The sequence below is a fragment of the Urtica dioica genome, chromosome 6, assembly GCF_054948205.1.
Source record: "Urtica dioica subsp. dioica isolate 48M chromosome 6, U.dioica_male_clone48M_v1_H2, whole genome shotgun sequence".
NCBI classification, from domain to species: Eukaryota; Viridiplantae; Streptophyta; class Magnoliopsida; order Rosales; family Urticaceae; genus Urtica; species Urtica dioica.
Window position 1 is genome coordinate 41,185,090 of NC_142761.1, and position 57,370 is coordinate 41,242,459.

General features: G+C 38.9%; 5 protein-coding genes, 1 long non-coding RNA gene and 2 pseudogenes across 10 annotated transcripts; 6 read left to right on the forward strand and 2 right to left on the reverse strand.

Annotated features, from left to right (window-relative positions):
- The first annotated feature begins 12,648 nt into the window (after positions 1–12,648).
- Positions 12,649–15,334, forward strand: LOC149394204 (uncharacterized). Of its 4 annotated transcripts, none has more exons than XR_016299785.1 (5): positions 12,649–12,860; positions 12,959–13,026; positions 13,106–13,243; positions 13,324–14,621; positions 14,945–15,334. It is a non-coding gene; the product is annotated as an uncharacterized LOC149394204 (long non-coding RNA). The 4 variants fall into 4 exon arrangements; XR_016299784.1 differs by having other exon boundaries at positions 13,141–13,243; XR_016299782.1 differs by having other exon boundaries at positions 12,959–13,243.
- A 1,635-nt stretch (positions 15,335–16,969) lies between these two features.
- Positions 16,970–19,454, forward strand: LOC149394205 (G-type lectin S-receptor-like serine/threonine-protein kinase LECRK2; annotated as a pseudogene).
- Positions 19,455–25,447: 5,993 nt separating this feature from the next.
- LOC149394206 (uncharacterized) lies at positions 25,448–25,960 on the reverse strand. Its single transcript, XM_089618285.1, has one exon. The coding sequence runs from the start codon at positions 25,958–25,960 to the stop codon at positions 25,448–25,450; it is 513 nt and encodes a 170-aa protein (XP_089474411.1).
- Positions 25,961–27,881: 1,921 nt separating this feature from the next.
- Positions 27,882–30,360, forward strand: LOC149394207 (G-type lectin S-receptor-like serine/threonine-protein kinase LECRK1). The gene has a single exon (XM_089617377.1). It carries the CDS (start codon positions 27,914–27,916, stop codon positions 30,218–30,220), a length of 2,307 nt encoding a protein of 768 aa, XP_089473503.1. The 5' UTR covers positions 27,882–27,913; the 3' UTR covers positions 30,221–30,360.
- A 795-nt stretch (positions 30,361–31,155) lies between these two features.
- Positions 31,156–33,728, forward strand: LOC149394208 (G-type lectin S-receptor-like serine/threonine-protein kinase LECRK1). Its single transcript, XM_089616329.1, has one exon. The coding sequence runs from the start codon at positions 31,163–31,165 to the stop codon at positions 33,473–33,475; it is 2,313 nt and encodes a 770-aa protein (XP_089472455.1). The 5' UTR covers positions 31,156–31,162; the 3' UTR covers positions 33,476–33,728.
- Positions 33,729–34,541: 813 nt separating this feature from the next.
- On the forward strand, positions 34,542–36,505 carry LOC149394209 (G-type lectin S-receptor-like serine/threonine-protein kinase LECRK4; annotated as a pseudogene).
- On the reverse strand, positions 36,290–37,328 carry LOC149394210 (uncharacterized). 2 transcript variants are annotated; one of them, XM_089616510.1, is made up of 4 exons: positions 37,047–37,328; positions 36,888–36,976; positions 36,679–36,792; positions 36,290–36,584 (listed from the first exon to the last, which is right to left on the reverse strand). In XM_089616510.1, exons 1-4 carry the CDS (start codon positions 37,207–37,209, stop codon positions 36,561–36,563), a joined length of 390 nt encoding a protein of 129 aa, XP_089472636.1. In that variant the 5' UTR covers positions 37,210–37,328; the 3' UTR covers positions 36,290–36,560. The 2 variants fall into 2 exon arrangements, with proteins under 2 accessions (XP_089472636.1, XP_089472637.1); XM_089616511.1 differs by lacking the exon at positions 36,290–36,584 and having other exon boundaries at positions 36,592–36,792; positions 37,047–37,325.
- Positions 37,329–43,074: 5,746 nt separating this feature from the next.
- LOC149394211 (G-type lectin S-receptor-like serine/threonine-protein kinase LECRK1) lies at positions 43,075–45,468 on the forward strand. Its single transcript, XM_089618286.1, has one exon. The coding sequence runs from the start codon at positions 43,075–43,077 to the stop codon at positions 45,466–45,468; it is 2,394 nt and encodes a 797-aa protein (XP_089474412.1).
- Positions 45,469–57,370: the final 11,902 nt, after the last annotated feature.

The following is a 57,370-nucleotide window of genomic DNA, read 5'->3' on the forward strand; positions in this document are numbered from 1 at the left end:
TATTTGATTTGTCAAAGGACCCCTAAAATCATCTTTCACACATTTGCTAATAAGAACAGACGAGACATGTTTATTCTTGTGTATAATTGACTGTCTGTAGCACGTGTGTTCTTTAACAAATGACCTTATAACCCACAATCCAGAGTTCCTGCAAACCGACGCATTCATCTTCCAAGAACACTGAACATTAGCACATCCAATGCAATATCGGGTTTTACTTGATCTAAACACCTTGAATTCGAAATTATTGCGAACAACAGTCATTCCAATAGCCGTCTGTAGAACATCTTTGCGTCTAAAAACATTATTAACATTGATTTCAAAATTCATTGGAAAATTCCTCAAATCAGGTTCATCATACATAATAATTTCTGGAGCCGTCAATTCTTCACTACAATTAGCCAACAATTCTGAGTTTGATTGATGACATTGTTGCTCAAATAATTTAACTGAAAATAAATAAACAAATGATCAGCAAAAATATCTGTTGAAGCGACAAAAATGAGAGCTTCATTATAACAAAATTACCATACTTGATTGATGACATTGTTGCTCAAATAATTTAACTGAAAATAAATAAACAAATGATCAGCAAAAATATCTCTTGAAGCGACAAAAATGAGAGCTTCATTATAACAAAATTACCAGACTTCATGAGCAAAAAAGACACTCCTCCATGCTGTATAATCAAATATAGTGATAGATAAAAAAACTGGACGTTCAATTTCAGTTTTTAAAACATCTTTGTATACAAAAATTTAAAATGAATTAGGCGGCCAAATGACAGTATATTATCGCCAATAATGAATGAAAATAAAGATAATAAATGCTAATTATATTGAAATATGGTGCATATATTATTCTGCTACAAAAATAGAAACAAATTTTCTAAAACCAACCGCTATATATTTCAAATACACACGTCCAACGTATCAGGAAATGCAATAACTGCTTTCCAAAACAGTTTATTCCGAATATAAAAAAATGAGAATAAAATATTAAAAACCGATATTAAATGAGCCTACACACGTCCATATAACTACTTACCCTTTCGGTTTATTTCAAATTTTTTAAAAAAACTGCCTCTAATTAATATAATGAAAGCAAAATTAATAAGGGCAAATAATTAAGTAAAAAAAATTCAGTTAATATTATGCCACGTAAGTGTATTGGCTATTAACGAAAAATTAACCAAATGTTGGCTAAAACACAATTGCCAACGTTTGTAAGGCTTATATGGCCAATTTTTTGTAGATAAAATTTACATAAAAAAGTTATGTATATACACCCTTACCCTTTAAAAACAGAGCATGTATTTACTTCTAAAGACCTCCGGTAAATTCAAGGAAAAAAAAAACTCTTCATTCACCTATAAACACTCATTCGCCCAATAAATACTTTTGAGCAAAGGATGAATATTAAGATAATGGAGTACATTTTGCTAAAAGTTTGGAGCTTTTCGGTAATGGTTCTAACAAAATCGCTAGATTTTGGGGAAATTCAGGGTAAACTGGTCGGTTTTTGTCTTGATCCCGTTACTTTCGAATACCGAGATTTTCAGACACTTTTCGATTCTGCACGTTTATTTTCTCATGTTTACCGTGGAAAATCGCGATTCAAGATTTACAGACCTTTAATGGTGACTTCAATGGAGTTTTGTTCTATTTTTATTTTTATTGAAGTTTAAGAAGAAGAAGAGAAAAGAGAAGAATATGTGAGCTCGCGATTTTATTAAAAGTTAATGTAGTCACAATTCTACATACATAAGGAAAAATAACACATTTATATAATGTGTTTTAGTGAAATGTCGACTTTAACCTTTGATTTTCAAAAATATCGAGATCATACTTTTGTTTAACTAACGTGACGAAATTATACCCTGAAATAGATAATAGTGTCACAAATCTCCCTTTCATTGATATTAACTCTTATATAAGAAAAATAGAATAAAATCCAAAACAGTATCCTAACTTTCAAATTTCCAATTTTGAAATAAAAATAGCCTTAAATTGAAATTAAATAATAAAATTCATATATCTCAAGAGATGACTTCATTCTGTGTTCGAATTGCAACTCTGAATCATGAGTTCTCTATTCGAATCTGTAATTTTGATGACTATCAACTGTCGATTTTTACCCTTTTGCCTCTTTTTGCGTTCTTCACGATTAAGACTGTTGTTTTTTTTTTTTGGTTTTTAAATAAATTACATATATGACGCGAATGAATAAAGATAATTGATGTTTACATATAAATATTATAGTCAACGTCAATGAAAAGTCAATAAAAAGAAGATTTGTGGCACTGTTGTCTATTTCAGGGTATAATTTCGTCATGTTAGTTAAACAGAGGGTATGATCTCGAATTTTTTGAAAACCAAAGGTTAAACTCGATATTTCGCTAAAATTCAAGGTATATATGCGTCATTTTCCCTATACATAATGATGTGGCCCACTTGTTACTTTCTTGTTTTTATTTGTAATGCCTCCTCCCCTCTCTCTCTCTCTCTTTGATTATTTTTAGTCTAGTACAACAATTTTTTTGCTCAGAAGTCTATACAACAATTGCACCATACACATACATATTATATGTGGCCGATTACTTTTAGGTAAAATATCAAGAATATCAATCGTGTTTAATCGAAACGTGAGATTTATCTCTTCGATTTTTAGAAATATCATATATATCCATTCAGTTTGATATAAATGACATATATCTCCCCTAAAAATGTTATATTACAAATATCACCATTTTCATTTATTTTTTACAAAAAAATAAATTGAACTCCTCAAAATACCTTTAATAAAATAGATATTTATTTACTATTTTATTAAAAAAAAATCAAAATCTCTCTTTATAAAAAATCCTTAACTTTTTTATAAAGAAATTTTTTAATTTATTTTTTTGTATATAGAATATAAAATATAAAATTATTTCATTAAGGGTATTTTGGGGAGTTCAAAATTATTTTTTTTGTAAAAAATAAACGAAAAGTAATATAATATTTTTTTAGGGGAGGTATATGTCATTTATATTAAACTGAAGGGATATGTCTGATATTTCTCGAAATAGAAGGGATAAATCTCGCATTTCGATTAAACAGGAGGGATACTCTTGATATTTTCCCTTATTTTATCATTAATATTTAATACTAACAAAATAATAATAGATAATTATCTACTATAATCGTTTAATTATTGTAAATTCTTATATATATATATATATATATATATATATATATATATAGGTTTTTTTGGATATTTATTTTTTCTCCAAAAACCTTTAGGTAAATTCGGAATTTTTCATTTTATTAATTTCTCCGAAAACACGATAAATTTATCGATGCATTATACCTCTCTCTCTCTCTCTCTCTCTCTCTCTCTCTCTCTCTCTCTCTCTCTCTCTCTCTCTCTCTCTCTCTGATGAGTCTAGTACAACAATTAGTTTGCTCAAATGTCTATACCACAACAAACAATTGCACCATACAAATAAACATTATAGGTGACCCACCGATTACATTAGTTTACTCTTTATTATTTATTTTTTTAATTTATTTTGTTTAGTACCATATTATCAGCAACATTCAATACTAACAAAATAATAATAAAATATAATCATCTACTATAATCGTTTAAGTATTTTAAATTCTTATATATATACAATTTTTTTGGATATTTATTTTTTCGCCGAAAATCTCTCGGTAAATTCAAAATTTTTCGGTTTATTAATTTCTCTGAAAACGATAAACTTATCGGTACTGTATACCTCTCTCTCTCTCTCTCTCTCTCTCTCTCTCTCTCTATCTCTCCTACTTATCCGTCCTACTCCTTCATTAAAATCTATTCTAATCAATATTAGAAAATTTCAACTCGATTAACCTTTATAAGAGCAATAAATCCACAAAAGAATCTCAAAGTTTAGAAGCTTAGATGCATAAATAAATAAAACGCGCTCTAGATATATAACCATATGAACTGAAGTGCATATATAGCCAACCTTTGATAAATTTTCAGACATAGCCACAAGATTTTATTGAAAAAACCAAAAAGAGATTAATATTTGTAAATATTAATTTATAATTGTATACTCCAAAGATAAATGGAATGCTATAAACATCCAAACAATGTCATATAATCATATATAATTGCTATTTACTTAAACTTTAGTTACTTATAAATTTGATAAATAAATCATGCATAATTAGTTTTCAGATCAACCTCTGAAGCAGAATACAGAGCAATTGCCGATGTCACGTCTGAGGTGGTTTGGATTCAAAGTTTTCATTGTGAGCTTGCTCTCAAACCCTCTTCTCTGCATGTCCTATGGTGTGACAATGTTGGAGCGGCTTCTTTGGCTTCCAATCAAGTGTTCCATGTGATGAATGCGTTTTATTCGTACAAATCCCTCGTTCCTGAACGTGAATCTAGCGAATTCTCAAGTGTATTTGAGGTTATTTGGGATTTTTATAAAGAATTTCAAGTTTTGGGTGCATAATCGAGTATCGGGATATCTTTGGAATCATTTGTAAAGAATCAGAAATAAAAACGGAGCAAAATGATGATTTTTGGATAAAGTCAACGCCATCAACGCTACGCGTAGAGTCTCGGCGCACCGCTCTAAATCATATGAGACAGAGTGCACTGTAACCAGACCATCAGCACGCTGTGGTGCAGCTCAGCGCGCCGTGCTGACCCTTCTGTGCGGCACGCTGACCCTCAAACAACAAGTTTTGTTTCCTGATTTTTCATGTTTTTTAGCCTTTGGATCCAATGCAAAGGCCCATATTGCTCCGAAAACACCTTAAACCTATTTAAAGAATCCTTGTAACCTTAAAACACATCTTTCCCTTTATATTAGTTTTTATTTTAGTGTTTGGTTTTTTAGAGAGTCTGAAGAGGAAAAAGCGTTCTTCGGTAGAATTGACAATCCGACGAGTTTTTCTTTTCCGAATTCATTCGTTCTTCTTTCTTCTCTTCTTATATTTCTTTTGTTACTTTAGATTATTGTTGAGCATCTTTTTTATTCAATATGAATTCGTTTTTAGTGTTATTTTTTGTTCTTTTGTTTTTAATTATTATTTTGTGCTTAGTTTTATTTATGAATTCGTTTAGCGACTAAAATTTTATGAGGCTACAATCTAGCCCATGCCGAAATTATAGCCTTGATGATTCTCTCATATTTTTCTATTACTCGTTCCCGAATATGTTTGCTTGATTATTAGTCATGCTTAATGTTACTTCATTGATTAACTACCTTTGAATTATTGTTTTAGGATTGTTTGCTTTTGCTATAATCATCATCATCGACCTAGGTTAGTAGAAAATTTTAGGCAAGAGTGCAATCGTTTGAATTCTTGTTCTTGATGCTTGTAATTGTTTTATTAGGATTAGACACCGGGAGGATAACAATACGTCAATTGTATAGGTTTACTAAAACACTCGAGAGAGACTAGTGATGTTAAAAAGAGTAAGATTGGTAACATAAGAATGAGGCAACAATAAGCAAATAGGGATAGTCAACGTAGTTGGTTCGTGGTGAAGTTGTGGCCATGCTTTTTCTTATTATTTAAACTCATTTGATTTATTGTTTCTTGTCTTTGTTTAATTTTTAGTTTATTCATAGCAATCGCTTATCAATACTTTGGAATCAAAACGCATCAAGTTAGATTAAATCGTTAAAATTACTAGTCATCGTGCGGGATCGATACTCGTACTTCACATACAATATATTATCTAGGCGACACGTGCACTTGCGTGTGTGATTTATTTATAACACCATGCCAAAAAAAAAGCACATATATAGAGATCGATGTGCGTTTAATTTGTTTGTGATAACGTTCTGGCCAAGGAATTCGAAGTTTGCTTTGTGCCTTCTGAAAGAAAAACTGCGGACATCTTTACGAAGGCACTCTTCATTCCTCACTTCTGTGCTCTCTGCGACAATCTGACCTCGTCGGCATTGATTCTTCGTACCGTGCTCAGCATGAGAGGGGCTATTAGAATAAGCATTGTGTTGTTTATATTAGTGTTTTAAATGTCGGTGAATATCGGCAGCGGTGCCGCTGCCAGAGGGAAAATGGCCGGTGAAAGAGCATTTTATAGTTTCTTCGTTTTATGTCGCTGAAAATTCGTCGAAACGATATGTTGTTTGGCTCATTAAACGCCGGTCGTTTTCGTTTCATTTAAAGAGTAAAAGCACATTGTAATCGACGACATTCATGGAAAATCAAAGAAAACGGCAGGGCTCTGGCGAAACTCGGGCGAAACTCAGGCAATCCATTCCAGCGTCGGAGACCACCCAGAAGTTGGCGAATTTTGGCGGCATTCGGTGACTTCGTTTCGTTTTTGATACGGCTCAGTACATTTTCTGCAATATTTCTTGCGTTATTCATGAGTTTTCGGCGACATTCAAGGTCGTTTCGCTTGAGTCGTGTTCAGCTTGTTGCGACGTTTTTCTTTGTTTGATGGTTTTTGTTGCGCTAGTATATTTGTTACTTGAGTCATGCCTTGGAGAAGGAGGTTATTAAAAGCCCCAGTGGGCGAACAAATGCCCAAGTGGGCTTAATGAGAAAAGAAAGGGGTATAAGCCCACAAAATATCCATAAACGTTTTAAAAAAAATAGTTATCAACTTGTAAGCGTTTAGAGATATCTGGTTAAATATCTATGTGTATTAAACAATGCGTTAAAAAATTTTAACAATATAGATTTGACTTTTAACCAACTTAGATATTTGACCAAGTCAATATAGAACTATATATATATATATATATATATATATATATATGCATATTTAAACAATATGTGTATTGAGTAGACATTATTTTGATATACATATCTAAGTTTACAGATTGTAAAATATATGTATGTATAAATGAATATATCTTTAAGATAAGTATATATTTATAGTATGAGTATATATTTTTAATATAATCTGCAACATTATTTCCATTCGGTTTTCCATGGAAAACGGTATTTGAAAATGACATATCAATTGCCATTTTTCACATTTTTCCCGTTCTGTTTTCTATCGGCGCGTCGATTTTTCATAAATCATGAGGCTCGAAACAACGTCGAAAACGGATTTCGAACCTTTTCTCATATATCTGTATCGTTGTTTCGTATGTAATGACATCTTCTGTTGTTGTCGATCGTTTATCAACATTTACAAGCTTGCGTTAGCTGTGCCACGTGGTTGATGAGCGCATTTCATATGCGTTTGTTAGAGCTCACAACGTCGAAATGTCGTAAGTTCTGAGTGTTTTGATGTCGTTTTTAGTTTTTCCTTAATTTTTATAATTCTGGACCAAATGGAGGCGCAATCTGAGCACATGGGAGACACGGGGCAGCATTGAGGAACATAAAAAATTTCTCAGAAAAATATTCCTATAACCGAGGCTAAAAATTGGTGTGCAGTGTTAGGAATATTGCCCACTGAAGATAATAAAATAAACATGAATGATTAGTGAATTCGATAAGAAGTTTACTTTATTAGCATTTATGATTAGTGTGTTGTTCTCTAAACTTAATCAATAACAACTATCATCCACAATCTTCGTATTAAACTGAATACATGTTGGGCATCTAAGTTCGGGCGGTGAGCTAAAACATGGTCGATGATTGATACATGCCTGGATAGCTGTATCTAAAATCATATATGTTGAACACAAGTGAAGGTTGATCACTTCGTGTGAGCATTCTACACTTTGGTAAGTGTACGGCCGGACAAACTTTAGTTGTTGATGTGTCGTTTAAGTACCGTTACGATACACTAACCAGGGTCGCTATGATGATCACAGTGAGACTTAACCTAAATCCTGAAATGATCACGAACTTCTAGGTTATATTACTGGGTTCTTTGGCTCATTCGTTAATGGCTACTATCATACAAAAAATACTTATGTCTTGGGAATTCAGGATATGATCTGAGCGGAAAGTGATTCACAGAAACCGAATCCAGCCTTCCTATAACAAGGTCAATGTTCACTCACCTAAGGGTTGATTTCATAACCTGATTGATTGTGCACACTTTTGTAGTAAGTACATACGCAAGAATCTTTCGTCGGGGAAGCAATGGTGCTTCGGAAATATATGCATCAAGAAAGGTATAACATAATAATTGACCTTTTTCTCGATGCGGGTTGAACCTGGAGGATTTTGATCATGTACTGACTATATCAGTGGACACTTTTACGATGAGTAAAATATAATTCTAGTAATAAGAATAGTGCAGTCTTGGATTATTTTGTAGAGTATTTTCAAGATTGACGAATCGATTAAAAAAGAGAAAGAATTGTTTCCTCTTTTTAATCGGATTGTGTGAGCTTCTGTTACTAGGTACATAGTCCCCGATTTGACTCTAATAAAGATGGATAAGAACTCTCTAGTAATAATAAATATGTATTATTATTACAATCTCATAGCTATAAATTGTCTAGCAGCATTTATTCAAAAAATTTCCTATTTGCCGAATTAAATATTTATTGTGGAATTAATTATTTATTGTTGGATCAAGTAAATAATTAATTGAATTTTAAGTTGGGCTTATGGACACTCTAAAATTCGAAAATTTCTTGGCCCATGACCCTATGGTAGGCGTCTACTATGGGTATTAATTACCCAATATTCTCTCTTTAATTAGTTGCTAGATTTGTGGAAAAGAAATCAGGTAACTAAATAAATAAGAGAGAAAATAATAATAGTTGATATGTTCTCTCTCAATTAAATAAGGAAATAAGATATTGTCATTTATTCTCTCTCATAATCAATTTCCTAATAACTAGGAGAATAATAATGGTAGAGATATTCTCTTCGTTAAATAAGGAAATAAGATATTGTCATCATTCTTCTCAAATATCTAGATTCCTTAAATATATGAGAAAAATAAGTCATAGATTCTGATATGATGGATGAGAGAATAAGTCTGATTTACAGTCAAGATCCAATGGTTCATGTTTAACTACAAAATATGAACGAATATAGGAAAATAAAATATCTCTAGGAGCTTCCTAGAATATCTCATTTCTATCACTATAAATAGGGGTTAAGGAGAACACAATAGACACACAAGAGAAGAAGCCAAAAATTCTCCCAACATCACTGAGGTGTAGACGAATTTCTTCTCTTTCACTCTCCCTCGAAATTCGTGATTCCATTCCAAAAAACACGACACGACCTGAATCTCTAAATCAGAGTGGTTGTGAGATAACGAGTGAGACTTTCTTCTTATTCCATCCAAAGATTACGTTTCAGAATATTACGGTATCATCTATGGAGATCCAAACGACGAGAGTCATGTCGTCATTCCCGATGTGAAGATCGGAGCTAAAGCTAGAAGATCGAGTTATTGGAGCTCAAAACGGGATCTTGAAGAACTCGATTGAAGTGTCAGCATCAGATTTCCAAACATGTAAGTAACTGAAAACTGGTCTTTTAATCGGTTGCTTGAATCGCTCTCTCAAATTTAGCTCTATTCAAATTTGCAAATCTAGATATAGTTTATATAATCGTATAAATAATTAGCCCGTTAGCGTAATTATTTATTTTCCACAACGGTTATACGGATATCTAATTCCCAGCATGCATCCCACAACACTTTTGGTGCGTCGCACAAAACTTCCAGATAGGCTTATGCACTGGCTGTAAGGTGGTGTTGCGGCGCAGCAGCCTGCCCAGAAAACTAGCGCACCACACAGGCTTGGGTGTGTGGAGCAAAGCTAGGCCGAAATTCTGCACTTCGGATTTAACGATTTAATTGTAATTAGAGCCGTCAGATCTCATTTAATTGCGCATAAAGCCCCCAAAAGACCTAGAAAAACTACAAAAAAAAAAAAAGATTTAGACTTCTTAAAAACACATCTTTTGTATTATTTTAGTTTTTACTTCTTGTTTAGTTTGGAAAAAAGCTTGGAAGAGAAAGAGAATTCAGAGAAGACCCGCGTCACCATCGTCATGCCATCATCGATCACAGTATTTCTTATTTTCATTTATCTTTGGAACTCCCGTTGAATTTATGCATATTAGTTTAAATTTTATTTTCATGAATCCTCGTTCGTCATCGCTTTCATTTATTTTTCGTTTCACCATGAACTAGTCCCATTAAGAGCCATGGTGTGACGAGTCTTGAATATGGTTATTGGTTCTAGTTTATGCAATTGAAATATTTATTCACTCCATCTTGCTTTGTTTATTTTAATCCCGTTCTTAATGCTTGAATGTGATTAGCTACCTCGTTCGTGATTATTGGAATGATTTGATGCTTGATGAAGATTAAGTTGATCGTGCAATTGTATTAATTTACTCTAATAAATTCATAGGACTGAAGATAGCTAAGTTGTTATGGAATCATATGTGCGTTCTTAATATTAATGCTAGCCGTTTTGTTAAGAGTTGAGATCGAGAGATAATATCCTAGATTGTTAGATGCTCGAGAGAGATTTAACGATATGATTAACGTGAGCGTGATTAGAAAAGTAGGAGTGTTTGAATTGAACGTTAGTTCTAGGAATCTTGACCATAGGATAGACTTGTGAAGCCGTCTCATTACATGAATTCCATGTTTATTTGCTTTTTGTATTTTCTTTGTTTATTTTAGTCATAATCATCTTCATCGTTCTTTTGGGTTCAATCCTTCACTGGTTATTTTATATATGTATTAGGTTTAGTCCTCGTGGGATCGACTAGTTCGTATGATTATACTGTTGAAGATATGTGTAATTCCAATTGTCTAATTATTGGATTTATATTATTAATTATAATTATCTTAGCTATTTATATTTGTGGGCTATTTTTTGTGATCTAATTTGGAATCCCAATTAAACTATTATGTGGAATATGGGTCGAATAGGTAGACACTGGAATTTTCCCACAGCGGGACAGTCCCGTTGTGGAATCATGGACATTTTCACAACGGGACAAGTCCCGTTGTGGAATCAGTACTTTTCCAAAACGAGACGAGTACCGTTGTTGAAACATTCCACATCGGAGGATTCCACAACGGTACACAACCGTTGTGGAAGCCTTCCACAACGGTTCTGTGCCATTGTGAAATCCTCAGTTTGTAGTAGTGAGATCCTTTTAGGGTTTTATGGTAACCCTAATTAGAACTCTATATGCGGTTATGGTCCCCAATACACTGTATCAAAAAAGTCATTCTCCTCTCCGAGAGAGCACATCCGGTTTAAGGAGATACGGTTGAGAAAGACCACAATACCACTAGTCAACGCTCATCAAATTACGATTCCGCTCACGCTCCCGCTCGACGCGATGAATCCACGTTTATTTTGAAACTTTGATAATCTAAAAGGTGATTGATGCGAGATATTGCTTAGTATAGCTTTATTATTATTCGGATCTTGAATAATAAATCTAACATGCATATACTATTTGAGCGATTACGTCCGTTTGTATACGAAAATTTCGCAACAATTGTCAATACTGGCTACCGAACTCAGCCTCATAAATATTGTTCCATTGCGTAAGCTTGAGATTCCAATTCAAAACTCCTATATTTACCCTCTTCCTCTCAAGTTCAATCCACCAAAAAATAAGTTGATCAAACATATTTTGTGAAATGTTTAACCCAATGATAATTTATTATTTTCATTACATTAACAGTTTCACCCGGTCCCTTACATCACGATTATAGACCAATCTTTCATCATATAAGTATCAGTACATTTCATCTGGTGGTGGAGAAGGCCACGCCGGTGGGTAACGTGGACCACAATCGCACTTTCCATTAATACATATCATTTTCTGGTCTGGATACGATGGAGTACGAAGGCACGAAATCCGTCTACATTCCCAGTCTCCTTTGCAGCTCTTCGCTTCAACTTGCCGGGTCATCATGGAAAACTCGGCACCTGCGTTTGCTCGTAGTAGAAGTCATGGGTATACTTGTAATTTATCGTTAATCCTATGCCGTTGCGTTTTTTTTTTAATTGTATGTAAGATATTTACGATCGGATCTCAAATATATAATGCAATAATCTCATGTTGGTGCCTGAGACTGAAAAGTGGATTCTCTTCTCAATCGTGATTATTGCTGTATAGAGCGAAATAAAGTTTCTATTTAACATATGCAAAACGAATATATATACATACATATATATATATATATATACAAGCGAAATAGCCCGCACGTTGTTGCGGGATGCTTAATGTGTTATTAATAATTAATTATCTAAATAAAGGAGATGGATTAGTCATAATAATGGAGGCTGGAGATTTGATTTTTTTTTTTGGTAATATTGATTATTCTTTCTATCTTTAAAATTCCTAAACTTCTTACTCCTTTCCGTCAATTTTTTCAGTGAATGGAAATTCGACTGCCAATAGATTTTTATATATATATTTTTTATGTAGATTCAGTTGGAGTTGATGAGCTTCGTTGAGAAATACTTTCCAAACGGGTTTTGAATTGTCGCCGTTTTCTTTTTATCATTTTGCTGTGGAAAATAAATTATTTATGTGAATAATTGTAGAAGTCCATATATAAAGCAATTTCCGAAATCAGCCCAATATATTATATTATTTACTTCATGAAATTAAACGGAATTGAAAGCCCGAATTGAAAGCCCAATATTAAGCAAAAAATAGAAGCCCAAATTATAAAGCCCGTATATATATACTTCCTTAGGGTTTCATCATTGAGTAGAGCCGCATAAAACTTCTCATCGCTATCTCTCTCTCTCTCTCAATGCCGATTAGGTTTTCTTGGCTTTTTTTTCAGTTTCCGTTCTTAGAGTTTCATAAGAGTCGCATAAAGTATCTCTCTATCTCTCTCTCTCTCTCTCTCTCGCTGGTTAGGTTTTATTATGGGCTTTTTCAGTTGACGCGTTTATGTTCGGTTGATTGGAAAAGGTAAGATTTTCTTTCTCTCATTTATTTGCTCTCTCTCTGCGTACTTGTTATCGTCTCTAAATCGAGTTTGTTTTCATTTCTGTGCGATTTCGTTACAGATCACACCGATCTCTCCAACCAATTTTATTTTCGATCCAGATTTGATTTTTATCAGAATACGATTGAGGTTAGAAATTAATTGAAAAATTGCTCTGCTGTTCTCCGAGTTCTTTATTTTTTTTTATTATCAAAGCAAAATAAAGTAGATTTTTTGGTTTCCATGGGACTTGCCGATCCGAAGAAGATCGCTGTTGTTGGTGGTTCCCATGGTGGTTTTCTTACAACCCACTTGACTGGCCAGGTTACATCTTTTCTCTACTATCTATATCAGATTTTATATTAATGTATTCTGTCTTAAATTATGTATGAATTCGTTAGACCGGTTTAGGATGATTTTAGGTGATTTGTATATCTTCTTATTAAGCAGAGAGATATTAGCGATACTTATTACTATTATTATTAGATAAATTTTGTCGGTCTATTCTCTCTTTATCTGTCCCTCTGTTGTTTAATCAAGGGTTTGGTTTAAATTACCTTTAGTTTTGTATTAAATTTGAAAACTTTTGATCAAAGATTTTTTAGACATTTTTCGTGAAGCTCGCCTGATTTTCTCTGTGAATCTATTTAGTTGTGATCTTGAGAGCGCGCATTGTTTGAGATTTTAGACAGAATGATGATGATGCTTTACCTGTACTGTATCTGTAATATGTATGGAATTTTTATTAGTAGTTCAGTTCAGCTTTTTCCAATCTGTGTAGTTAGCTAGTGTGTGTGCGCGCAAGAATATGTAAAGAAAATAAAAAAAGAAGCTGTTGAAATCGGTTTCGTTTTTTGCTCTGATCATCTTTTCGTCAAATGTTTTATTCTTTCATTAAAGGCAGAAGAAGAGAAAAAGAGTGGATATATTTATTTGAGCTTATGATTCTTGAACCTTGATTGACCGGGTAACAATATTTAATGATCTTTCAGATATCATGTAATGTTATAATCTGTAGAGAAATACTCTCTGTTTTTCTTTGGAATTTAATGATCAACTAATTGGATTTTTATTGTTCAATTAGTTAGGCTAACTGTTTATTTATGTATCACAGATGTACATTTAAGAGTTGTTATTAGACACCTAAAATCTTGGGTATGTTATTAGGCACTTGGTTATTTACTGTTGTTGCTTATGTCAATAATTTTCGAGCTTTGTCCAATAATGACAACGCTAGTGAAAAACACTAAGGATCATGTGAAGAAAACGGGGAAGGAGAACTCAAAAGAGAAATCTAAGCCAGGCGATAGAAGGAAATGGACATGATTATCATTAAATGCAACGTTTTTTTTTTCTAGTGATAGTGGTTAAAAAAAGCCATATTCAAGCTCGTTATCAGCTTATAGTTTGAAAATTTCAGTAAATATTTTATAAATTGGTTATCATTAATAAACTATTTTTCGTGTGCCTGATGATGGAAATATACTAATATTGAGCATCCATTTCATTCTTCTTTTCTATATGACATCGTTGTTTGATTGGTTAATTAAGATGATAGATTAACTTTTTTATAACCATTTATTGGAGTCTGTTTGTTTCCTGGAAAAGTATAATGCAATTTTCTTAATGGTTTGGTATGTTTGGTTTTCTTTGCTGATTGATAAACCACCGAGAGTAAGAGAAGAAAATAATCCAGACTCATAGGTGAATTGAGAATGAGGGGAAAAGAATAACAAACATCAAAGGTAAACAAATTTAAACTTTGTACTCTAGTTCTATTTTGAAATTGTCATCTGATGAAGATATGAACTTTTTTTTCTTTTTCATCAATGTCATCATGAAATTATATATGTTCATAGTGTGATCATGTTAATACGATGGACATATGAACTTTAAGAGATCTGTGAAACAGAGGCATAGAGAAGTGAATCTTTTTTCTACTATGACTGCATAATATATATGTATATTTAAGAGATGAGTTTAAAGTAAAACACTTACCCAGATGTCTAGATGTATGCTCCTTTTCTTGTGTATGTGTATGCTCTGTAACGGTTTGGTCTGCCAACAGGTGGGAATTAGCTAACATGATTGAAGTGCTGAATGTGGGAAATGCAGGTGGGATTTAGCTGAGATGCTGTTTTTTGGAATGAATGTGGGAATTCGAGAATTTTTTATCTTGAAGATTTTACGGAAGACTTGTGAATGAAGCTGCATATTTATAGTTGGTCTAGGTAATTGTCAATTTTGTGTCGTTTTTTCCAGAAGAATCTCGGATCTCTGAGAATAAGTCTAGATCAGTGTCAATTTTGTGTCGTTTTATTATTCCAGAATAGTCTAGAGTGGCATTTTCGTGATTTTTAGTTCTTTTCAGGAATAATTGTAAAAGTTTAATTAAAATGGCACATCATGTAAATTATAAAGCTCTTAAAGGGCATTTACGTCAATTTTTTTACGGCTACTGTAGACTTAACAGTAATCACTGTCTGTGTGAACAGTGAATCGGGATTCTCCTTTATATATATATAATAATATATATAGAGAGAGAGAGAGAGAGAGAGAGAGATTACTAACAAGCAATGATGGCTAGAAACAAGACAACTGAAGTGAACGAGAGACTCTTCATTTTAGCGTGACTTCGGTTTCGTGAACTCTTTAGACTGTTGAGGGTTTGATTTCTGGTTGAAAAAAGTTCTTATGTACGTTTCTATATACTAGAGGACACGTATGCTAGTTGTGAATAAGGATCATTCTAATATTAGTATGGTATAATAAGTTTCAAATAATGTAAGTAAAATTAGTCAGAAGAGATCAGGGTCAGTTAATTATGTTCATAAAGATACTAAATATTAAGTTCAGAGGATCAGTCTGTTATCTATGTATTAAAATAAGGTGATTTTCTCATCATTATCTTGATTACGTGGATACATGATGTTTTCGATTGCATTTCTATAATTAAAATTTAAAATGAAAAAATATGCACACATCTACTTCCTGTTTAAGCATAACTACATAACTCTTCCCCAACATGAGAATATATCACAAAAAATTCCTCTAGTATATAAATGAGTTCTGAATCTCAATCATTTGCATATTCATGCATCTATTTCTCTTCACAAATTTTGATATTTTTTCAGCACATTTTAAGTATTAACTTCTCATTTATCTTAACTTCGATTTTTGACAACTAATTGATTGATTTTATACCTCTCGCTAGGAACAATTTGATTGATTTTTTACCTCTATATTTTATATATAATAAATGGACCCGACTTAACTATTTTCCATAAATAAGCCAAACAATGAATATTAGATACATACTTTTTTTTTTTTATAACCGTGGTGTCCGGGTTAGACCCGACTAATATCCACGAGGCCCTGGCATATTATCGAATTTAATACCCATTTTTTCCCAACATCTACTTAATTTACTTTCAACATATATTATACCATATTAATTTGCAGCTTAAAAGTTTACATTTTAAATGAATAAGTGCTATATTGATGCGGTGAATTGTGGAGTTTATAAAACTGCCTTTAATTTTATTCAAAAATTATTTTGAGATATCTTACGTTTATTATATTAATCGTGTTTTCAGATTAAAGTCGAGACTCTACAAAATTTGATTTGTAACTCAAGCTTTTAGTAATTGTAATTGATCTCCTAAACAGCACACATAATGTCACTTAAAATGGGTATTCGATAATCATTATGAACTCAGTCTTATCAAACAATTTTTTTATTTTTTTATTTTTATTACAAACAAGTAGCTCATTATGAATTCTGGAAACAACGGTCATTCAACTTCGCAATCTCTTCCAAGAAAAAAAAAAAAAAAAAACAAAACAAAACAAAACAAAAACAAAAACAAAAAACAAACCGCCGAACTTCTAGTAGTACCATATTTTAATTAGTCAGTGATACTCATTTCCCCGAAGTTGCAAAAGTCAAATTCGTTGACGTTTGAGTTCTCAAAAGTCCAGTGGTACCTGATTCAAAAATCTCTTTGAACACAGACCCTCATTTTCAAGTCGTCCCACAAATCACGCTTCAACACACTAAAAAGAGACAATGCCTTATAATGCACGAAACGAAACCCATCTTGATAGTCTTGACTCTGAAACTACATAAACCAGCCCGGATAGAATAAAATAATGCAGCAGAGCAAAATGAGTGCTTTTCTCAAACTAGCAAGCCTCGTAGTAACACTCTCATTATTAGTACTGACTTGTTCGAAAGCTCAACCACAAAGACCATCAAACATCACACACGGCTCTTCACTTACGCCGACCCAAACCTCTTCATGGCCATCGAGATCCGGTATGTACGCCTTCGGGTTCTACAAACAAGGCAACGGCTTCTCCGTCGGAATATTCCTCGCCGGAATCCCAGACAAGACCGTCGTCTGGACGTTCAACCGGGACAACCCTCCGGTCGGTGCGAACGCCACGCTGCAATTCACGTCCGAAGGAAGGCTCGTCCTCCGATCAGCGGAGGGTCAAGAATTCATCGGAGACCGAGCTCGGGCCGCTTCGTCGGCCTCGATGCTCAACTCGGGAAACTTCGTTTTGTACAGCTCCGACGGAGATGTGATATGGGAGAGCTTCGACCACCCGACCGACACCCTCTTGCGGGGCCAGAGCCTCAAGCACGGAAACGAGCTCGTTTCCAGCGCATCGCCGGACGATCACTCTTCCGGAATGTTCCGGCTGAAGATGCAAGACGACGGTCACCTCGTTCAGTACCCGGTCAACACTCCGGACAGCTCGCTTCACGCTTACTGGTCGACGGGCCCTACTAGATTCGGACGGAATGTGACCCTGGTTTTCGACGACGAGGCCAGGCTGTTCTTGGTGAACTATAGCGGAGCAGCTATCTACAACATCTCCGCCACGGGATATTCCGGTGCATCCCTTCTCGCGAGGATCGACGTGGACGGGATATTCCGTGTGCACTCGTACACGAACGATGTTTGGTCGGTCGAGTGGTCGTCGACGGACGATAAGTGCGCTCCCAAGGGGTTGTGCGGGTTGAACGGATTTTGCACAGTGAGTGGCGGGGAAGCGAATTGCAAGTGTATTAGTGGGTTCGATTTTGTCCAAAAAGGGAATTGGACCGCCGGCTGCGAGAGGATTTCTGTGAGGCATAGCTGCGGGAACGATTCAGCGATGATGGACGAGCTAAGCAACACGGTTTGGGCGAGCAACGCGTACTCCAATCTCATAGTCGCCGACGCGGATAGTTGCGCTCAAGCTTGCTTAACAGATTGCAACTGCGAAGCCGCGCTTTACAAAGGTGGATATTGTCAGAAGGATAGGCTTCCTTTGAAATACGGCCACCCAGAGGATTCGTATATGGCCTTCATCAAGGTATACACTCCTTTACCTGCCCGATCCGGAAGAAAGATCCAAAAGGGCATCTTGATCATCAGCGTCTTTCTTGTTTCCTTAGGCTTCGTCATGATGGCCGTTTCAGTGACTGTGTTCTACTGCAAAAACAAGATGCGATGCCACACGAGGCCAGAACGTCCACGCCGCAACGTGGAATTCCTCGGAGAAGAGGTCGCTCTCAAGTCTTTTACTTTCAGAGAGCTAAAGAGGATTACGGGTGAATTCAAGGAAGAAATCGGCAGAGGGTCATTCGGGACGGTTTATAGAGGGAAGATCACGATTGGGGTCAATGAGAGGGAAGTCGCGGTGAAGAAGCTAGAGAAAGTGTTGGAAGAAGGCGATAGGGAATTCCACAACGAGGTCAGAGCCATAGCGAGAAGCCATCACAGGAATCTAGTGCAATTGCTAGGCTATTGCCGCGAAGGATGGTCAACGGATCGCTCGCAGACGTTCTCTTCAAGCAAGATAGCCGTCCAAGCTGGAGCGAGAGGCTCGGAATGGCTCGTGGCATCGCGAGAGGTATTCTATACCTCCACGAGGAGTGCGAGTCGCAGATCATCCACTGCGACATAAAGCCTCAGAACATTCTGATCGACCACAAAGGTGTAGCAAAGATATCGGATTTTGGGTTGACCAAGTTTTTGATGCAAGATCAGAGTAAGACCGACACGGGGATCAGAGGGACCAGAGGGTACGTGGCACCCGAGTGGCACAAAAGACAACCCGTCACAGTCAAAGCCGATGTCTACAGCTACGGGATTGTTTTGCTCGAGATCATATGCTGCCGAAAAAGCGTGGTTTTGGATATTCCGGTGGAGGAGGCGATCTTGGAAGATTGGGTTTACAGTTGCTATCAGAGCGGAGCGCTGAGGAAGTTGGTGGGCGTTGAAGAGGTCGACATGGATGAACTCGAGAAGATGATCAAAGTCGCTCTTTGGTGCACTCAAGAAGACCCGTCTCTGCGTCCAATGATCAAGAGCATTTTGTTGATGATGGAAGGAATAACACACACACCAAACCCTCCAGCGCCAAATTCATTCTCTCTTACCAACACATGATTTTTAAAAATTTGATCATATGATGTAATAAAACCAAAGCCAAGGGATGTGACGATCTTCACCATTATTTGATTTTGTCTATAATGAGATTGATGAAATATTAAATGATGGTATGTGAAAAACATTTGTAAATTTCAACGAGGAAGAATGTCATATAATGCCTATGTGGAAAACGCTGGCTCGTGAACCATCAAGTAATTAAACATATATTCTTTTTCTTACAGCCTTGTAAGAAGAAAAAAAAATGACAATGATGTACATATATGATTTGATGGGTCGCCGGTGATTGCGAGGAAAGCTCGAGCAATCTTATTTTCGGTGAGCTCTTTTAAATTTATGTTATAATACAATGATCTTAGAGTTATACGAAAAATATTCAAAATATTTGTTTGGAGATAAATTTGTTTTTGTAGTTATTTGTTTTTACAATTATTTGTTTCATCAATTATTGGTCGCATTAATTTAACAAAATTTGATGCACCATTGTCAGTCATCCTTAAAAAAGCGCATCAAATGTTTATTACCGTTGTTCTGCACAAGCTATGATCAACGCTATGCTAACACTTTTAAACAAATAGGATTATTACATTTTAGAAATATTAATTATGTAAATTCAAACCTCGTCAAGTTCCAGGAGATTGATGAAATATTAAATGATGGTATGTGAAAAACATTTGTAAATTTTAACGAGGAAGAATGTCATATAGTGCCTATATGGAAAACGCTGGCTCGTGAACCATCAGGTAATTAAACATATATTCTTTTTCTTACAGCCTTGTAAGAAGAAATAAAAATGACAATGGTGTACATATATTATTTGATGGTTCGTTCGCCGATGATTGCGAGGAAAGCTCTAACAATCTTCTTATTTTCGGTGAGCTCTTTTTCATTTATGTTATATAATAAATACAATGATCTTAGAGTTATACGAAAAAAACTAAAAATATTTGTTTGGAGATAAATTTGTTTTCGTAGTTATTTGTTTTTACAATTATTGGTCTCATTAATTTAACAAAATTTGATGCACCATTATCAGTCATCCTTAAAAAATTTGTGGCGCATCAAATTTTTATTACCGTTCTTCTGCACAAGCTATGATCAACGCTATGCTAACACTTTTAAACAAATAGGATTATTACATTTTCGAAATATTAATTATGTATATCCAAAACCTCGTCAAGTTCCAGGAAGAGAAAAAAAAAACCTACAAAAATTGATAATAAAAAAAAAAAAAAACAAAACATCGTTCTAGAAATAATAGATGGCCTGAACTCAGTTTTAAAAAGTCAATTTTCCATGGGTCACAGAAGTCACATTTATTAACGTGTTTGACAAACTTTCACACAAGTGGTCAGAAATTCACCCACGACCTCTATTCACTGCTACAAATTTGGTTTTCTGATGCGCATGATTATCGGGTGCGACAAATCGCATCCAAAAGGCGCATCTAAATGACTTTCAGATGCGACTAGTCGCACCTGATTTCAGCGACATCGTTCGAGCGCCAGCGCACCAGGCCGCCAAGGCGCACGAGGAAGATCTGGCGGAAGAGGAGGCCGTGCATTCCAGAATTGGAAAACTTCGAGTGAAAAAGGGAAACAAAAAGAATAGATTGTAATTTTTTTAATTTATTAAACGTAAATTATCAAATTTTATGAATTTAATATTAGAATTTCTATTAAATTATTTATATAATTATTCTAATTAATATTATTCAAATTATTTATTTAATTTAACAAAAAAATTATTTAATTAATTTTTAAATAATTTTTTAAATTATAATTTTTAAATAATTAATAGGCTGATTCTATTAGAATCAGCATTTTTTTAAAAAAAACTTCAGACAATCAGATGCGACTTGTCGCATCTGATACCTTCACGGGAAAAGTATCAGATGCGACTAGTTGCATCTGATTGTACTGTAACCCGCCAAATATTAAGCGGGGAATTACTATCAGATGCGACTAGTCGCATTTGATACGTTTCCCGCGAAGGTAATTATTTAATAAACTCGGATGCAATGCAAGATACACAGCAAAACAAAATGAGCGGTTTTCTCAAAATAACCATCCTAGTAATACTCTCATTAGCACTGACTTGTTTAGAAGATCAACAACGAAGACCATCAAACATCACACAAGGCTCTTTTCTTACGCCTACTCAAACCTCATGGCTGTCGAGCTCCGGTATGTACGCCTTCGGGTTCTACCAACAAGGCAACGGCTTCGCCGTCGGAATATTCCTCGCCGGAATCCCCGAAAAGACCGCCGTCTGGACGTTCAACCGGGACAACCCTCGGGTCCCCGCAAACGCGACACTGCAATTCACTTCCGAAGGAAGACTCGTCCTCGAAACGGAGCAAAGCCAAGAATTCATTGGAGAAGCCCAACCCGCTTCATCGGCCTCGATGCTCGACTCTGGTAACTTCGTGATGTACAACTCCGATGGAGATGTGGTATGGCAGAGCTTCGACCACCCGACCGACACCCTCCTGCCAGGCCAGAGCCTCCGTTCGAACAACGAGATCGTTTCCAGTGTCTCGAATGATGATCACTCTTCTGGAGTCTTCAAGCTTATTATGCAGAACGACGGGAATCTCGTGCAGTTTGTGTAGCGTTCTCTACAAAATAGTCTCTAAATGCCTCACAGATAGATTGAAAGAGGTAATGTCGCGGATCATATCACCTAGCCAAAACGCCTTCGTAAAAGGACGACAGATCGGGGACAACGTGGTGGTCGGGTTTGAAGGTCTCCACACGTTGAAGATGAATCTTTTTGGGAACGGGAATCATGCGGCTCTGAAATTTGACATGGCAAAAGCATATGACCGGGTTGAATGGGGATTCATTGAAGCCGTGATGAGGAAAGTGGGGTTCTCGGGAAGATGGGTCGCCAAAGTGATGAAATGCATAACTTTGGTTCAATTCACCTTCTCGCTGAACAATCTATTAGTCGGTTCGGTCATACCACAACAGGGTATCCGTCAGGGCGACCCACTTTCCCCGTTCCTTTTTCTTTTATGTTCAGAAGGTCTCTCTGGTCTCCTGCACAAAAAAGAAGAGGACGGGGGAGATAGAGGGGATCAGATTTGGGAACCCGGGCATACAGGTGTCCCACCTCTTTTTCGCGCACGATAGTATGTTGTTCTTCAAGGCCGACGAGGATAACATGCAGAACATAAGAGGTTGTCTATCCAACTATGGAGCTGCCTCTGGCCAAAAGGTGAACTACGACAAATCTAACATCACTTTTGGCTCTCATGTGGATGACGAAAAACAGTGAGAACTTGCAGCAATCCTGGGGGTCCAAGTAGCTGAGAACTTGGATCATTACCTTGGCCTCCCAACCTTCTCGTGCCGCCGGAGAGTTGAGCTGTTCACCTTCGTCCTTGACAAAGTGTGGAATAAAATAAAGAGCTAGAAGTGTGGCCTCTTTCAACAAGTTGGGAAAGAGGTTCTTCTTAAGGCGATAATGCAAGCTATTCCGAGCCATGCCATGAGTTGTTTCCGTCTACCTAAGAGTCTCATCACCAAACTCATGAACGGCTTCTGGTGGAACAGCAACAAAGAGAAGAAGAAAATCCATTGGGCTAAGTGGGATGCGCTTTGTAGACACAAATCTAAAGGCGGGCTTGGCTTCAGGAACCTCGAAGACTTCAACCAAGCATTCCTCGCGAAAAAAGCTTGGGATATCGTCCGATATCTGGATCGATTGGTAAATCAAGTCCTAAATTTTTGGAGGCTAACGAGGGGGCAAATAGCTCACAAGTTTGGAAAGGAATTCTTTGGGGTAGGAAACTCATCGAACGGGGCTCGCGATGGCGCATTGGAGATGGAGAACAGGTGTACATCCTTTGTGACCGATGGATCCCGAGACGGAGGTTATTCAGCCTTATCAAACCTCCTCCCCTCCCTTGTGTGATGAGGGTCGCCGAGTTGAAGAATTACAACGGAGGTTGGAACGAAGACTTGGTGAAGGCGATGTTTAACCTAGACGATGCAGACGTAATCCTTTCGATTCCCACTAGCAGCGTTCCCGTCCCGGATAAACTCATGTGGCACTACTCGACAGATGGCGAATACTCTGTGAAGAGTGGATATCAAGTGGCCCAAGACTGGAGAGAAGAAACAAGTGGCTCGGATCCCAAAACCAGCGACTCTTGGTGGCGCGTGCTCTAAGCCTTAAGTCTCCCCCCAAAAATGAAGATGTTTATTTGAAAACTTAGTAACTCGTGGCTGCCGACGAACTCGACTCTTCGTAGACGTAAAATCAATAGCACTGACGGTTGCCCGAGATGTGGCCGGGCCTCTGAGACTATCATCCATGCGATCTGGGGCTGCCGAGAAGCGAGGAGGATGTGGAAGGCAGTGACGGTGAATCAAAGTCTTATCCCGGAAGAGGCTGAGGACCTCGTAGGTGGGCTGGATAGAGTGGCAAAAGAGATGAAGCTGGCAGAGTTGGAGTGGTTCCTGATGCTCTCGTGGCAGATTTGGAACTCTCATAATGACTGAGTTTTGCAAGGAATCAAAAGAAGGCACGAGACTATGCTGGAATGGACAGCCCAGTACTTCCAAGACACCAGACCTCCGCCTAAGCGGACCAGCGACGAGATGATTGTTTCGGCAGAACCGGTGCGTTGGCCTCCTCTGGAAAGATGTTGGACTGCGATCTCTGTGGATGCTTCTGTTGACTCGGACACCGGGAGGACAGGAGCAGGCTGCGCAGTCCGAGATCACAAGGGACACCTCATGGCGGCGGCCATCTCCTCCTCGCAGCAGCGGCTTAAACCTTTGGAGGCTGAAGCTCGGGCAATTTTGCAAGGTCTGAAGGTCGCAGCATCCCTCCATATCCGGAACGTCGTTATTCAATCCGACTGCCAGAGCATCATAAACCAACTACAACGAGTTGAGCTGCCAATAAGTTAGCAGCTTAGTGCCAATAATACTTTTATCTATTAAAAATTATGACGTGCCTAACCTCTTTCCATAACAATGTCTCATTTTCGCACTTTCTTTGACCACATCTAATATCCTAGAGAGTACATTATAAGTTATTAACACATAAGCATAAGGATTAGCCTACGTGTTCTTGCTTGACAAAAAAAATAACCTTTTTCTATATCTTTGACCGAATTGTGGAAAAGTCAGTGAGTTTGTTGATTGGTGAGAAATAAAGTGCTGTTATTCACAGCCTCTGATGCTTCGACTGCAAAAACACTAAGACCGGACTTAGCAAGTGCATTACATAAGATGATTACTTTTTTTATTTTTATTTTTATTTTTATTTTTATGAATAAGATGATTACTTTTAGTAATATTAATAATGTAAATTCAGATAACACATGTTGGATATGGTCCGTATTAAAACATTACAACAAGAAAGAAAGACAACATGTACATGGAAAAGAAAAGAAAATAGAGTCTGAATAATTTTCTATTCAATTCACATTTTCAAAATAAGAGATATTAATACAGACTCTGAAATACATATATATATATAGCAACAACATAATAAATACGTTAACCACTAATAACTAACCCCTAAATTAGGAGAAAAAAGAGGATATACTAAACCACTAAGTCCACGACTAATAAAACCACTTACCCATGTTTCAAATGCCACAACAAAGTAACATTAACGACTAACACACGTTTTTTTTTTCTTTCTTTTTCTTAACAAAGACAAATTCTAGGTCTAGACTAAAATAACTAACAAATTCCCCTCTAATCTAGACTTGACTTCGATACCCTTATCTAGATCCGAGGTGAGGGTCTTCTTCTTGCACATCGACTACAAAAGTGCCGGTTCTTCATCGGCATCCAAAATGAGGTTGGCTACCTCCTCTTGATCACGGCGGGGTTTTTGGCACTCCGACGCATAGTGACCGTACACATCGCAATTAAAGCACTTAATCTTGCTTTTATCGCGACCTCGGCCACGGCTATCACCGCTATTTCCACCGTTCTTCTTTGTCCGTGACACCCACTCCGAGCGTGTGAGAAGCAAACCGTTCTCTTCCTTCTCTTCGTAGCTACGAAGTCTCTCTTCGTGAACCTTGAGACGACCAATCATCTCCTCCATCGTCATGGTCTTGAGATCTCCAAATTGCTCGATCGACGTCACGATCACTTTGGTGGGACGGCCCGGAGAAGCTTCTTGACAACGTAGAATTCTTCTACTTTGTCGCCCAATGCTCGGATGCCGTTGACAATCGCCGTCAACTTCATGGCAAAGTCATCCACCGACTCGCCATTTTTCATGCGAAGCACCTCGAATTCACTCTTCAAGGTTTGCACCTTCGCCTCCTTGACGCGCTCCGCGCCCATGTGCATCGTCTTGAGCATCTCCCACGCTTCCTTGGCCGAGTCCTTCTCCGCCAACGTTAGGAGTAAATCTTCCGGGACTCCTTGATAGATGGCGGCGAGAGCCAATCTATCCGTTTGTTCGTCAACTTCGTCATGCTCGATAGCATTCCACACATCTTGAGCTTGCAAGTTGACCCGCATCTTGATCGACCATGCACCGTAGTTGCTCAGTGTGAGCAACGGATATTGAAGCGTCATGACTCGCTCTCTCCCGCCCTTTTGCATCGCTACATCTGCGACGACCCGCCTCGACGACGGCATTTGCTTCGACATCCTGGCGCTCTGATACCACTTGTTGGATATGGTCCCTATTAAAACATTACAACAAGAAAGAAAGACAACATGTACATGGAAAACAAAAGAAAATAGAGTCTGAAATAATTTTCTATTCAATTCACGTTTTAAAAATAAGAGATATTAATATAGACTCTGAAATACTATATATATATATATATATATATATATATATATATATATATATATATATATCAACAACATAATAAATACGTTAACCACTAATAACTAACCCCTAAATTAGGAGAAAAAAATAGGATCTACTAAACCACTAAGTCCACGACTAATAAAACCACTTACCCATGTTTCAAATGCCAGAACAAAGTAACATTAACGACTAACACACGTTTTTTTTTCTTTCTTTTTCTTAACAAAGACAAATTCTAAGTCTAGATTAAAATAACTAACAACACACACACAATAAAAAAAAAAAAAAAACCCTCATTCTAGAAATAATATATGGTCTTAACCAATGTTTCAAATGTCGGAGAAAATCGACGAAAATCGCCGGCGAAGTCGTTGCCGATGGCTTAATTCCTACGACAGCTATATTTTTCGTTTTATCGTTTGATGTCGTCGATTTTCGTCGAATCGACGCGTATTTCATCGTTTGCCGTTTCGGGAACAGTGGATTCGGCTGTTCTCCGGTGGTTTTTTCTCTAATTCACCGGACTGTATTTTTTTTCTTTGAGGAAGACAACTGGAGAGAGAGCGAAGGAGAGAGAGGGAAAGAGAGGTACTGTTCTTATCAGCTTCTTTATGTTAGTCTAGGAAAGTTTCATGTCATCATCACAATTTGTGGACCACGGGCCACGTGTCCATTAATGACCTCTTGCTTTTATTTTACTATTATGTCTTTTGTACACACGTACACGTTAAAATAAATTGGGTTTAAATAAATTTTGCGTGTGTGTAAAATTTGTATAAATATATATATATTGGGTTTAAATAAATTGACGAATTGTGGGTATTTAATATTATATTGGTGTAAAATAAATTACGTATCGAAGATTATAAAATATAGTTTACATAAATCTCAAGCTTAAAAATTTAAAAATACATATATATATATATATATATATATATATAATATTATGCAACATTATTTCTGTTGGGTTTTCCATCGGCACGTCGGTTTTCCATCGAAAACGGTATTTGAAAACAGTATTGCATTTGTCCTTTTCCACATTTTTTCCGTTCGGTTTTCCGTCGGCGTGTCGATTTTCCGTAAATCAGGAGATTCGAAACGGCATCGAAAACGGCATTTAATGGTGCGTTTGGTTACCAACTCAAAAACTGTTTTTGAGTTTTCAAGAAGTGAAAATAGGAAACAAAACTGGAAAATGTGTTTGGTAAGGTGTTTTCGAAAAAAAATTTCAAAATTTTTTGAAGTTGTTTTGGAAAAAAGTAAAGAAAACTGAAAACAAATAAAATGTGTTTTTGAAAAAAAATGTATTTTCTTCTCTCCTCTTTTTCTTCATCTTCTATTTTCATTCTTTCAAAAACAAAAATGAAAACTATATCAAACACTTTTTTCAGTTTTTTCACTTTTTCAAAAACAAAAATGAAAACTGTACCAAACAGCTTTTTGAAAACAACTACAAAACAGTTTTTCAGTACAACTACAAAAATGAGAAAACAGAAAACAAAAAACAGTTTGAGTTAACTACCAAACACAACCTAAATCCTTGGTCTAAACCCAGTTCTGAAATAGTCGGTGCAATAAATTTCCTGGGGTCACACATTAACGTGTTTGACCATGTCCAACTTCACGTAAGTGGTCAGAAATTCACCCGCAAGCCGCAACCACCATTTCCATTATTTATAAAGAAAGTTATGTTTTTCTAAATTGACTTGGTTGACTCCGAAATTATTTGATCAACTCGTATATAATGCAATACATCATCCATTCCACTATACAATCACAACAAAATGAGTGCTCTTCTCAAACTAACAGCCATAGTAATCCTCTCATTAGCACTGACTTGTTCAGAAGCTCAGCAACGAAGACGATCAAACATCACAGAAGGCTCTTCTCTTACGCCTACTCAAACCTCTTCATGGCTGTCGAGCTCCGGCATGTACGCCTTCGGATTCTACCCCAAAGGAAACGGCTTCTCCGTCGGAATATTCCTCGTCGGAGTCCCCGAAAAGACCGTCGTCTGGACGTTCAACAGGGACAACCCTCCGGTCCCCGCAAACGCGACACTGCAATTCAATTCCGAAGGAAGACTCGTCCTCAAAATGGAGCAAAGCCAAGAATTCATTGGAGAAGCCTTACCCGCTTCATCGGCTTCGATGCTCGACTCTGGTAACTTCGTGATGTACAACTCCAACGGACGTGTGATATGGGAGAGCTTCAACCACCCGACCGATACCCTCTTGCCCGGCCAGAGCCTCACGCAGAACAACGAGCTTGTTTCCAGCGCATCGCCGGACGATCACTCTTCCGGAATCTTCCGGCTGAAGATGCAAGAAGACGGGAACCTCGTTCAGTACCCGGTTAACACTCCAGATACCTCGCCTTATGCTTACTGGTCGTCGGGGACGAATGGGCTTGGGCCGAATGTGACCCTGGTTTTCGACGACAAAGCGAAGCTGTTCTTGCTGAACTCTAGCGGAGTCACGATTCACAACGTCACCGCTGCGGAGAATTCCGGTACATCCATTCTCGTGAGGTTCGACGCGGACGGGATATTACGCGTGCACTCGTACAAGAACAAGCGTTGGTCAGTCGAGTGGTCTTCCACGGACGATAAGTGTGCTCCCAAGGGGTTGTGCGGGTTGAACGGGTTTTGCGTGATGAATGATCAGGAGGCGGATTGCAGGTGTGTCAGCGGGTTCGATTTTGTCCGAAAAGGAAATTGGAGTGCCGGTTGCGAGAGGATTTCTACGGTGTATAGCTGCGGGAACGATTCCGCGACGATGGACGAGCTAACCAACATGGATTGGGAGAGGGACGCGTACTCCTCGGTCACAAATGTCGACAAGGACGATTGCATCAAGGCTTGCTTGGAAGATTGCAACTGTGAAGCCGCGCTTTACATAGAGAAGAGTTGTCAGAAGCAGAAGCTTCCTTTGAGATTCGGCCGGAGATTGGTCAGCGACTCGAATATTATGGCCTTCATCAAGGTATACACTCCTTTACCTGCCAAATCCGGAAGAAAGATCCAAAAGGGCATCTTGATCATCAGCGTCTTTCTTGTTTCCTTAAGCCTCGTCATGATGGCCATTTCAGTGACTGTGTTCTACTGCAAAAACAAGATGCGATCCCACACCAGGCCAGAATGTCCACGCCGCAACGTGGAATTCCTCGGAGAAGAGGTCGCTCTCAAGTCTTTTACTTTCAGAGAGCTAAAGAGGATTACGGGTGAATTCAAGGAAGAAATCGGTAGAGGGTCATTCGGGACGGTGTATAGAGGGAAGATCACGGTTGGGGTCAATGAGAGGGAAGTCGCGGTGAAGAAGCTAGAGAAAGTGTTGGAAGAAGGCGATAGGGAATTCCACAACGAGGTCAGAGCCATAGCGAGAAGCCATCACAAGAATCTAGTGCAATTGCTAGGCTATTGCCGCGAAGGATCAAACAGGCTCTTGGTATACGAGTACATGGTCAACGGGTCGCTCGCAGACGTTCTCTTCAAGCAAGAAAGCCGTCCAAGCTGGAGCGAGAGGCTCGGAATGGCTCGTGGCATCGCAAGAGGGATTCTATACCTCCACGAGGAGTGCGAGTCGCAGATCATCCATTGCGACATAAAGCCTCAGAACATTCTGATCGACCACAAAGGCGTAGCAAAGATATCAGATTTTGGGTTGACCAAGTTTTTGATGCAAGATCAGAGTAAGACCGACACGGGGATCAGAGGGACCAGAGGGTACGTGGCACCCGAGTGGCACAAAAGACAACCCGTCACAGTCAAAGCCGATGTCTACAGCTACGGGATTGTTTTGCTCGAGATCATATGCTGCCGAAAAAGCGTGGTTTCGGATATTCCGGTGGAGGAGGCGATCTTGGAAGACTGGGTTTACAGTTGCTATCAGAGCGGAGCGCTGAGGAAGTTGGTGGGCGTTGAAGAGGTCGACATGGATGAACTCGAGAAGATGATCAAAGTCGCTTTTTGGTGCACTCAAGAAGATCCGTCTCTGCGTCCAATGATCAAGAACATTTTGTTGATGATGGAAGGAATAACACACACACCAAACCCTCCAGCGTCAAATTCATTCTCTCTTACCAACACATGATTTTTTAAAAAATTTGATCATATGATGTAATAAAACCAAAGCCAAGGGATGTGAAGATCTTCACCATTATTTGATTTTGTTAATAGTGAGATTGATGAAATATTAAATGATGGTATGTGAAAAACATTTGTAAATTTCAACGAGGAAGAATGTCATATTGTGCCTATGTGGAAAACGCTGGCTCGTGAACCATCAGGTAATTAAACATATATTCTTTTTCTTACAGCCTTGTAAGAAGAAATAAAAATGACAATGATGTACATATATGATTTGATGGTACGTTAGCCGGTGATTGCGAGGAAAGCTCTAACAACCTTCTTATTTTCGGTGAGCTCTTTTTCATTTATGTTATAATAAATACAATGATCTTAGACTTATACGAAAAAGACTCAAAATATTTGTTTGGAGATAAATTTGTTTTTGTAGTTATTTGTTTTTACAATTATTGGTCGCATTAATTTAACAAAATTTGATGCACCATTATCAGTCATCCTTAAAAAATTTGTGGCGCATCAAATTTTTATTACCGTTATTCTGCACAAGCTATGATCAACGCTATGCTAACACTTTTAAACAATTAGAATTATTACATTTTAGAAATATTAATTATGTGAATTCAAAATCTCGTCAAGTTCCAGGAAGAGAAAAAAAAAACCTACAAAAACTGATAATAAAAAAAAAAAAATAACAAAACCGCGTTCTAGAAATAATAGACGGCCTGAACTCAGTTTTAAAAAGTCGTGTTAAAATTTTCCATGGGTCACAGAAGCGTCACATTTATTAACGTGTTTGACAAACTTTCACACAAGTGGTCAGAAATTCACCCACGACCTCTATTCCACGTCTCACGCAGCAAGAAATGATGTATTTCTACATTGACTTGGTTGACTCAGAAATTATTTAATAAACTCGGATGCAATGCAAGATACACAGCAAAACAAAATGAGTGGTTTTCTCAAAATAACCATCCTAGTAATACTCTCATTAGCACTGACTTGTTCAGAAGCTCAACAACGAAGACCATCAAACATCACACAAGGCTCTTTTCTTACGCCTACTCAAACCTCATGGCTGTCGAGCTCCGGTATGTACGCCTTCGGATTCTACCGCGAAGGAAACGGCTTCTCCGTCGGAATATTCCTCGCCGGAATCCCCGAAAAGACCGTCGTCTGGACGTTCAACCGGGACAACCCTCCGGTCCCCGCAAACGCGACACTGCAATTCACTTCCGAAGGAAGACTCGTCCTCGAAACGGAGCCAAGCCAAGGATTCATTGGAGACCAAGCCCAACCCGCTTCATCGGCCTCGATGCTCGACTCTGGTAACTTCGTGATGTACAACTCCAACGGAAGTGTGATATGGCAGAGCTTCGACCACCCGACCGACACCCTCTTGCCCGGCCAGAGCCTCCGTTCGAACAACGAGATCGTTTCCAGTGTCTCGAATGACGATCACTCCTCCGGAGTCTTCAAGCTTATTATGCAAAACGACGGGAATCTCGTGCAGTACCCGGTGTACCCGGTCACCGTAGAGTCCGCTTACTGGTCTTCGGGCACCTTCACGAGCGGACCCAATGTAACCTTGGTTTTCGACGACGAGGCAAGGCTGTTCTTGGTGAACTCTAGCGGAGTCGTGATCAACAATATCACCGCCACGGGATATTCCGGTGCATCCCTTCTAATGAGGATCGACCCAGACGGAATTTTCCGCGTGCACTCGTACAAGAACAAGAGTTGGTCAGCCGAGTGGTCTTCCACGAGCAATAGGTGCAGCCCCAAGGGGTTGTGCGGGGTGAATGCTTATTGTGTAAACATTGATTTGGAACCGAATTGCAGGTGTGTCACCGGGTTTGATTTTGTTCAAAAAGGGAATTGGACCGCCGGTTGCGAGAGGAATTCCGTGGCGTATAGCTGTGGGAACGATTCCGCGAGGATGAACGAGCTAACCAACACGGATTGGGAGAGCAATGAGTACTCCTCGGTCGTGGTTTCAGACAAGGAGGGTTGCATTAAGGCTTGCTTGGAAGATTGCAACTGCGAAGCCGCGTTTTACAAAGATGGGAGTTGTAAGAAGCAGAGGCTTCCTTTGAGATTTGGCCGGAGATCGCTCGGTGAATCGAATACGGCTCTAATCAAGGTATATGTTCCTCCACCCGAACCCTCCCCCAAGATCGTTGTTACTCCGAGAAAGAATCGGAAGGACTTCTTGATCATTGGCACATCGCTCGCTTCCCTCGGCTGTGTCATGGTAGCCGCATCAACAATGGTGGTCCTATGCAGAAACAAGATCCGTGGCCATAGAAGGCTCGACCATCCGCTCAGTGACGCTGAGGTACTCGGAGAGGAAGTGGCTATCAAGTCTTTTACATTCAAAGAGCTCGAGAGGATGACGGGCGGTTTCCAGCAGGAGATCGGGAAAGGGTCGTTCGGGACGGTGTACAAAGGGGAGATCCATAGCGGGGTTGGAGTGAGGGAAGTGGCGGTAAAAATGCTCCAAAAAGTGTTGGAGGAAGGAGAAAACGAGTTTCGTAACGAGATGAGGGCGATCGGGCGGACCCACCACAAGAACTTGGTGCGGCTCATTGGGTATTGCCACGAAGGGTTCAACAGGCTATTGGTGTACGAGTACATGAAGAAAGGATCATTGGCCGAGATGTTGTTCTTTGGGCCCGAAAATCGGCCCAATTGGGAAGAGAGGGTTGGGATCGCGTGCGGGGTAGGCCGCGGTTTGGTGTACCTCCACGAGGAGTGTGAGACTCAGATCATTCACTGCGACATCAAGCCTCAAAACATCCTGATGGACGAGCACGGGTGCGCCAAGATATCGGATTTTGGGTTGGCCAAGCTTCTAAAAGCCGACCAGACTAGGACATTCACGGGCATACGTGGGACGAGAGGCTACGTGGCACCCGAGTGGCACCGTAAGCAGGCGATAACGGCAAAAGCTGACGTGTACAGCTTCGGGGTCGTCCTGCTCGAGATCATTTGTTGTCGTAGGAACGCGGATTGGGGGCTTTCGGATGAAGAAGCGGTGCTTGAGGAGTGGGCTTATGAGTGTTTTGAGAAAGACCAAGTTATGAGGTTGGTTGGGAGCGAAGAGGGGGTTCAGAAGAGACAACTAGAGAGGATGATCAAAGTGGCATTGTGGTGCGTCCAAGATGAATCCTCCCTCAGGCCTTCCATGAAGATGGTTGTGCTCATGCTCGAGGGCACTGTCGACATTCCCGTCCCGCCTTGTCCACAATTTTTCTCTTAGTCGATTTTTGGAAATTGTTGTTGCACTCTACTTCTGTCCTGCCTTTAAGTTTGATAGATTTATTTCGATGGCAGCAATGCTATATTTATTTATGTTAGTATTTTGTTTCCGGTTACTTACAAGTTTTTTTTCGGGTAATATAAATAAATACATATATAGGATTCAATGACGCTCTAGTCTATGTGATAAGTGCAATTCATTCGCAGCCTTTTGAGCGATGTGATACGCAAATAAAAAATAAAAATAAAAAAAATTCACAAACAATATATTGTTTCGCACTGTTATATATTTCTAGCACTGTAACACTGTTTTATCTAAGTAGGAAAAGTAAATGAGTTTAAATAGGTTGTTTAGGCATCTGTAGATAATTTCAGATACCTTCATTGTAGGTAAATAATTGTATAATTCTATATCATTTCTTTGATAATATTTTTAAAATAATCTCATGCCCCAGTAAAAGACTTGGAATATGTTATCGTCCAATAATGTATAAATAAAACTGGAATGTAAATACATTACGTATGAAAATAGAGTTTTATCATCAGTATATAAGGAGTTACGTTGAGATGTTCAGGATGAAAAACGCTAAAAAGGAATGAAGATGGGTGTCGTTGTACTCTTATAATTACAAGGTCATTATAAGGTCATGAAAGTTTGTTTAAATTTACGACGGGATTCTACGTTATGCATGATATTAATCACGTCTCATTGTCGGAGATTAGTTATTACGAACCCATATTAAGAAATGCCACGACAACCCCCACCACACCCTTGCTTAGACTTTGTCTTTTATGGAATAATTTGACTTCCTTAATAATGACAAGTTCAGTCTTTTGTTGAAGTAAAATGGACATTTCAAACAAGCACAGCAAAAATAACCTGGATTGCGAAGTGTTCAAAAATGACAAATTACAATCGTTATTTAACGTCATTGTTTAAATCTCAACAAATTCCGTTTGGAACCATTGAAGCTTTAGTCTAGTACGAGGAACACGTATTCTTCTTTCATATAAAACTATCAATTCCCTACGGGAGAGAAACACAAAAGTTTAACCGTCAATCTCTTATGGCTTCTTTTCTCATAATCTCATTTCTTCTTACTCTTGATTTCGTTACTTCTAAAGCTCAAGAAAGACAGTCCAACATTAGCCTTGGCTCTTCACTCAGTCCTAACCAGAACTCCTCATGGTCGTCAAGCTCTGGTCTTTACGCCTTTGGATTCCACAGCCAAGGCAAAGGCTTCTCTGTGGGGATATTTCTCGCCGGACTCCCTCAAAAGACTGTCGTGTGGACTGCGAATCGGGACTCCAAACCTATGCCGAGCAACTCCACTTTATTCTTCACAAGTGAAGGAAGGCTTGTGTTGCAATCCACGCAATCCCAGGATTTCAAGATCGGAGATCCTGCAAAGCCGGCTTCTTCGGCCTCCATGCTTGACTCGGGCAATTTCACATCTTGGACAGACAAGAGAGGAAATAATGTGACGTTGGTTTTCGGCGACGAGGGGGACTCCACCGGCTCGAACATCATGGACGTAACTAATGGAGGATTTCATCGAGAGAATTCCACCGTATTTCTTACAAGTCGGATCAGAATGGAACCAGGAAAGAGGAATGGTCGTCTACTACGAACAAGTGCAATCCAAAAGGCCTGTGCGGATTGAATTCATTCTGTGTTCTTCACGGACAAGAAGCTTCTTGTAGATGTCTCCCGGGATTCGACTTCGTCGATAACGCAGTTGTCGCAGGAATTTCACGGCGGATATTTGCGGCAACGAGAGGTTGAGCTTCTCCCACTCGTTGGAGAGACTCCCGAACACGGTCTGGCTCGAGGCTTCATATGCCGACCTGGGAGTGGAAAAAAAAGGCGTGCGAGCAAGCTTGTTTGAGGGACTGCAATTGCGAGGTCGCGCTCTATAAAGAAGGAACCTGCAAGAAGCAAATGATTCCTCTAAGATATCGCAGAGGCATTCTAAACGACGAAAGTTTGGCTCTTATCAAGGTATTCACGTCAATCTCCCCCGCACTGATGCCAAACGAGATGGTCGAAAAGGTATATCAAAGAAGCTTTCTGATTATCGGGACTGTCCTTATTTCCATTGGGTCCATCATGGTGCTGGTTTCCACAGTTTTGCTGCATAGAAGCCAATTTTGGAGGTACAAAAAGAATCACTAATAAGGGTTGCGAAGTTGGCCTTCGAGCTTTCATTCACAAAGAGCTAGACACGATGACCGACAGTTTCAAGGAAAATATCGGAAGAGGCTCATTCGGAACAGTATACAAAGGGACGGTTTCGGAGAACCAGCGAGTTGTGGCGGTGAAAGGATTGGAAGGGCTGTTGGAGGAAGGCGATAGGGAGTTTCAGAACGAGGTCAGAGCCATAGCGAGAAGCCATCACAAGAACTTAGTGCAATTGCTAGGCTATTTCTGTGAAGGATCAAACAGGCTCTTGGTATACGAGTACATTGTCAACGGGTCGCTCGCAGTCGTTCTCTTCAAGCAAGAAAGCCATCCGAGCTGGAACGAGAGGCTCGGAATGGCTCGTGGCATCACAAGAGGGATTATATACCTCCACGAAGAGTGCGAGTCGCAGATCATCCACTGCGACATAAAGCCTCAAAGGTGTAGATCAGAGTAGAACCTTCACGGGGATCAGAGGAACCAGAGGATACGTTGCCCCGAGTGGCACAAAAGTCAACCGGTCACAGTCAAAGCCGATGTCTACAGCTACGGGATTGTTTGCTCAAGATCATACGCTGCCAAAAAAGCGTGGTTTTGGATATTCCGGTGGAGGAGGCAATCTTGGAAGACTGGGTTCAGAGCTGTTTCGTGAACGGTATTCTGAGAAAATTAGCGGCCGATGAAGAGTTCGACATGAACAAGCTCGAGAACATGATCAAAGTCGCGCTTTGGTGCACTCAAGAGGATCCGTCTCTGCGTCCGACGATCAAGAACGCTCTGCTTATGATGGAAGGAATAGTTCAAACACCAAACCCTCCTTCAAACTCTTTCTGTCTTACCAACAATTAATAGCTTGTAATTAAGTTGATCTGAGACCTTACTTGCTATGCCTTGTAATTTAAACTTAAACATGTGGTGAATCCAAAACCTAGGGATACAAAAATCTTCATTCATAAATAAATTTGAAATACAAATTGTTTATTTACATACAGAACTTTTCCAAATTAATTAGGGTTACAGACCTTTTCCAAAGCATCGAAGACGCGTCTCAACGTTATATCTTCCACGATGACGACCTTGTCTCTCGATTTGGATCCGGACCGAAGCGACAATTGCCTTTTCTTCACCCCTAAAACCTGAAAGCAAAGATGTCATTGAAATCCGAATTTCATGATCTGAGATATGGAAGAACAAAAAAAAAAACCATCGGACGGTCAAAACAGAGACTGACAGAGGAGAGATAATCGAGAAGAGCGGCGTTGGCTTCGCCGTCCTTTGGAGGCGCGTCGATTTGGACACCAAGAGAATCGTCTCCGAAATCTAAGAACAAGATTACTCTGTTACCGATACACAAATGAACGAAAAGGAAAGAGAGACGAGAGAAAGAAACCAGTGATGGAGGCGATTTTGGAACCGGGCTTGGCGTGGATGGTTATGGCTACGGAGGTATCGGAGACTGAGCGAATACACGATGGGAATCCCGATTCCGATTCTGATTCCGGTTTCGGTTCGGGTTTCGTCTTTGCCTTTCCCTTCTTCACCGCCGGTGCCATTCTAATCCACCGCTACACTCAAGCTACTCTCACAGACGAGTGTATTGTATTAAGTATGGACACGAGAGCAGGCTATAGTCGCCAATGCACTATTCTTTTGTTTTAAATTTTGTTAAGAATATTCATTTGAAAGTGAAACATATGGCCACATCTTGAGTATTAAAACTCTAATATTGATGTTGAAATCTCTCGCGGGTGTACGAAAACTTTAATTTTGAGTATCTCATATCGTACTATAAACTATAAACTATAAACTAAGGATCGAAATACCGTTAATGTTATCATTCCGAACTTCAGAATTTACTGATAATCTTTGGTATTATAAAGGAATATCGGATAAAGCAAGAAAAAAAAAGGAAATCAATACCGTTAAATTTACCGTTATCGTAAAAGAATACTGTCAAATACCGTATTTACTGAAAGAAATCCAGAAAAAAAAAATATACAAAAAACATACAAAGTACGTAGGATAAAATTCATAAAATTAAAAATAGTGTACAATGTTTCAACACATTACCAAATTACAAACACAACAAAAACTAAGTTCAAGAGTACAAACCAAAATGATAAAGTTCCACACAATACAACTCATGTAAGTTATAATATCACATAAAATGAATATAAAGGACTACTCATAGCGATCGTATGCAGGGGTCATACAGTAATCATATCAACTCATGTAATTAGCACATGCACGAAGGGTCCTTTTTTTTACCTTAAAATGGATTTTTTTTAATCAATGACTCTTTCTTAATAAAATTTAAGTCCATGACCTCCTCTTTAAATGAAAGTTATAATATCACATAAATACCATTTTCTTTTGTAAGAAGTTAATAATATTTAAAACTTGATAAAAAAAAACACAGCCCTATTTCCCAAGCTCCAACGTCGTCTTCGTCTTCGTCGTCGCCGTCGCCATCTCCGGCGACCTTTTCCGTCAGCAACCTCCATCATAATCGATTCCGGCGACCTCCGCCGCCAACATCTCCGGTAAGAAATTTATGGTAATGTTAAAGATGCTTACGGATACCCGATGCTTACACCACAAAATATTTAAAATAGTAACATTACTCTCTAAATCCATAATCAATAATAAATTAGAAATTATGAAAATTTTCAAGTTTTCATGATTTTCGCGATTCCTAAGTTATGAACACGAACAGTAGTCAACTGGTCCAACTGGGTCGACTGGAGCTAGTTCAGTCGGGCCAGTCGGACCGGTCGGGCCAGTTGGACCAGTTGAATTTATATTATGAATCTAATGTTATTTTTTTTATATGATGCAATTCTTCTTTTATAACTCGTTCCATTTTTATAGATACGATGGTTGAGGTTGTTATTTATTTTTTATACGACGGAGAGTGGAAAAAGAAAGATGAAGGCTCATATGAATGGTTCTCAAAGAATGAAGATATTAAGAGCATATTACTAATGTGTTTTACCTTGTCCAACCGGTCCGACTGGTCATACTAGTCTGACTAGTCCATGCAAATTATGTTATTTGCATATCCGACTGGTCAGACCAGTCCTACTGTTGTGCTTTACCATGTCAAACTGGTCCTACTGATGTGATTTACCATGTCCAACCGGTCCGACTGGTCCAACTAGTCTGACTAGTCCAAATTATGTTATTTGCCATATCCGACTGGTCAAGCCGGTCCTACTCGTGAACTTTATCATGTCCAACTGGTTACACTAGTTCGATTTATGTTATCAACTTTATAAAATACTTGATTCATACATTGGATAATTATTTAGAGTTCTTAAAAACATAAAACTTAGCACAATAAAAAATAAAAAATGCACTAATAATGCAATTAATAGGAATGACATTCTTCTTAGTCAAATGACAAGATCCATTAACAATAATGATGATAATAATCTGTGAGATCACCCTATACTAATCAAATTTAGGATATACAAAACTTTAGAATATATTTATACAATATTAATAGTATGTTTATCTTCAATATGTTATTCTCATATGAATATTAAATTTATATAGTATTCAACTATTTCATATAATTTATTAATATGATTGACTAGTCATACTTGTTTATATAGTAAACATCCAAATGTTTCGACTCGTCCTACTAAGTCAAATATGTAAACATCCAAATAGTTCGACTCGTCCTACTAAGTCAAATATGTAAACATCCAAATGGTCCTACAAGTATTGTTAACATGTTCGACTCGTCCAAATAATTATAATTTTTAAATGCCCGACTGGTCCTACTGCTATAGTTAACAGGTCCAACTGGTCCAACTGTTTATAATTTATAAAATATTAAATCATCTCAAGTGTTATATAACATGTCCAACCAGTCCTACTGCTACTTCCAACTGATCCAACTGAATATGATTTATAGATTGATGAGCCTAAGTAAAATATGTAAACATCCAAATGGTCATACAAGTATTGTTAACATGTTCGACTCGTCCAAATGATTATAATTTTTAAATGCCCGACTGGTCCTACTGCTATAGTTAACAGGTCCAACTGGTCCAACTGTTTATAATTTATAAAATATTAAATCCTCTCAAGTGTTATATAACATGTCCAACCAGTCCTACTGCTACTTCCAACTGATCCAACTGAATATGATTTATAGATTGATGAGCCTAAGTAAAATATGTAAACATCCAAATGGTCCTACAAGTATTGTTAACATGTTCGACTCGTCCTACTAAGTAAAATTTGTAAACATCCAAATAGTTCTAAGTCTAATATATCTAAGTCTAAAATTCAAGCAAGTTAAATTCGAGTACAATTAAAATAATCACATAGCATAATTATGGTAGCCAATCATCGTGATAGATCTCGATTGCCATCTTCTTCCGATAGGTAGCCATCATTGAATCATCAATCGCGTGAAACTCAAGTCCTTGCATATCAAACTCGATGTACTTGATAGTATATATACCACAATCTCCGCTGTTTAAAAGCAATACTTATGTAAAACATGAAAAATATATATAAAAAAAAATTAACATTGTTCTTGTTAAACAACGTTTAGGAAGCATTGTCATTTAAAAACATGATTATAGAATCAAAGAAATGACTAATTGGATGAAATACTAGTAGACTGTGCTACAAAATAGCTTCTTTTGATTTTAACGTAATATTTAGCAAAGGAAATTTTGAATTTGCTCTCTCTCTCTAAATCGGTCACTATAACTAGTTCACTACAACAGATCGGATATGCATCCACTTTGAACAGGGAAAAGGAAATAAAAAATCGATCCGTTATACTACAACAGATTTCAGCGCATCATTTTCTTTCTATAATCAGACCAATCAAACTCTAAACAACACTTAAATATCCTCAAGTAACAAAAAACATTCAGTCGATAGGTAATTAAAACTTATGAAAAGCTCAAATCATGTTTTAATCGATTCACAGCCTCAAAAACACAGTCCCGTCGATTCAGTCTGATATCTTCATCAGAAAATTCGCCCAAAAATCCATCACTATAACTAGTTTACTACAACAGATATACCTGCGGAGACGGCGAGTGGAAGCGGCGGAGGGAGATTGGGCGGCGAAGCGAGGAAGAAGTCTCGGAGGGCGGCGTTGAGCGGCAGGAGCGAAGGAAGACGAGCCTCAAACGACTTGAGAAGCTTTCGGACTTTGAGGTTCAGAGCGGCCTAGTGACAGCGATCGCCGTCGAATGTGTGCTCAGAGCAGATCGCGCCGGACTCGAGAAGAAGCCTCGCGGCGTCGAGATGGCCGGCGAGGCAGGCGTAGAAGAGCGCCGCCGAATCCCACCGGTCACGCGCATTCACGTCCACGCCGGCTTCTTCCACCGAGAGTGGCTTATGTGGTTTCAGCGGGGGTTTGGTTCTTGGAGGTCTCCTGTGATGGGTTTGGTTCGTTACCCTCGTTCAAATGGGATGGGTTTTAAGAGGCTATTTTCGTAAATTCAAAAAAATAAATAAGAAAAATAAATATAAAAATATTAAGCAAATATAAGAGGTTATGAATTTAAAACTTACCATTCTGAAGGTCACCAGCTTAAAAAATCCCATGCACGAAAGTACCTGTCCAAGTGAGTCGCACTCATATTGAGATTAAGCAACAGATATAAAGTGGAGGGGATAATCTGGAACTGGTCGCACCGCCTCGGGAGCTTGACTTGATAGATAGTAATCTTGGTTGTAACCGGAAGACCCGTCATCATACGAGGACTCTGTGCCTTGAGGACTAATTGATACCGATTGCCCAAATAGTCCAAAGTGTCGCCCTGGAGCTTGGAGTAGCCCACTCGCGAATGATGGTATGTGACAGAAGGTACCCACTTTCTTTCTTTCTTTCTCGCATTATCTCGCGATTCAACCAACGCATATTATCGATGCCAAGAGTAGTGCAATAGTAGTGATAGGTTTTTGACGTATTGGTTACTTGTGCAAGAAGTTAAATGGTTAATGAATAATTACATCTTTTAGCTTAATTTTTGTTTTTTTTTTATCTTCTTCTTCTTCTTCTTCTTTGTTTTAGCTCGGTATTTTGGGAGCTGAAGAAGTACCACAAGGACTGTTTCAATTGGTGCGAGAGTGCCAACGCCAGAAGAAAGAAAGACAACGCAACGCCAAGCAATCGCAGCCACCAAATTGGTACATGTGATTCTCGACAAAAAAATAATAATAATAATAATAATAATCTAAAACTTTTATTGTCTTTCCTTTGTTCAGGAGCTGCTAAAGAGGGACGATGATCTAAGAGCTGATTTCTCCGCCTTTGCTAGTGCCGCTTGTGAAGTTTTTGTACATTTACAAGATCGTCCGCTGATACACCTCTGTCTCTCTTGGGGTAGCCAAGAGCGTCCCGCCCGAGACCGACGAGTAGCTGTAGAAGAGGAAGAACTCCCCTCTGGCGCTCGGGTCCCGTGACAGGTGGCCGAACGTGTCGATGTCCCCGCCCCAGAAGTTGTGCGGGAACAGGATCGCCACCTTGTTGAGGAGCCCGAAGCCGAGCCTTGCGCTGGGGAAGCTCGGGGACGAACTCGATCGACCCCTTTTTCAGCACCCCCAGCGGGACCGTGCAGAGGGCGGCGTCGCCGCGGAACTCCTCGCCGGTGCCCGCCATGCGGACCGAGACCCCGTCGCTGCCGTACCGCACGCTCTCCACACTCCGCCAAGCCGGTCCAACAGCATTCTCTCCTGGGGACTCTCTGCCACCCCGTAGACTCGCCGGAAATAAAAATTCAATAAAAAGAAGATTCGTTGCACTGTTGTCTATTTTAAGGTATAATTTGGTCATTTAACGAATATGAACTCGATATTTTTGAAAACCAAAGATAAAACTCGTATTTTACTAACACGATTTATATGGTGTTATTTTAGCGAAGCAGACTCTTTCAAAGACGGCAAGAAGTCAAGCTTGCATCTTTGTTTATTTTCATACTTGTATTTTTCTTTTTAACATGACTGATAATGGTGGGTCAAAGATTTATTACATACAAAAAAATGACTACTTCTAAATTTACCATTGATTAAAAAAAATTATTTACCATTTAGAATATTACGTCAGGTAGCATTATTATTATTATTATTATTATTTTTTTTTTTGAGGTAAGGTAGCATTATTAATTTTAGAAATATATAACAGGTAATATATTTCCTGAAGCCCCAAGAAGACGTTCATTAACGTGTTTGACTAAGTCACTCCTTATTCAAGTCGTCACAAATTTATTAACCACCTCCGTTTCCAATTCTCACCGGATAGATACGTTAAACCATAATTACAAAGAAAGTGATGTTTTTCTACACTGACTTGGTTGACTTCTAAATTATATAACCAGCTTTGGAAACTTATACAAATCATACAATACAATATCCATCCATTCCAGATTCAGCACAACAAAATGAGTGCTATTCTCAAACTACCAATCATCCTAGTAGTGCTCTCATTACCACTGACTTGTTCAGAAGCTCAACAACGAAGACCATCAAACATCACACGAGGCTCTTCCATTACCCCTACCCAAACCTCTTCATGGCTGTCGAGGTCCGGTATGTACGCCTTCGGATTCTACCGTCAAGGCAACGGCTTCTCTGTCGGAATATTCCTCGCCGGAATCCCCGAGAAGACCGTGGTCTGGACATTCAACCGGGACAACCCTCCAGTCCCCGCTAATGCCACGTTCCGATTCACGTCAGAGGGAAGACTTGCCCTCGAATCAGGCCGGGGTCAAGAATTCATCGGAGACCAAACCCAGCCTCCATCGAACATTTATAATTCGGCAGATATAATCAACGTTAGAAACTCCATCGGACGTCAAACCGAGACCGCTTCTTCGGCGTCCATGCTGGATTCTGGAAACTTCGTGCTATACAGTTCCGACGGAGATGTGGTATGGCAGAGTTTTGACAACCCCACCGACACCCTCTTGCCGGGCCAGAGCCTCCGTTCGAATGATAATCTCATTGCCAGTGCCTCAAATACCGATCACTCCACCGGACGCTTCTTTATGGGTATGCAGATAGATGCAAACCTCGTGCAATACCCGTTGCAGACGCCACACTCCCCAAGCGACGCTTACTGGGCAACGGGCACATTTAAAGCCATACCAGCGAATGTGAGCCTTGCATTCGATGAGAAAGCAAGGCTCTGCCTGGTGGACGCTCGCGGAATCAACATTCACAGCATATCAGATATAGGATATTCTGGTCGTGCCTTGCTGATGAGGATCGACGCGGACGGAATATTTCGTGTGTATTCGCATACGAACGGGAGCTGGTCAGCCGTGTGGTTGTCTTCTGACGATGCATGCAGCGTCAAAGGGCTATGCGGGCTGAACTCATATTGCATATTGAGAGATAAGAAGGTGGACTGCAGGTGTCTTCCCGGGTTCGATTTTGTTCGCAAAGGGAATTGGGCCGCCGGGTGCGCGAGTACCTTCGTTGGGAATAGTTGCGCGAGCGATGCCAAGACGGGTCTTATAAAGATAGAGGAGATTCCGAACACGACTTTTGAGAGCAATTTCTATCTTGAGGTCTCCGTCGTCGACAAGGAGGGTTGTCGACGGGCTTGTTTGGAGGATTGCTATTGTGAGGCAGCTTTTTACGAAGATAGGAAATGTAGAAAGCAGAGGCTTCCTTTGACATACGGCCGGCGATCGTACGGAGTCTCAAATACTGCTCTCATCAAGGTCTATACGACTCCACTTGCACCAAAAGCGGGAGCGATTTCTTCTCCCAGTAAGATCCGAATGGACTTCCTAATCATCAACATCTTTCTTATTTCCTTAGGCTTAGCCATGATGATCGTTTCAGTGATGGTGGTCTTGTACAAAAAAAAGATAAGGGTCGTTCGTCTGAACCGTGATGCGGAACTTCTCGGGGAAGAGGTCACTCTAAAGTCATTTACATTCAAAGAGATGGAGAGGATTACTAATGAATTCAAAGAAGAAATCGGGAAAGGGTCGTTTGGGACAGTGTACAAAGGGGAGATTAGTAGTGGGGTTGGTGTTAGGGAAGTGGCGGTTAAGAGGCTCGAGAAAGTGCTGGAGGAAGGGGAGCAAGAGTTCCGAAACGAGATGAGGGCGATCGGACGGACTAACCACAAGAACTTGGTGCGACTCATTGGATACTGCCACGATGGCCCCAATAGGCTTCTAGTGTACGAGTACATGAGGAATGGATCGTTGGAAAAGATGCTCTTTGTAAGGCCTAATAACCAACCAAATTGGCACGAGAGGGTTGAGATTGCGAGCGGGATTGGTAGAGGGATCATGTACCTTCACGAGGAGTGCAAGACTCAAATAATCCATTGTGACATCAAGCCTCAGAACATCCTGATTGATGAGCACGGGTGTGCTAAGATTTCAGATTTTGGGCTAGCGAAGCTTTTGCAGGCTGACCAGACGAAGACATACACGGGGATTCGAGGGACAAGAGGTTACGTGGCTCCGGAGTGGCACCAGAAGCAACCTATCACCGTGAAAGCAGATGTTTACAGCTTCGGGATTGTTCTTTTGGAGATTATATGCTGTAGGAGGAATGTGGATTGGGAGCTTCCAGAAGAGGAACAAGTGCTTGAAGAGTGGGCTTATGGTTGTTTCGAGATGGGAGAGGTGGCGAGATTAGTTACGGCTGAATATATGTTTGAAAAAAGGGAACTAGAGAAGATGATCAAAATTGCGTTGTGGTGCGTTCAAGATGAGCCTTCTCTAAGGCCGTCCATGAAGAAGGTTCTCCTTATGCTTGAAGGCACTGTCGACATACCTATCCCACCATCTCCTCAATTTTTCTCTTAGACTTTTGTTTGTTGCCGTGATATATATGTTTTAATTTATAAATTTTGGGTTTGAATAACAATAATTGGCATGTTTGTATTAGATATACAAGGAATTGTCAAATGTGGATTTTACAATTTTTGTTCTTTGTAATAATAATGTTACGTGTTGACAATTTATATAAGAAAAAAATATAATTGAACTCACGAGTCACTTCCTTAGAGCGGTAGAGCCGCCGATTGGGAACCACGCCGTCCTCTCCAAACACTTGGACGATGCACTGGCCACGCCCTTCAAGACCTCAGACCTCAAGCACCGCGCCACAACAAAGAAGTCGTTGCCCTCCGAATCAGCCAAGACAGCCACCATGATCTTCTCTTGGGTCCTCCTCCACGTTTAGAGGAATCTTCTCTGGGCTCCCAAATAGCTTACCGTTCCCGGGAAGATCTTTCTCATGATGACTAGGTTTCTGAAGCAAGTGAGAGAAATCTACCTCAGGGGGTCAGCGTTCAGGAGAGAAAATTGTTGCTCCATTATGTGCACAAAAACATAGACCTTGAGCCTTTCTTTACAAGCATAAAGAAGCGTAAAGTAGGAATCTGACTCCTACTTAGAAAAGGGAACAAAAAGAAGGAATGGCTCACATTAGGCCTCGCGCGGGTACAACCACGCATGCGTGTGAGGTTCGCGTAGCGACGGTCCTGCATGAGGCGCGCTGTAAAAAAAAAAAAAAAAAAAAAAAAAAAAAAAAAAAAAACGTTCGCGATCGCAAAAATCAAGCGAGCCATTTTTATTCCTTGAAACTCTGGCATTATTTTGAAGTTTATTGCCTGTGACCCCCGAACGAAAAACTAGGGGACTAATGTTGTCGGTCGTTCTAAAAAAACCGAAAAATTAAATTCTTCACGCATGGACGAATTCCGGATCAACAAGCCCAATGAGCTTGTTCACAAAGAACCCATAATAGGCCAAAATGAGTCAAAAGTCCATTGAAAATGTGCCTAAACCAAGCCTACACGCGGTCATGCCGTAGCCGCACACACAGCAGTTGCATGCGCCGTGCTAGTACAAAAGAGCTTGACCCTCGTGTGCGCCTCAATAAAGCATCTGCGCACAATTCGCATCACAAGGTGCGCGCGTTGCGCTACCCTGATGGCACTCCACACCCACTGATCGTGCGGCGCGGCAGGCACCCTGAAGGGCTCGCACCACACACCCGTTGCCTACGCTGAGAAAGGCTTTTTCAGCCCTTCTCCTCACCATACATACCCATCACCTCAGAGAGACTCATGTAACTTTGTCAAAAACAGAATTACTCAATTTCAAAGTCTAAAACGCTACCGAGGACTCTCCGCACATGGTTTTCTTTGATCGAGCGCGCAAATCTCCTAAAATATTCTCTATAAGTACATGTGCCACCATTTCAAGCATAGCAATTAGACTAATGGTGAACATTAGAGAGCACGCGAGAGGCGCCGCCTCTGTACTCTTCTATCTTGTTTTTCCTCACTCTCATGTCTCTACAACATACGAAGAACGTTCTTGAGCTAAGAAAGCGAAACTCGTGACTTTCGAGTTCTACATAGTTGTTCCATTTTTACAGCGACAACAATAAATATATATATATATATATATATGACGCCAAAGAATACAATACTCGCTTGACGGAGGATTCGAAGCTTTGATGGTTGTGGAGTGCTTGTTGATCGTGGTGCATTGGCAGAGGTACAACACTGCTAGGGTTAGCCTTGGCCCCCGCTATATTTTCACGAAGTCGTTATAAATGTTTTTATAACATAAATACTAAGTGGTAGTTGTCTATTTTAAGTGTGGGTGTGGGTGTCGTTTTCTCGTAACAAAAGAGGATGTAATTGTTAGATCCGAATATCACGGGTGAAAACCATCACCTAATTCCATGACCGAATCATGTTGAATAATTAAGAAAGCATAAGACAATAGCGGAAGCGTACCTGATGAATCCATGACGGTTGGTCTTCCAGATCAACACGTATTTCTCTGAGAGTCCCTTTAGTTCTCTCTGGCTCACTCTGACGACGGGATATCAGGAATGACAAGAATGTTACGTGTGACCTGGGGACCAGCCGTATTTATAGAGAAACCCTAGGTTACCCTAGTGGGCTTCTATTTCAGTGATGGGTTGAAATAGGAAGCCCACTAGGGTAACCTAGGGTTTCTCTATAAATACGGCTGGTCCCCAGGTCACACGTAACATTCTTGTCATTCCTGATATCCCGTCGTCAGAGTGAGCCAGAGAGAACTAAAGGGACTCTCAGAGAAATACGTGTTGATCTGAAAGACCAACCGTCATGGATTCATCAGGTACGCTTCCGCTATTGTCTTATGCTTTCTTAATTATTCAACATGATTCGGTCATGGAATTAGGTGATGGTTTTCACCCGTGATATTCGGATCTAACAATTGAATCCATAATTGCATGACCAAGCAAAAGAAATTCCTGATGAACAATATGCCAAAAACTTTATACAGAAACCTATACTATTGATATCCGTGCAATAAAGTAAACAATATGCCATATATAATAAATTGAATCCGATACATATACATGCATATAGGCGTTGATCAGAGACATAAACAAATCAAAGGCTGAATCTATGTAAACCGTAATACTTTTGCACAGTTCAACAGATAATCAAATATCCCAATTTTCAAAGAAACGGACTAACCCAAAAATTCTTAAGAATTCAAACATGATTGGCTCTGATACCAATTGTTAGATCCGAATATCACGGATGAAAACCATCACCTAATTCCATGACCGAATCATGTTGAATAATTAAGAAAGCATAAGACAATAGCGGAAGCGTACCTGATGAATCCATGACGGTTGGTCTTCCAGATCAACACGTATTTCTCTGAGAGTCCCTTTAGTTCTCTCTGGCTCACTCTGACGACGGGATATCAGGAATGACAAGAATGTTACGTGTGACCTGGGGACCAGCCGTATTTATAGAGAAACCCTAGGTTACCCTAGTGGGCTTCCTATTTCAACCCATCACTGAAATAGAAGCCCATAATGAGTCTACACATTAAAGGCCCACAACCTGTTAGATACATTAAAGCCCAATAACCATACACCAAATTAGATCACTTTTAACGGGCCATCTTTATTGACAGTTCACAACACATAATTATTTAACATATAAGCTCAACGTTGGATTAAGGATCCAACATATTGGATTAAAGATCCAACAGTAATAACAACTATATCCTTATAATCAGTTTTGCTTCCTTAAAACAATGAATTTAGCTTTGATTGTTGAGTGTCACTCATTTATGTTAGGGTTAATAGCGACAAAAATATCTATTATTTTATTTTATATTTGATACGCTAAGTACTACTTTTTTTACGATTACCGATAATTACGTTTTAGAACCACCATTTATAAATATGTTAAAAACACGTGAATAATAAACTTAAAAGAATTATTATGTAAGTGTATAAACCAAAAAAAAGGTATTTATACCGCAATTCCTTTAATAATCATGATAAATGTGATTTATATCATTTGAAAACTAATGTAATGTTACAAATTGAGCTCGTGATCATTTTGTTAATAGCGATTGTTAGGTTTTTGTCCATACGCAGAAGACTGATATAATTAATTAACTATTAATGATTATTTTAATTAAAAATTATATAGTTTGTGGAATTCTTCATGCATATGTCAATGTCGATAAAAGCAACATAAATTTAAGAAGGAAAGGTCTGTGATTGAAATAAATAGTTATGATTCACTATAACTCAATGCTAATAATCTTGAATTTCAAAATAAAACGAAAAACTCATCAGAGCCAACAAAATATCTGAAGGCCTTTCGCAGAATTCGTTTAATTTTAAATCGCGTTTTTAACTTAAATTTTGGATGATTAATTGGTTGCAAGATTTATTTGATTATGTAATATATATATATATATATATATATATATATAGATATATATATATATATATATATATATATATATATATAGATATTGAGAAATGGGTTCAACATCAAACCAAGAATCTAAAATATTTATTATTATTATTCACTACTACAAATTCACATTTCTGATGCGGAATGGTATTAGGTGCGACATGTCGCACCCAATAGTCGCACCAAAGCCAATATTAGGTGCGACATGTCGCAACGGATACTCCGCCAGATGACTAAAAATTTCGCTAATGTTTAGTAGTATCCGGTGCGACATTGTCGCACCTGATGTGTTTTTGTCGCACCTATTACTTTTAGGTGCGACAAAGTCACACCAAATATCATTAGGTGCGACTAGTGTCGCACCTAATAGTTTTAAAATTTAAAGTTGCCAGGCATATTCCCTCGAAATTTTTCGGATTTGGGATTTCATATCCGGTGCAACAGTTGGTGCGACATGTCGCACCGGATATTATTATTAGGTGCGACTCGTCGCACCTAATAGTTTTAGGGGTTTTTAAAAACCCTAAACGCCTTCTTCTTCTTCCTCGCCCGAAATTTTCTTCAAGTTTTGCCGATCCTCCTTTGCCGAAGCTGCGTCCTCCGACACCTCGCTGCCCCACCGCCCGTCGTCCTTTCTTTGCCCGCCGCGTCCAACCTCGCTGTCCTCCTCCAAGGTACGTCTCTCTCTCCAGCGTCGTGACCAGCCCGCCGCCCCGCTGCCCCACCGCCCCGCCACCAGTGCCGCTGCCCTGCCCGCCCCTCGTCAATCCCTGCCGCCTCACCGCCCCGCGTCCAGCCCCGCCACCCCGGTACGTCTCTCTCTCTCTCTCTCTCTCTCTCTCTCTCTCTCTCTCACCTTTATCCCCATCTCACTCTGTCTCTCTGCAGGTTCGTCCCGCTCCCAACGACCAGCCCCGCTTTTTTAGAATGAATTTGTATTTTTAATTAAGAATTCTATTTTCAAAATTTTATTTCTAATTAATTTATAATTTTGTTAATTAGTTTTTATTTAATTTTTTAATTTCGTAATTTTTTTAATTAAAAAAACATATTCGGTGCGATAATGTCGCACCGAATATAATGGCATGAACGTTATTGTCGCATCTGATATGAGTTTACCCGCCAATTTCATTAAATTTGGCAAGAAAATAGCTTGAGCATTTAGTGCGACATGTCGCACCTGAAAGTATCGCACCTAAATGTATGATTAATAGGTGCGACATGTCGCACCTAATGCCTTTAGCGACGGGCTTTTAGGTGCGACTTAGTCGCACCTAATGTCGCACCTAATAAACTTTTAGGTGCCACATTTTACGTGTATGTCGCACCGGATGACGATTTTTGTCCTAGTGATTATTATTATTATTAGAGAAATTGCGGTATAAATTATCAATTTTTTTTTATTAAATATACACTTATATACTCATTTATTTATATCTTGCTTCCATGTGTCCTTTCACGACTATAATGCTAACGGTGGTCCTAACTTTTCGATATTTCCTAATGTTCGATATGTTTACCTTACAAAAATTATATATTTAAATATATCAAATGAGAGACGCCCAAACCTTTGGGCGTCACTAGCATATGCGTCGCTCAAAAAGCGACAAAATATAACGCGTCGCTTTTTGAGCGACTCTAAAAGGGTATTTTCTAGTAGTGTCTAGCTATATAGACATAATGAAACATATAGTATGTTATATAACATTGATACATTTTAGTTAATTGGTCATCCAAACACTTAACAAAATAACAAAGATGTTTTTTCCCTTAAGTCATATTCTAGCCAAATTTTTACGGAAATTTTTATTTTCCAATTTAAATTACGTAATGAGGATAAGTTAATATCATTTGCGATAATCCGAGAAATAAATCAAAGAAGTGTTATAAATTATATCAATTTAGCATTTAATTAAAAATACAAACCATAAAGTTAATTTTATATATTAAAAACGCTGAATAAGGGTTTCGGTTGGATGGCAAGTCTGTGTTTGATTACAATACTCTTATTATTCATAAATTAATTACCATATTAACCTATTATTTATCTTAATCAATATATGTGGTGATATAGGAAGAAATAGTAAAAAGAAGATGCCATTCCAGTAAAGAAAACTAATTATATTCAGAAAACTTATGTACAAAATTTACATTAATAGTTGTAAATTGTAGTTAATACTCATAAATAGTAGTTAATATGCACAAAATATTAATAATCAAATCGTCCATAATGTTTAGAATAAATTTCACTATTGCCCCCTGAACTATGACGTTGGTAACAATTTGCCTCTGGTATTTTGATTTGTGGCAACTGTTTACCTTGAACTTATGTTTTTTATCAGAAGTAATCATTCCGTTATTTTTTGCACAGATCTCTTAGGAACCTCGATGACGTGGACAGTATTCAGAAAGAAATTATATTATTACCCTTGGACATAAACTGAAGAAAAAAATAGGGCTCATATATATCCCCAAATCTCACGACCAATTAGGTTTCCTATTCCCAAATTCGATTGAAAAAAATCTATCCCCAAATCCACCATGGAAGGCTGTAGCTCTAATATTTCCTCGAAGAGAAGACTGTCCGGCCGAAATGAAGAAGCACTATCGAGAACTCAAAATCGAGGTAAGCCTGTATGTAATTGTGGACTGGTTAGCTATGAGAGGACTGCGCGGACAGGATTAAATCCGGGAAGAAGATTTTTCGGATGCCCTCTGTATAAGGTACGTAAATGGTTTCTCTGTTTTAAATTTAGTTGGGGGAAGTTTGGGTTTAGATGAGTTGCTGAAATGATTTTTGGTTTTAGTAAGAATATTCTTTAAATAATTGTTCTGGTTGGTTTGAAATTTATTTGTGCAAAGGTTTGGTTTTAGATGAGTTGAAGAAGTCAAATTCTGTGATTTATGTTTCTGTGGTTTTAGATGTGTTGAAGAAGGCAAATTTATTTTTGGTGCTATTGATTTTTTTGCAGAAAAACGTAAACCCGGGTTGTGGGTTTTTACAGTGGATAGACCCTGGAATATGCTACAAGTCAGTTGAAAGTATTCAAGAAGAAGACAACAATATTGGAGGTGATGTATTAGCAGGTGAATTGAAGAAGCTAAGTGAGCAGGTTGGACGTGAAGCAAGAAGTTTGAAGTTATATTGATTATTAGTGTGATCGTTCTATGTATTGTAGTTATATTGAAGTAATGTAAACATATCTTATAATATATTAAATCAATGTTGTAAGATCTTATAATTTGTAATGAATATCATTTTATAGCAAGCCTATGTTCTTTATCATAGTATCTATGTTTGCAAGTAATCTGTCAAACATAATATTCATACACCAAGACCAAACATAACATTCATACAGCAATTCCAAACATAGCATTCATACACCAATTCCAAACATAACATTCATACACCAATTCCAAAAAGATGTCAAAACATGAAGTTTCATAACTTGTTCTAAAAAAATGTCAAAACACATTCATAACTTGTTCATTGCGATTCAATTCTTCCTGAATAAGACCTTGACTTGATACCTTGAAGTCTGTTTTGATTATTGACCATCTTGAACCTCGGACATCGCTGAAAATTGATAATAAAAAACTCATCTCAATCAGAATATGGCACAGCATAATGGATTTTTCTTCAGTCAAATTGAAGAGTTGGATTACCCGTGGTTGAAGCAAAGGTTGGCTAGGGGCAGTAGACTGTTGAGTTGCAGGTTGACTTGAAGCTTGGCTCGGTCCCTGTTGTCCTGTTTGACTCGTTGATCCTTCTTGAGAAGGTTGACTTGCAGGTTGCGCACTTGTAGCTGGAGAAGGTTGTCCCTCTCGAGAAGGTTGTGTTGGAATCGATCTAGGGTTTAAGAAAATAATTAACGCTTCGGGAAGCGGCGGAATTTTAAAAAAAAATTTTTACAACTAAAACGGTTTTTACTAACCTAGACAAGTGCAAGTACATGTAATTAAAAACCAATATGAGCTAGAAGTTTACTAACCTTTCTTGAAGCTTGAACTTTGAAGAAGCTTTTGGAAAGTTTGCAACGCTCGTCTCCCCTCGCAGCATGTCTCTCTTCCTTTCCTCGGCACCTCGAGCAACCACGAAAGTTTCTATCACTAAATCACTCGAAAAGAAGGAATCAGTGAGTGGGCACTTTTAAACACTACGACTTAAGAACGAGTCTCGAAGTCGCAGAGCTAAACACTAGGTCGAGTGAGGACCTAGGTGCCAAAACAAGAAAAATCGATAATAAACTAGAAAGAGAGAGAGAGAGGAGTTCGGCCAACAATGTCTAGAGAGAGAGTCTCTCAATCTCTAACTTGTGTTGAATGAATAGAATGAGAGGAATGAGGGTCCTATTTATAGGAGAAGGGTTGGCCTTGGAAAGAAGTAGTTTCCTCTTATTTTCCAAGCCTTTATGAGCAATCTTTTATTACCCATTCCTATCAACATAGGCGCCCACCTCATGCACATCCACAAGGGATTAGTTTCCTCTTTTATTCCATGCCTTTGACTTTCTCTTGGCTTGTTTGGCCGAATTTCCTTATGGCAAGCATAGGAAATTTGTTTCCTCTTTTTCTTTTGGCAAGTATCTTGATACATTTATGCACAAAATATTTTCTCTTTCCTTGGGTATTATGGGCGCCTATTCTCATCTAGAAGGAGCTTCTAGAAGCTTCTTCATTTGTTCATGACAACATGAGAAAAGCCCATTAAGAATTTTCAATAAAATTCTTATGAAATGAAATTAATTCACAAGGCCCAATGATCAAGTCATGGCCGAGTGACATTAAGTCATCAAATGAACTTGTCAAAAAATTTATTGACATTCATTTCATCCTATGTCTCAAAAGACAAAAATACCCTTTTGACTATTTTCGTTCTTGTTTTGACTTAGCTTCCAGTTTAACTATTCCTATCGATGTGATTCGTGACAGTGACCTCATGGACCCAAATGAACAAAGCTTGAGCTAAACACTTGGACTCAAAAGTTCACAAACCTTTTCCAAGTTTAGCTTAATGCCAACTGACTCCACTAAAGAGCTGACACTGAAAATCTCTCGGTTCAAATGAATTTATTTTCTACTCAAGAATTCACCTAATTATAATGAGCGGATCCACTGAATATTATCTATGCTACCCTTCATGAATGTCATCAGCTAGTCGGGATTTACTAAATTACCATTTTACCCTTCTAGCTGTTATTTCCTCAACTCCTTTGTCGCTTGTGAATAAGTTAGAAACAATGTATTGACGAGGAGCTAACAAGTCACATTGTTTCATCCAAAAGAGTCAGGACTCAATTTGGACACTGGCCAGTTCATTTATTCACACTCCAAGGAACAAAGCATGAGGTGACATACATTGCATTTCAGCAATCTTGTACATGAATTCCATATCTATGAGAACTTCACAAAGTTACTCATGACAGACTCACAACTTAGTACTTCACCAATAGGCCTTGTTCGGAATCACATAGTGAGTCCGAACTTTGACTTTCTCAAATGAAAATACTAAGGTGTGAAATGGCATGTCTCATTTAAGGATTAAGGTAAGCATGATGCAATTCATACACAGTGACTTCGAGACATAAGAGGTTAAATGGTTTGTTCTTATATTGTCTCTAGAAGTGCACTGGTCAATTCAGTACCTTCGGAAGATACCTAGAAGAACTATAGAGTCCCCAACTCTCAATGCCTCATAACCAGACATCATAGATTCTTTTAACAATCATACTGAGGTCAATAGTCCTTTGACCCTAAGATTGCGAATATATCGTTTTAAGCAAACTACGAAGAGTTTGTTCATGCAAATCTACATTTGTCTCTTCGTAAGTTGTTAAGTTTGTTTATGGACTAAAAGACTAAGGTTTTATCATAAAGCTTCAAACAAAGAAAGAATGAATGAACGTTTCAACTTTATTAATGAATAAGCAATTACAAGCAAGAGTCTTCGTAAGACTATATGACATCAAACGTACATAAATAGACACTACTACTCTTCTTGTGGGCACCATTGTCAACAAACTCCCACTTGACTCAAAGAAGATGTGAGTAGTCCTACATGCCTAATCCCTCTCGAAGTTGGTCGAAGACCATGTTCGCTAGGGCCTTGGTGAATGGATCTGCCAGAGATCTACTTCACCTCCACGTCTCCGCGCTGCGCGATCTCTCGAATCAAATGGTATTTCCTCTCAATATGCTTAGAGTGCTTATGGCTTCGAGGTTCCTTTGAGTTAGCGACAGCCCCACTATTATCACAATAAAGGGTCATGGGCTCGTCGACGTTTGGAACAACTTCAAAATACTAAGGAATTTTCTAAGCCATACAGCCTCTTTGGATGCTTCACAAGCAGCCACATATTCTGCTTCCATTGTGGAGTCAGCAATGCAAGATTGCTTAATACTTCTCCACACAACAGCTCCACCATTAAGGATGAACACAGATCCTGAAGTGGATTTCCTGGAATCCTTATCCGCTTGAAAATCGGAGTCAGTATATCCCGTCATAGTCAGGTCAGTACCTGAGTATGTAAGCATCAAGTTCCCAGTTCTTCGAAGATACTTAAGAACATGCTTAACAGCAATCCAGTGCTCGGGTCCAGGGTTTGATCGAAAACGGCTAACTACGCCAACGGCGAAACAGATGTCAGGTCTAGTGCAAAGCATAACATACATGAGGCTTCCTACGGCAGAGGCGTAAGGAATCTTCCTCATGTCTTCAATCTCTTGTGTAGTCTTGGGAGACTGGTCTTTAGAGAGTAAAACTCCATGCCTAAAGGGTGTTTGACCCCTCTTGCAGTCTTGCATCGAGAAGCGATCCATCACCTTATCAATATAAGATGCTTGAGAGAGCGACAGGGTCTGGTTTTTCCTATCTCGAAAGATTTGGATTCCCAGAATGTATGCGGCTTCTCCTAGATCCTTCATATCGAATTGCTTTGCCAGCCAGACCTTAACTTCAGATAACTTACCCACGTCATTACCAATGAGTAGTATATCATCGACATATAGTACCAGAAACACAACTTTACCTTCGTGTATTAACTTGTAAACACAAGGCTCATCTATTGACTGTTCAAAGCCAAAGCTCTTTACAGTTTCATCGAATCTAATATTCCATGACCTAGATGCTTGCTTTAGTCCATAAATGGATTTAAGCAACTCACAAACCTTGGTCTCTTGACCTTTATCCACGAAACCGTCTGGTTGAGCCATGTAAAGCCAAAGGTTTGATTCAGAACAAGCCATCGCTTGGCTATAGGAAACAGGGTCATCCATGTCGGAGACGGCTACAAGAGAGTCTCCATAAGACATGTACCTGTCAGGCTTTTGAGTAGCCCTCTCACTACGTCGAAGTACTACTTGACGAGATTTTGATGAGTTAGGTTGTGTTTCAGTTGGGGTAAGAACAGTTCTTACAGATGAGGTAGAAGCTTCCTCACCCAACTTTTCTTCAAACACAATTTTGCTTCTAGGTTTCGCATCCTTCATGAAGTCCTCCTCAAGGAAACGAGCATTCGTGCTAACGAAAGTCTTATCGTCCTCGGAACTATAGAAAATGAAACCTTTGGTTTCCTTTGGATATCCCACAAACAGGCACAATTCTGACCTACTAGCCAACTTGCTAGTCTTTTGCCTTAGCACATGTGCAGGGCAACCCCAAATTCGGACGTGGCCCAAACTTACTTTACGGCCAGTCCATCTTTCATAAGGAGTACCAGGAACCGTTTTAGACGGAACTTGGTTCAGAATGTAAGCGGCTGTTTCGAGGGCATATCCCCAAAAGGAAAGCGGGAGTGATGAGTAACTCATCATCGATCTAACCATCTCCATAAGAGTTCGGTTTCTTCTCTCTGACACTCCGTTTTGTTGAGGTGTGCCAGGTGCGGTAAGCTGAGAAGCAATACCTTCTTCTTTAAGAAAGTCATCGAACTCTCCAGACATATACTCACCACCTCGATCAGATCGAA

What these genes read in the sequence shown, in the direction of transcription:
- LOC149394207 (XM_089617377.1), top strand. Translation starts at nt 27,914, where the DNA reads ATGAGTGCTCTTCTCAAACTAACAGCCATAGTAATCCTCTCATTAGCA.
- LOC149394211 (XM_089618286.1), top strand. Translation starts at nt 43,075, where the DNA reads ATGAGTGCTATTCTCAAACTACCAATCATCCTAGTAGTGCTCTCATTA.
- LOC149394210 (XM_089616510.1), bottom strand. Translation starts at nt 37,209, where the DNA reads ATGGCACCGGCGGTGAAGAAGGGAAAGGCAAAGACGAAACCCGAACCG. An exon ending in CAAAATCGCCTCCATCACTG is followed by an intron (nt 36,977 to 37,046) that starts GTTTCTTTCTCT and finishes TCTTGTTCTTAG; the next exon opens with ATTTCGGAGACGATTCTCTT. An exon ending in TTCTCGATTATCTCTCCTCT is followed by an intron (nt 36,793 to 36,887) that starts GTCAGTCTCTGT and finishes CTTTGCTTTCAG; the next exon opens with GTTTTAGGGGTGAAGAAAAG.
- LOC149394206 (XM_089618285.1), bottom strand. Translation starts at nt 25,960, where the DNA reads ATGTCGAAGCAAATGCCGTCGTCGAGGCGGGTCGTCGCAGATGTAGCG.
- LOC149394208 (XM_089616329.1), top strand. Translation starts at nt 31,163, where the DNA reads ATGAGTGGTTTTCTCAAAATAACCATCCTAGTAATACTCTCATTAGCA.